At 32.1% G+C, this 68,458-nt stretch overlaps 9 protein-coding genes across 13 annotated transcripts; 5 read left to right on the plus strand and 4 right to left on the minus strand.

Annotated features, from left to right (window-relative positions):
• The first annotated feature begins 9,875 nt into the window (after positions 1-9,875).
• On the plus strand, positions 9,876-11,384 carry LOC107892823 (protein TRIGALACTOSYLDIACYLGLYCEROL 1, chloroplastic). The gene is made up of 2 exons (XM_016817866.2): positions 9,876-10,063; positions 10,137-11,384. The coding sequence occupies exons 1-2, from the start codon at positions 10,017-10,019 to the stop codon at positions 11,140-11,142; spliced, it is 1,053 nt and encodes a 350-aa protein (XP_016673355.1). The 5' UTR covers positions 9,876-10,016; the 3' UTR covers positions 11,143-11,384.
• A 2,793-nt stretch (positions 11,385-14,177) lies between these two features.
• Positions 14,178-15,922, plus strand: LOC107890521 (probable xyloglucan galactosyltransferase GT12). Its single transcript, XM_016814987.2, has one exon. The coding sequence runs from the start codon at positions 14,239-14,241 to the stop codon at positions 15,829-15,831; it is 1,593 nt and encodes a 530-aa protein (XP_016670476.1). The 5' UTR covers positions 14,178-14,238; the 3' UTR covers positions 15,832-15,922.
• A 309-nt stretch (positions 15,923-16,231) lies between these two features.
• Positions 16,232-17,517, minus strand: LOC107890523 (IN2-2 protein). Of its 2 annotated transcripts, none has more exons than XM_016814990.2 (2): positions 16,656-17,517; positions 16,232-16,528 (listed from the first exon to the last, which is right to left on the minus strand). In XM_016814990.2, the coding sequence occupies exons 1-2, from the start codon at positions 17,037-17,039 to the stop codon at positions 16,421-16,423; spliced, it is 492 nt and encodes a 163-aa protein (XP_016670479.1). In that variant the 5' UTR covers positions 17,040-17,517; the 3' UTR covers positions 16,232-16,420. The 2 variants fall into 2 exon arrangements, with proteins under 2 accessions (XP_016670479.1, XP_016670480.1); XM_016814991.2 differs by having other exon boundaries at positions 16,232-16,570; positions 16,656-17,466.
• A 377-nt stretch (positions 17,518-17,894) lies between these two features.
• Positions 17,895-19,955, minus strand: LOC107890522 (probable aldo-keto reductase 2). The gene is made up of 4 exons (XM_016814988.2): positions 19,403-19,955; positions 19,100-19,272; positions 18,904-19,006; positions 17,895-18,490 (listed from the first exon to the last, which is right to left on the minus strand). The coding sequence occupies exons 1-4, from the start codon at positions 19,820-19,822 to the stop codon at positions 18,155-18,157; spliced, it is 1,032 nt and encodes a 343-aa protein (XP_016670477.1). The 5' UTR covers positions 19,823-19,955; the 3' UTR covers positions 17,895-18,154.
• A 3,875-nt stretch (positions 19,956-23,830) lies between these two features.
• On the plus strand, positions 23,831-26,231 carry LOC107890524 (uncharacterized). Its single transcript, XM_016814992.2, has 2 exons — positions 23,831-24,520; positions 25,275-26,231. The coding sequence occupies exons 1-2, from the start codon at positions 24,444-24,446 to the stop codon at positions 25,918-25,920; spliced, it is 723 nt and encodes a 240-aa protein (XP_016670481.1). The 5' UTR covers positions 23,831-24,443; the 3' UTR covers positions 25,921-26,231.
• A 1,341-nt stretch (positions 26,232-27,572) lies between these two features.
• Positions 27,573-30,825, plus strand: LOC107890525 (uncharacterized WD repeat-containing protein C2A9.03). 2 transcript variants are annotated; one of them, XM_016814993.2, is made up of 10 exons: positions 27,573-27,744; positions 28,057-28,193; positions 28,303-28,470; positions 28,561-28,647; positions 29,066-29,200; positions 29,300-29,410; positions 29,634-29,725; positions 29,818-29,923; positions 30,013-30,099; positions 30,296-30,825. In XM_016814993.2, exons 2-10 carry the CDS (start codon positions 28,074-28,076, stop codon positions 30,707-30,709), a joined length of 1,320 nt encoding a protein of 439 aa, XP_016670482.1. In that variant the 5' UTR covers positions 27,573-27,744; positions 28,057-28,073; the 3' UTR covers positions 30,710-30,825. The 2 variants fall into 2 exon arrangements, with proteins under 2 accessions (XP_016670482.1, XP_016670483.1); XM_016814994.2 differs by having other exon boundaries at positions 27,640-27,850.
• A 13,400-nt stretch (positions 30,826-44,225) lies between these two features.
• LOC107890526 (probably inactive leucine-rich repeat receptor-like protein kinase At3g28040) lies at positions 44,226-47,635 on the plus strand. The gene is made up of 2 exons (XM_016814995.2): positions 44,226-45,956; positions 46,049-47,635. Exons 1-2 carry the CDS (start codon positions 44,476-44,478, stop codon positions 47,523-47,525), a joined length of 2,958 nt encoding a protein of 985 aa, XP_016670484.2. The 5' UTR covers positions 44,226-44,475; the 3' UTR covers positions 47,526-47,635.
• A 1,242-nt stretch (positions 47,636-48,877) lies between these two features.
• LOC121221001 (eukaryotic translation initiation factor 3 subunit H) lies at positions 48,878-52,559 on the minus strand. Its single transcript, XM_041101275.1, has 11 exons — positions 52,288-52,559; positions 52,085-52,201; positions 51,873-51,976; positions 51,545-51,611; positions 51,157-51,290; positions 51,026-51,074; positions 50,342-50,413; positions 50,141-50,242; positions 49,979-50,046; positions 49,437-49,589; positions 48,878-49,188 (listed from the first exon to the last, which is right to left on the minus strand). Exons 1-11 carry the CDS (start codon positions 52,375-52,377, stop codon positions 49,131-49,133), a joined length of 1,014 nt encoding a protein of 337 aa, XP_040957209.1. The 5' UTR covers positions 52,378-52,559; the 3' UTR covers positions 48,878-49,130.
• A 1,609-nt stretch (positions 52,560-54,168) lies between these two features.
• Positions 54,169-60,322, minus strand: LOC121221002 (uncharacterized). Of its 3 annotated transcripts, XM_041101276.1 has the most exons (7): positions 57,246-57,356; positions 56,726-57,116; positions 56,216-56,458; positions 55,920-55,989; positions 55,301-55,479; positions 54,748-54,814; positions 54,169-54,528 (listed from the first exon to the last, which is right to left on the minus strand). In XM_041101276.1, the coding sequence occupies exons 2-7, from the start codon at positions 57,044-57,046 to the stop codon at positions 54,392-54,394; spliced, it is 1,017 nt and encodes a 338-aa protein (XP_040957210.1). In that variant the 5' UTR covers positions 57,047-57,116; positions 57,246-57,356; the 3' UTR covers positions 54,169-54,391. The 3 variants fall into 3 exon arrangements, with proteins under 3 accessions (XP_040957210.1, XP_040957212.1, XP_040957211.1); XM_041101278.1 differs by lacking the exons at positions 54,169-54,528; positions 54,748-54,814; positions 55,301-55,479; positions 55,920-55,989; positions 56,216-56,458 and adding exons at positions 57,523-57,667; positions 58,191-58,710; positions 59,137-59,310; positions 60,165-60,322 and having other exon boundaries at positions 56,721-57,116; XM_041101277.1 differs by lacking the exons at positions 54,169-54,528; positions 54,748-54,814; positions 55,301-55,479; positions 55,920-55,989; positions 56,216-56,458 and adding exons at positions 57,523-57,667; positions 58,191-58,710; positions 59,137-59,310; positions 60,170-60,313 and having other exon boundaries at positions 56,721-57,116.
• Between the last annotated feature and the right edge of the window lie 8,136 nt (positions 60,323-68,458).

Consider the following 68,458-nt stretch of genomic DNA (forward strand, 5'->3'; position numbering starts at 1 on the left):
CCAACGCTAAGTAGATTATTTTTAAGACCAGGAACAAAATAAACTTCAGACATTTTCTCTACCCTTCCTTGCTTTGTTTTGAACTCCAACTCACCAACACCGCTAACTTTGTAAGCTTTGCCATCTCCTACTTTTACTTCTCCACAATCAGATTCAAAGAACTTCGAAAATAAATTTTTGTTACCTGTCATATGCTTGCTAGCACCACTGTCTATGTACCAGACATCATCAATCTCTCCACCATGAGATACGAGCAACAAAGTTTCTTGCTTTTGCTCTTGATTATTTTGTACTATATTAGCTTCATTTTTCTCTTCTTTTTTGTACCAGCATTCACTTGCCAAATGACCAGGTTTGCGACAATTATAACATTCAAAATAGCCACGATCTCTTCCTCTTTGATTTCCACGTCCATGTCCTCTTTGTGATCCTCTAAAATTTTGACTTTGGTTGGCTTCTTTCTATCCATTCTCCGTGCTTGCATCTTCACCTCTTTCACGAGCATTTGAGCCTCTTCCTCTAAAATTTTTTCCTCTTCCACGACCACAATTTCTCCCTCTTTGATTTTTAAAATCTCCCTTCTTCTCATTTAGAGACAACTTTGACTGGAGTGCTTGATCTAGATCTACTTCCTTTTTCTTCTTGTTTAATCTTTCTTTATGGGCTTGCAACGAACCTGTGAGTTCATCAATAGTCATGGTGCTTAAGTCATTTGATTCTTCAATGGCAACCACAATGTAGTCAAATCTGGAATCTAAAGAACGGAGGATTTTCTCAACACCACGAATATCATCCATAGTTTCACCATTTCTTTTTAATTGATTGACTATGGACAAAACCCGTGAACAGTAATCAGAAACTGATTCTGACTCTGTTTTTTGCAATCTTTCAAACTCTCCTCGAAGAGTTTGCAACCGAACTCTTTTCACCTTTTCATCTCCTTTGAATGAATTTTATAAAAATTCCCATGCTTGTTTTGCCGTGGTGGCACAAGTTATTTTTTCCCAAGCCGCTTCATATGATTGAACTCCTTGATATATCCAAAATAAGGCTTGCTGATTTTTCTTCCTTGATTTTCTTAGACTTTCTTTTTGAACTTGTGTTAATCCTTCCTCCTCTTCAGCCTCAACTTCATTATAACCTTTTTCAACAATCTCCCAAACTTCTAGAGATCCAAGAAGAGCCTTCATTTGGATACTCCATTTGCCATAATTTTCTTTGGTTAATTGGGGAACGGAAGAAAGAGGAATAGAATTGTTCATTTTGATCGAACCTAACTCTGATACCAATTTGTAGAAAATTGATCAAAATTTGGAGAAATAAAACAAAGAATATAATAAAGAATATAATGAAAAGAGAAATAATTTTTATGGAAGAAAGAAAACACCCTTTTGATTAATTTTTATTTCACTCACTCAATAATATTCTTCATCACATACAACTATTTATATAGGAGTTGTAAGTGACTATTCATCTATATCACTAAATGCTAGGAGTTGTGACTATTCATTTACATAACTTAAATACTATAAGAGTTACGACTATCCATGCATGTGTGTAACTTTTCATCTTCAAGTCTCTTTGCATTATTAACTCTTCATATTCAAGCCTCTTCACATTCGTAACTTTTCATAATTTATTTTGTGCAAGATTAGTTTAATTATGTGCCAACACTTTGTACGAAGGTCTTCGACTCCCATGGGAGCGCGGCTATCGTAGTGTCGAGATGGCAAGCGATAACGGGGTCCTCATCGAGTCCATTACTGCTGGTTGTGCTGCGGATAGTAACCTCGTGGAGCAGCGGCTTTTATCTCAACTCCTTCGTCGGAACTGGTCGGTTAGGCTGCGTCATGTTCGTCGTACTGCTAACCGTGCTACCGATCATATGGCTAAACTTGCAGGCGCTGTTGAACAAATGCGGGCGTTTGTTCAGCCACCTGGTTCGATCTTGAATATTCTCGCGCAGGATATTTCTGGTTTATATGCTAGTGCATGTTAGTTTATATGCAACCAGTTCTTGTCTACCGAAAAACAAAATAGCGTCAAATGAAACCATCTGAAATTTTTAAACTACAATAGCATATCATTTAATTACGATTTTTTTATAAAACAATATTTTTAACTTACTACAAAATGACGATTTTACTCATTTTTCTAATATATATTTTACACAAAAATGTATTCCTAGGAGTTTCACAGTTCATAATCATAGATTTAATCTTTTTATGTTTATATTTTTTTCCAGGTTTTTATTGTTTTTTAACTAAATTTAGTTTTTTTAATTTTTCAAAAATAGTTAAATCGTTTTTTAATGAAATGATAATTAAAATGTTAATCTTTTACGTTATTGATGTGACTACTCGCATGACAGATTATGTGTACATTATTTGTTTTATATGTCACATCAATAAATAATTGAAAATTTTAAAAAATATAATTAATTAAAATTAAAATTTTAAAAATAAAATTTTCATAAATTAAATAAATAGCATAGAGTATATGTGAATTGTCATGCAGTTTGTTGAGTTTAAAAATTTTAGTTAGTATTAAAAATAATCATTTCGACTCTTTGTTAAAAAGTTAATGGATAAATTTGATTATTTTTAAAAAGATAATGGCAAAATTTAGCTTGAAAAATAAAGACCGAACAAACAAAAGATGTAAATGTTATAAACTAAGGGTGGGTTTGGATGGGCGATTGGGTGTGGTGCGATGTGTTTAATTTACTTTTTGTCTCATGCTACAGTATTGCTACAGTGTCTAATCTCACCGCCATCGCTGTTTTTACACTAACCGCAGGTAAACGTACCATCCATCCAAACTCACCCTAAATTTGATATTATGTTTTTATAGTGATGAATAATTTTGAGACGCAACTAAAAAAGTGCAAAGGACAGTGAGATGAAAATTTTTGAATGAATAAAAAAGAGAAAATTAGGTAAAAATGTCAAAATAAAAAAATAGAAAATTAAGGTAATAGTCCGATTTTAAAGAAAGAAACAAAAAATCATACTATAAAAGTATTTTTCAAAAAACACTTTTTATACAATGTTTTTTTTAATGCATTGGTTTTTTGGTTAGATTATTAAATGTTAGTGGTTTTATTTTTAAGATTCAGGTTCGATTTTTCTCTTATCAATATTTTTATTTTTTATTTAATGTTGTTTTATTTTTTAATTTTTAATTAATAAATATATTATTTTAAAGTTTTTAATTATTTTTTAATTAATAAATTTTTTATTTATATAAATAAAATAGTAATGATAGAATTATATAATAAAAATATATTTTTTATATATAGTTATGTTAGTAATATTTTTAATTAATAATCTCTTTATTTATATATATTTTAACATAACTATATATATAATATATATTTTTATTATATAATTACTTATTTATTATTTTATTTATATAAATAAAATAATTATTAATTAAAATATGAATTAAAAACTTTAAAATAATATATTTATTAATTAAAAATTAAAAATAATATTAAATAAAAAATACAAATACTGAGTATAAGAAAAATCGAAACAAAATTATTAACAGTTAACCTGACAAAAAAAAACTAATGTATTAAAAAGAACACGTTTTTGGAAAAACTCTGTTCTCATTCTGCCCTGGGAAATTCGGACGTAATTTTTTTTTAATTTCGGCATTTTTACCTAATTTAAGAAAAACCCTAAAACTTGAATCCGTCTCATTTTCGACACTTGAATTTCCACTCTGTTTGAAGAATGAAAAAATAAGCTATACACACTGAAAAATCTGCTCATTGTAACAACCGCCAATCTCCACGGCGTTCGTCACCTTTCTCTCTTCAATCAGAGGTATTTTTTTATATCTATTCTTTCTTACGAATATTCATTGTTACCCCTTGATTTTTAGGGTTCAGTCTGCCGATTTCTTTAGGAACTTGTGTTGAACACTCAAAAATCGAGTAGAATTTTTAAGAGAGAAAAGAGCAGAGAAAGGGAGAGAAAAAGAAGATAGGGAGAAAATCTGTTTTCTCTATTCATAAAAATTCATCACTGACTCCCCACACTTTTAACATAAAAGGAAGGAAAAATAACAAGAATTGACGTGGCAAAAAGGGTTAACAAAACACATTGTTTCACTTAACATGCAACGCCCCGTTTTAACCAATTATTCATTCAACCCAAAACTCAACGTTTCACTAACTTTTCCAGTACACATCAATACCACCCTCTCAGGACCAGATCCTTGTCCTCAAGGATGAAAATGAGGAAACTTAGCTTGTAACTCAGACAAAGACTCCCATGTCGCATCTTCAGGGAAAGAATCAATCCATTCAACAAGAACTTCAGTGATAGCTTGATTCCCTCTTTTCACCATTCGTCGCTCAATGATTCTGACCGGCTCCTTTGGTAAGACACCATGAATATCGACCAAGGGTAAATGAGATTGCGAAGGAGCCGACCCTACGTGTTTCTTCAGTTGGGAGACATGGAAAGTTGGGTGGATACGAGACCCCAGAGGTAACTGCAAGGTGTATGCGACTTCACCCACTTTCTTAAGTACTGGAAAAGGGCCATAAAATTTGGGAGATAGCTTTTGATTCAAAATTTTTCTGACAGTGTGTTGTCTATATGGCTGTAACTTCAAATAGACCCAATCACCAACTTGAAAACTCCTCTCACTCCTATGTCTATCTGCGAATTGTTTCATGCATCCTTGAGCTCTTTTTAAATGGAAATGTAGCAATTTTCTTGCAGCCTCACGAGTTTGCAGACTCCTATCGACGACCGCCACAAAGGAGACCCCAGCAAGGTATGGCATGTGTGAAGGTGGAGGCTGCCCATATAGAGCTTCATAGGGAGTAAGTTGAATAGAGGAATGGAAGGAAGAATTATACCACCATTCAGCTAGTGGTAACCACTGGAACCAGTTGGTGGGAGTCTCTCCAGTCATGCACCTTAAGTAACTTTCGAGACAACGATTCAACACCTCTGTCTGACCATCCGTTTGTGGGTGGTAAGCTGTGGACAACAACAACTTAGTACCAGCTTGATGAAATAACTCCTGCCAGAAGTTGCTTACAAAGATTTTATCTCTGTCTGAAATGATCGAATCAGGCATTCCATGGAGTTTGTAAACATGGCTCATAAACTCCTACGCCACCTCCTTCGCTGTATAAGGATGAGATAACCCCAAGAAGTGACCGTATTTGGTTAAATGGTCTACTACTACCAGAATAGAATTTTTCTTGCTTGACTTCGGTAAACCTTCAATGAAGTCTAAGCTGATGACTGACCAAGCCCTATTAGGAATGGGCAAAGGTTGAAGGAGTCCCGGGGAAGCAACTGACTCACTCTTGCATTTTTGACAAACCAAGCATTCGCGAACCCACCGCTTCACATCAGTCGTTAATCCCTTCCAACATAACAGACTCGTCAATCTCTTCTTAGTGACCTGAACCCCCGAATGGCCACCTACTGCACTAGCATGGAAATGTTGAAATAACTCCTGTCTCAGTTGCACATTTTTACCCACCATGATTTTCCCATTACGGCGCAAGAATCGGCCATCCCATGCATACTTATCATTTGGAATATTGGCTTGTTGTAGGTCTTTAATAATTTTTATCAGCTTCACATCGATTGTATACGTTTGTTGCACCTGTTGCAATAGTTCAGAAATAGTTGAACTGGATGATAGTGTAAAAAACTGACCTTGTTCCAAGTGAGGTTGTCGAGATAAGGCATCAGCAACCTTATTGTTAATACCCTTCCGATAGGACACCTCGAAGTCATACCCGAGCATCTTCGCAACCCAACGCTGTTGGAATGGGGTAATGGCTACCTGATCTGACAAGAAACGTAAACTTTGATGGTCAGTCCTTATTTTGAAGTGCCGACCCACCAGATACGAATGCCATTTCCTGACGGCTAACAGTGCTGCTAACATTTCTTTTTCATAAATTGACAAGGCTTGGTGTCTGATTCCCAAAGCTTTGCTAAAAAAAGCCATCGGTTTTCCTTGTTGTTGTAGCACTGCACCCACTCCAATTCCACTAGCGTCTGTATCAACCACAAACTCCATCTGAAAATTTGGTAGAACTAGCACTGGTGCTGCACACAAGGCTGCCTTTAACGCTTGAAAAGCTGCTGTAGCTTGGTCCGACCAACCCCATCCGTTTTTCTTCAGCAATTCTGTAAGTGGTCTGGCTAACGTCCCATATCCTCGAATGAACCTTCTGTAATAGCCAGAAAGACCAAGAAAACTTCTCAATTCCTTCACAGATTGTGGAACCGGCCAAGCCGAAATGCATTCAATCTTCGAGTAATCCATAGAAACTGTACCCTCAGAAAGCACATGACCCAAATATTCAACTTTAGATGTTCTAAAACAGTATTTGCTTTTCTTTGCAAACAATTGTTGTTCCCTTAAAACCAAAAGAACCGACTTCACATGCTTCAAATGTTCAGACCATGACTTTGAATATATGAGAATATCATCAAAGAAAACGAGTACAAACTTCCGCAACCATGGTTTAAAAACATTATTCATAAGGGCTTGGAAGCTTGATGGGGCATTGGTGAGGCCAAAAGGCATTACGAGGAACTCATAGTGCCCCTCGTGTGTTCTGAAGGCTGTCTTGTGAATATCGGGTTCCCACATTCGTATTTGATGGTATCCGGACCTCAAATCCAACTTGGAAAACACGCGAGCCTCCCCCAACTCATCCAACAGTTCTTCAATTATTGGAATAGGAAACTTATCCTTAACAGTGTGCTGATTCAATTGTCTATAATCAACACAAAGTCTCCAACTACCATCCTTTTTCTTTACCATCACTATAGGAGAAGCAAAGGAACTGTTGCTGTCTCGTATGATGCCTGCCTGAAGCATTTCTTGGATCAACCTCTCAATTTCCCCCTTTTGAATGGCCGGATATCGATACGGTCGAACCTTCACCACCACACTCTCGTCTTTCAAAGGAATCTTATGATCATGCAAGCGAAAAGGAGGTAGTCCTTTCGGTAATTGGAAGATATCAGCAAAATTTTCTAAAAGTTCATGAAGTTCGTTTTCCGGTTCAACCGCCATAATAGTTGAAAGCACTATTTGACTAGAGGAGCACAATACTACTGCATAGGGACCTAAAGAGTGCCCAATAGTCGAAAACACCTTGAATTGGAATTCAAACTTTCCTCAGCTAATGAACCAGGAACAATTCCCTGTAGTAGGCAATTTTCATTCTTGAACTTAAACTGCATGATTAAGGAACTAAAATTCCAGTTGATGTCACCCAAAGAGAGTAGCCACTGAACCCCAAGCACCATATCACACCCTTTTAATGGTAAAACCATAAAATCTGTTTCGAACGTATAATTTTGAACCTCCCATGACACCCCTTTACACACCCCTCTAGTGAATAAAGATTCACCATTGGCCACGGAAACTCTTAACTGCTCTTGGTACGTTACAGGTAAAGACAGGCGACTAACCAATCTAACATCGATAAAGTTATGCGTACTTCCAGAGTCAACAAGAATAATAGCTAAAAGAGAGCCTACCCGAGCAGCAACACGCATGGTGTTATGACCTTGCATACCTGTGAGAGCATGTAATGAAATTACAGGTGACTTAGGTGGTTCCTCCTCCAGAGTACTCTCTTCTAAACGATCCGAGCACTCCTGAAATTCTTCCGTTTCATTGTCAGAAAAAGGTTCCATCAGCAGCTGATACAATTGTGATCTAACACATTTATGCCCCGGTTGATACTTAGCTCCACACCAAAAACATAAGCCCTTCTGTTTCCGTTCTGCCATCAACGCTGGAGAAATGGAACGAGATGTTGGCTTACAAACAGAAGTGTTGCTGCCTGATTGTTGAACTGAGTTTGCTCTCGTTGGAATTGAAGAGTACCCAGCTGCCATAGAAAATGGCCGAGAGGAATTTTGTAAAGAAAACGAAGATTTTTTAGCCGTACCCAAAAGTAGTATCTCGATCTTCCTTGCTAACTGGAAGGCCTCTACCAATGTAGAAGGTTCAAACAGATCTAAATAATGCCCAATTTCCGACTTCAGGTTACTGAGGAAGATACTAAGGGCATAAGACTCAGGCAGATGTAGCTGATTCAACAACTCTACAAAAGAATCCTGGAATTGTTCCACCGTGCCCAGTTGCTTAAGGTTGACCAGAGCTTTCATCGGGTTTCCAAATTGCCCAAAACCGAAACGGTTTTGCAAACTCTCCAAATAAGCTGGCCATGCTAGCATGTGAAGACCTCCATTCCGTCGCGAGTAAAAATGGTGCCAATCCAAAGCTCTGCCCTCCAAATGTAACATCACAACACGAACCTTCTCTTCTTCTGGCGTTCCTTCCGCCTCAAAGTATTGCTCGAGCTTAGTTAACCATCCACGAAAATCAGACCCATCAAAACTGGGGCACTCGAGTCGACGACTAATTTTTTCTGACTTCCTCACGACATGAGAAGTAGCTCCCAAGTGAATACTAGTCCTATCTGCCAGATTTGACCCACCTCTCATCTCCTTAGGAGGAAACCCAGGCGGCGCTCCCAACACCCCATTCCCTTTATCCTCAGTTCCCACCATCGTCGGACCAGGCTTGGGTTGGCCGAGATATTGTTCCAAAAGAGCCTGCACATCATTACGGAACTCCTGGAACTTTGTATCCATTTGAGTTTCCATTTTACCCTCCAAACGACCCAGTTCGACCTGCAACTTGGACATCTCCTGTTGAACACTAACAATATCCTTCTGCAGCCTCGTCGAAACTCCGTCACCCGCCATCAACAAGATCGTGAAGCTCTGATACCTTTGTTGAACACTCAAAAATCGAGTACAATTTTTAAGAGAGAAAAGAGCAGAGAAGGGAGAGAAAAAGAAGATAGGGAGAAAATCTGTTTTCTCTATTCATAAAAATTCATCACTGACTCCCCACACTTTTAACATAAAAGGAAGGAAAAATAACAAGAATTGACGTGGCAAAAACGGTTAACAAAACACATCGTTTCACTTAACATGCAACGCCCCGTTTTAACCAATTATTCATTCAACCCAAAACTCAACGCTTCACTAACTTTTCCAGTACACATCAATTTGTCACTTAAAGATGTTTTAGCAAAAAAATGTTGTTGTTGTTGTTGTTGAGGTAAAATTAGCTATTTGGGGTAACTGGGTAGTGTAATTGTGAACTGTTCTTGAGTTAATTCCTTGTTGCTTTTGGATCCATTAAATTCGGATTTTTTAGGGTTTTCTTTACCCCAATCTCAAACTTGGTTCTCTTAATTCAGATTTTTAAGAAAATATTGATTAAAATGTTCACAAAAAATTGGAGCAATTTATTTCCTTTCAAATTTGAAAGTGAACAACTAAAGAGTACGTAATTTTTTGGCGCTAATGTTTTCCATCAATTGTACATAATTTTAATTGTTATAATAACAAATATAGCTCTTGATGTTTATATATTGTAAATGTTCGCAAAGTAGGTAAATGTTGTGAGCTAAATTTGTTAATCAAATACTAAATTGATAGAATGCCTTAACTTTGAAGAAAAATATTAACATTGTGATTTGTTGTTCTTAGTTGCTCATTGTCGAAATTGATAGGGATTAAATTGTTCTTAGTTTTTAGAGGGACCAATTTGCTCAATATCGAAATTGAGAGGTACTAGAGAGGTCTTTTTACTTCTTTTCTCAATATACAAAGATGAGTACTTTTTAACTTAAATATGAAAAATGCCTATATATATATGTATAAAACTGTTTCATTTTCATGTAAGTTCTATTTTGTATCCTTCCTTGTTCATTTTTCAGTTTATAATGTTTATGTTTTTATTCCTATAAAGACAAGTACATCTTCGTTTTTGCTAATTTAGGGTGAAATTATTTTTCAGGAGTGCTAAAAAAGGTACATTTTTGTGTAATTCTTTTGTCCGATTGGAATTTGATTAGTGTATATTCGAATCTTTAAGGTCTTACTCGAGTTTTCTTATAGTTGAAGTTCAGGGACGACAAGCCAAATATGCGAACAGCTTCTCAACATCATCTGATGTATTACTTTTCGAGCAGGTCTGTGATACTCAAAATGAAATTACAGCTGATGCTTTATCTGTGAGATTTAATATCTTTAAACCTATTGTAGAAGAGGCTCTTGCAAATTCCATCAGGCGATTAAACCCAGAGTTTGGAATTCTAGTCAAATTAGCTTCACCGGAAGAGGTCAGAGTCTGCGATTTCCAGCACCAATCCGCAAAACCAGATTGTTTGTGATTTCAAACACAGATGATGGCTATGCATGTGCCCCTTTGCTAGAAGAAGAGCGCAATACGAACAATGTGCCCACTTTGGAATCAGAGACATTCTTTAGCGAATGGTTTCCTCCAAGTTTCTTATGGAGAGGATTGTCCGTTCTTGTCCTCGCGGGGCAGGTTATTATTCGGATTTTAAAGGGTAAAGTCCACTGGGGGAATACTCTCGAACAACTGGAGAGAGTTGGACCGAAATCAGTCGGGGTTTGTCTTCTAACCTCGGCATTTGTCGGCATGGCCTTCACCATTCAGTTCATTAGAGAATTTACCCGATTGGGTTTGAACCGATCAATTGGCGGGGTATTAGCCTTAGCATTCTCGAGGGAGCTAAGTCCTGTGGTTACATCGATTGTGATTGCTGGACGAATTGGAAGTGCATTTGCTGCAGAATTAGGAACGATGCAGGTTTCAGAGCAGACCGACACTCTAAGAGTTCTTGGATCGAACCCCATTGATTATTTAGTCACACCTCGAGTTATCGCTTCCTCTTTAGCTTTGCCGTTTTTGACTCTGATGTGTTTCACGATCGGGATGGCATCGAGTGCCCTTCTGGCCGATAGTGTTTACGGGATCAGCATTAATATCATCTTAGATTCAGCACAAAGGGTTTTACAATCATGGGATATAATTAGTGCAATGATTAAATCTCAGGTTTTCGGTATGATTATATCGATTGTGAGCTGTGCTTGGGGAGCCACCACAATTGGAGGAGCCAAAGGTGTTGGTGAGTCGACTACTTCCGCTGTGGTTATCTCACTAGTTGGTATTTTCATGGCGGATTTTGCACTCTCGTATTGCTTCTTCCAAAGGGCTGGAGATTCTTTGAAGAATTGTGTATAAAGTTGTTCCAAGTTTTGGCTAGTTTGTGCTTTGACCATAAAGAAATAAGAGCTCGTTACTGGGTTCAATTCGGATAAAGCTCAAATGATAAGCGGAGATATTTTTGTGAAGTTTTTTTGGCTAGTTTATGATTAATGTAAGTATTGCATTCTTGGTATACGTATTTATAGGTATTCATGGGTCGGGTCGAGTTTTAGTCGGGCTTAAGGATGATATTAACATATTATATTTGTTTTGCTCGACTTAAAATATGAGTATAAAGTTTTGTTTAAATCCATTCTTATTGTAAATAGGTAATTTAAATTTATTTTAAGTCTACCCATGTTATTTTAATTTGTTACGAAAATATTTATATTATTTTTAATTTAATATTATATAATTTTATGTATTTTTTATTTATTAAAATTTTATATATAGACAATTTAACATTTTTTAATATATTATATTATAGTGGCGAGAATCTTATAAAGATATAATAATAAAATATTAAAAAATGTTAAAAAAAAAGAGTTGTAGAGATTTTTTAAGATTACTTGTGGAATAAAAAAGTATATATATGTCAAATAATAATCTTTTAATTATTATATATTATAAACTTAGAAAAATGGACCGAATTAGGATTAGATATGAATGTTTAAGTTTGAGTACAACTCATATTTTAAATAAGTTCAATATTTTTGTCCAAACTTATTTTTTGAACATAATATTTATTTAAGTCCTCCTAGCTTTCGAATTTGAGAGGATGGCTCAATATTTGAATAAATTTACTCTTAAGAAGAATACAAATTTAAATTCTAGAAATAATGCTGAAAACAACAACTACAAACCTCTAAAATAATTAAACTTCACAAACCGTAAAATCAAAAATGAAAAAGAAAAAGTATTGTTGAAAACATTCAATTAAAATTCGAGAACAATTAGATTCTATCACTATTGAGTTTTGACATTTTAAAACACATTTTTTTTCATAATATTTTTTAATAAAAATACTCTTTTTCAAATTAAATTGTTCATAACAATAATATTAAACTAACCCTAAATAAAGTTTAAAAATGGGAATAAAGCTTATTTTATTTCAAATATAAAGTTCAAAAAAAAAAAACCATGCTTGAGAATCAAATTCAAAATTTTGATCCCATTTTGATTTGAGAGTAATTAGATTAATTTAGTTAGCGGAATATACGATTCCAATTTGCAAATTCATAATTATTGTAATCGAGTTTAATTTTATTTTCTATACATTTTTCACTGATTTAACTCAAAAAATACACAAATGATAAAGCAGAAAATTGGTCCAATGAACCTTCAATTGTCATCAAGCATGGCTTTATTTTGTTTATTAATTTTAAAAAAAAAACAACTTTATGGCATTGAAGGAGTTAAGATAAAGCAACAGATTAAAAAAAGTTGTAAAAAAAATCACTTATTTTTTAATAGAAAATCGTTTATTAGTTTATATATAAATTTAAAAAAATCATAATGCCCAAGTGATTTAGATCCATAAAATATGGTGGTAACTGGTAAGCCATGTAACTTGACTTTAACGAAGAGTAAAACTTTAAAAACAATTTAAATATTTTTATTAGTTTCAATACTATATTAGTATTGAATGTGGTAATTTCTATATTTACTACGCATGTTGATGTTCATTTTTCACGTTTTATAATCATATTTATATTTAATCTAAATAATTAAAATATAAATTCCAAATTCCTAAGTTATATCGATCCATAAAATAGGGGATGGTCAGCCATGTAACTTAATTTGAAAGGAGAGTAAATTTTCTCTCTCTCTAAATTAATTTAAAATATTTTACAAATTTTAACGAAAATATTTTATTAATTCTATCTTTTAATGGGTTGACAAAATACGAAAAATTAATAACGGGGGTAGATACCTTAAAAAATCAAAAAAATATTTTATTAATTGTGATACTATACCGGCAATAAATTGTGGGCATTTATGTTGCATTTATATTATTTTCATAATGAAAAATATAAATTGGCAGGTTTACAATTGGGTTAACTAATAGGGTTTTGGTTTGGTTTAATTTCGAAGTTGAGGTCTTAAGATCTTTGAAATTTTGTATTTGAGTCCTCTTATATAATAGCAGTTGGGTTAGTTGTTTAATTCAATTCATTTCGGTTTAAGTTGGTCGTAGTATAAATATGTTAACTTGGTTGATAGGCAATTTATGCAATTATTAATTAAAATGATTGAAATAATGGAGTCTTTTGAGATTATATCATGTAATCACCTATATTATTTTAGAAAAAAATATTATTTTATATTCTCGGCAGAGTTACTTATATATTTAAATTTTATAAAATTAGTATTTTTATAGGTTAATTATTAAATTAATTTTTTTAATATTAAAATTATTAATATTCTAGTTTTTCTAATATTATACTTATCTTTACTTTACTTTAAACAATAAATGTAAGTTTAAGTGAATATTGGAGAATAAAATCGTAACCAAATCTGTGTAATATTTGATTATCTTTAATTAGCTTGCTTGAATCATTCTATATCTTCTTCTTCTTTTTTAATAAATAGATGGTTTGGACTTAAGGACGTCAGTTTGGATGGGCTGTACGTTTATCTGCAGTTAATGTAAAAATAGCGGTGGCGGTGAGATTAAATACTGTAGCGATACTATAGCGTGAGATAAAAAGTAAGCCAAACACACCGCACCGCACCCAATCACCAATCCAAACTCAACCTAATTTTTTGATGAATTCAGGGGGTGTTATAAAAAATACACGGAAATGGAAACCTATTAAACGTAATTAACTTCGGAAAATGTAATAAAAGGAAACGTGTGATTTGCATGTTTAGAACTTTCCATAAAAGGAACCAACTTTACCTTGAATATTCCTCTGCATTTTAATGGCTTCTTCTCTGTACCTAATAATAACGACATCAGACATATCACTCCGCTTCAGTTTCTTTTTTGTCTTTCTTGTTTCTCAAACCCATTTCTCTCATATGATTCTCCCATTTTCCGCCGCCGCCGCTAGACTCTTCTTGTCTTATTTTCCTCTGTGATTTCTTTCTCACCTTCCACTTTTCTCGTTTCAGAATTTCGTCTAACACATGGAGAAGCCGATCGTCAATGGCAGCCATTGCCATAATCAACTCTGGTTTATTATTCGTGCTTCCTTTGTTTTTTGCCTTGTATTGCTTTGCTTGGATTATTCGGTTCTCTCCGGTGTTAAAAATGGAGTCTTTCCCCTAGTTTCCCAAAGCTTTTCTGGTTCTCAGAAAACCCACAACGCTACCCAGCTTGCCGCCATTGATGAAATTTCAGTCCCAAATCCTATTTCCAGTGATGCCCATCGGGATTTTCCTTTCCGGGAAAATAATTATAATATTACTTTAGCTAATGTAACTGATCCATGTTCAGGTAAATACATATATGTTCATCGTCTTCCAACAAGGTTTAACAATGGCGTCCTGAGGGATTGTCGGAACCTTATCAAATGGTTCAATATGTGTCCTTCGTTAATGAATTCAGGGTTTGGTCCTAAAGTTGTAAAACCCCAAGGTGTTTTGTCGAGAAAAAACTGGTTCGAAACGAACCAGTTTATGTTAGAACTCATTTTCCATCAAAGGATTAAGCAATACAAGTGCTTAACCAATGATTCATCAATGGCATCAGCTGTTTATGTACCCTTTTATGCTGGCCTAGATGTTGGTCGTTACCTATGGGGCTACAACACATCGGTGCGAGACTCGGCGGCTTATGGTGTCGCAGATTGGCTTCGGAAACAACACGAATGGAACCGGATGTTCGGTCAAGATCATTTCTTCGTCGCGGGGAGGATCGCTTGGGATTTCCGAAGACAGACCAATAACGAATCCGAATGGGGTAGTAAGCTAATGAACTTGCCTGAATTTATGAACATTACAATGTTGTCTATTGAATCAAGTTCATGGAGCAATGAATTCGCTATACCGTATCCGACTTACTTCCACCCGTTGAGAAATATCAATGTTGTCCATTGGCAAAAACGAACCCGAACTCGAAAAAGGCGGTATTTGTTCTGTTTCGCCGGTGCACCACGTCCTACTATGAAGGGCTCGATCAGGGGTGAGATCATCAACCAATGTTTATCGGCCCCGAATCGTACATGCAAGTTTCTCGATTGTAAGGCGGAGGGAAACAAATGTGACGCACCAGTTGAAGTGATCAAAGTGTTTAGAGACTGCAATTTTTGCTTACAACCTCCAGGGGATTCGTACACTCGGCGTTCGACTTTCGATTCGATTATTTCCGGGTGTATTCCGGTTTTCTTCCATCCGTATTCGGCTTACGCCCAATACATATGGTACTTCCCGAAGAATTATACTAAATATTCGGTCTATATTCCTCAAAACGACATCAAAAACGGCAATGTGAGCATCAATCGGGTGCTTTTGAGATTCTCAGAACATCGAATATCGGAAATGAGAAAAGAGGTTGTGAAATTGATCCCTAAGGTGATATATGCAAACCCCAAATCAAGATTTGAGAGATTTGAGGATGCCATTGACATTGCATTGAAAAAAGTTACTGAAAGAGTGAACAAAGTTGGGAAAGTTATGAAAGAAGGCAAAGATCCCAGTGTTGATTTTGCTGCTGGGAATCAATGGAAGTTGAAATTAGCTGGGATTGTGGGAGATCAGGCATTGGAGACATTGTTTTAAAGAACAAAGAACAACATGTGAAAAAAAAGACAGATTTTAGACAAAACTCAATCCCATGTTTTTTATGATATCTCTCCATTGTTTGTTTTATTCTTTCCTTGATTGAAACTTTTGTGTTTGGATAAAATGGATTTGGTTGATCATCTGTTTATTCTTATTGTAATTCCTGGGGTGTATAATAAAATATATTTGTTATGGTTTCATTGATTATATTGGAATGTGAGTATCAAATACACTTACGCTATCAACGAAGATTCGGACTTCCATAAAAAAAATCTTTTTCACTGAATCATACATTGAAATCATATGAGAGGATATGGTCAGACCTCCCATCCGATTAAATGATTTTTTTTATTATTACATTTAGTTATCTAAAACAAATATTAAGTAGGGCAAAGAATTAATAAATATACATTTCATATAACGATCTAAATATTGTTCCAATACAAGAAGTACAAGAAGACGAGTTCAAAAGAGTTGAAACACGTTTGTCCTTAAGAGGGGTTATAATGGGTATTTGGGTATTTAAAGAAAAACAAAAATTCCGAGCAACATAGTTAACTTATAATCCTATGCTCCATGGCTAACCTCAAGTAGGATGAACTGCATGAGCTCTTCTGATTGTTGAACCAGATGCCTCAGATAGACCTATATACTTTATATTTCCTTCCTCAACTGATTTCTTCGATTCTCCAACCTAAAAAAATTTCCCAATTCTAGCATATACCGTAAAGGTAATCTGTCGATAAAGTATTGGACTCTTAGTTCGACTCGATTCAAGTAAAGAAAAAACGAGGAAAAGGATAGATCAGAAAGCAACTTACTGTGATTTCAATAGGGACCTTGGTGTCAACCCGATGCAGATGGTAAAGATCAATACAGTCCCAACGAAGGCGTTTCAAGCTAGCTTCACATGCTGCCCTTACATAAGCAGGGCCACCCCCGATTTCCATTTTACCATCAACAAAACAAGCACCAAATTTAGTAGCCAATTTTCCTAGAAGGATTTCATTAGCATGTGGACCATAAACATCTGAAGTGTCAAGGAAAGTGACTCCACTGTTGATGGCATGGTGGATAAGGTTGATCATTTCTGGTTCAGGTTTGGGTGGACCATAGAAGGCTGACATGCTCATGCAACCCAGACCTTCAGCTGACGCTTCAAGGCCTTGGGTTCCTAGCTTTATTCTCCTCACCTTTGCTTCCATTTCTTCTTCTTTAGACAGTATCTTCAACAGGTTCAGCAATGGAGTTCTTTTTGCAGGTCACTGTATCTTTTTTTCTAGCTTATACAGCAAAAGAAAGCAGCAGCCATAGTGTTGAAGTGACTCATTGAGTTGTGTGGGGCTAATAACCCCACTTCCAGCCAACTTTATTCAATACCGTGACTCATTTCACATCTTTATTTCTTGCTTTCTATAATCAGACAAAACATGTTATTTCAAGTGATGTAAGGAATAAAAAAAGATCGGATAGGATGACAAACCAATCAGTTACCATTCTTTTTACCAAATAGGCCAGTTTTGTACTAGTTCGAGTAATGATTGGTAACCAGTCCATCAAATTTCGATTTAATCAATTTTTCTAATCCATGCATTTTAGATTAAGATTATAGTTGGACAAAATTTAGATAAAAGTTATTCAATGAATCAACTTTATTGCTCATATATCATATCATATTTATATTTCACTCAAGTGTACTTTAGCCTAGGTTTCAAGCTTGACCAAGTTTTTCAACAAGGTTTGGATTAAAATTTTTAAACATGATCTAATCTTTAAAAATTTTAATTTCAACACGTAAGAAAAATATTGAAATAATATAGAAGTTCTTTTAAATTAGTTTAATATATACCATTGTTGCAACCACTTTCAACTTATGTTACTTGGACTTAAAATAACTATCATATATAGGTATATGTCTAACACAAATACAATCTACTTTTTCCTATGTTTTTCTTTATATATATATATGTATATATTTGTAAAGATCATACTGGTACATATGCTGGAATATGTGTTAGACTAATATGTCAAATACGAAGGAAAATAGAGTTCATAGCTTGTGCCAGAAACTTTGGCTTTCATTATCCCTGGAATACACAATCTCAACATGACAAACTTGGATAAACTGCTACAAACTTTGCAGTTTACCATCACACCAGAAAAACAATTGATACTTTTGACAGAAACTTATTCTCTGAGAGCAACATAGAGACTCAATCTTGGTGGCTTCAAAACACATATCCAGGGCGTTACATTAAGTTTAAGACCATACCTCATCATGAAGATTGCATCAAATGAGGCAGTGGATTGAAGTATTCATTCAGCGTTTCCATGAAGATAATAGAGGAGTTTCAGATTCATCGTGAGTAACAAGGACACCACCATATCTGTCTCCTTTCACAGAATCTGCTTTAGCAATGGATTCAAGCTCAGACATCTCTTCAGGTGTTAGTTTTATGGACAAAGCTCCAACATTCTGGTTGAAGTTCTCAATTTTGGTGGTTCCAGGAATGGGGCAAACATCATCTCCTTGGTTATGGACCCAAGCCAATGCAAGCTGTGATGGGGTGCACCCTTTCTTTGCTGCTATCTCATTAACTCGATCATAAAGGCGTCGATTATGCTCCATATTTTCAGGCTGGAACCTTGGTAGAGTCTATGGAAAAAATTGCACGTTTTCATTCAAATGAATGTCATCCAAATTAAAGACACCCAAAACCAGACTATTTCATAATTCAAGTCAGCCAACTGTTTGATAACTCACGAATGTAATTATTTAGTTGTCAGAGAATGGACCTAATTTTGCTTAATGGCCCAACTAAAGTCATGCTATGGATCACAAGAGGGACCTTCAGTTTTGCAAAATTTGAGATAAAAGGGCCATTATCCGGAACTATCTTGTTTGAGCTCGGATGTGTGTTGAATATAAATATGTTATGAATGTTGGATAGAGATTCATGGTTGACACGGATAAATTTAATTTTTTTAACATTAGTTTTCATGTATCTAGGGGATCTATGAAAGATCATATCCTAAAATACAGGGCTGACTGTGAAAATAGCTACAAACCTTCCTAAAGTCATCATTGGACAAAGTTTCCACAATTTTAGGCCCAGATGAGAAGAATCCTCTTCCCAGGGGACTATAAGCAACAATCCCAATCCCAAGTTCCCTGGAAAAACAGAAAAAGGAATCACATTAAAACAATTCCCACACTTTTTTCTTTATTTAATAAAATTTGATTAAGTCTTATGAATAAATAAACCTGCAAGTTGGAATAATGTCAGCCTCAACATCTCTGGACCACAAAGACCACTCTAACTGCACAGCACTTATAGGATGCACCGCATGGGCCCTCCTAATCGTCGAAGCCGAAGCCTCAGATAAACCTATGTACTTCACTTTACCTTCTTCAACTAGTTTCTTAAGTTCTCCAATCTGGGTCAAAAACCATCAATATAAATAACCGTTTCAGTGTGACATTCATGAATCACGCACACACTTAATCAACTACCATAGTATCCATATTTAAATCCATAGAAACAAGCAAAGGGATAAAAAAACAAACCGTGACTTCAATGGGAACCTTGGTATCAATCCGATGCTGATAATAAAGATCAATACAATCAACACCAAGACGCTTCAAGCTACCTTCACAAGCAGCCCTAACATAAGCAGGGTCACCACGTATGTCCCTTTTCCCATCGGTATAATCTATGCCAAACTTGGTAGCCAATTCAACCCTTTCTCGAACACCATCTTTCAACGCCTTCCCAAGGAGGATTTCATTGGTATGAGGGCCATAAACATCGGAGGTATCAAGAAGGGTAATCCCAGAATCAATAGCATGATGTATGAGCGCAATCATGGCGGATTCAGGCTTTGGTGGACCATAGAAAGCTGACATCCCCATGCAACCAAGGCCTTGAGCCGACACTTCCAGACCCTGTGAACCCAACTTGACCCTCCCAACTTTTGCAGTCGCCATTTTTGATGCTTCACTGAATCTGCTGCAAGTTTCTACGATTTATGGTGTTGGGGAAGGTGGGTTTCAGTGGTGTTTAAATAGTGGGTGGAAAGGGATGACGGAGAGTGGGAGAGTGAGACATGGGAAATTTTGAAAGCCATTTACGTAAGAGCCTATGCTATAGGCATTATGAAATCGAATTTTTTTAACTTTTTCTTTTTGTGTGTTTCTATAATTTGTTAACAATAAATACTTTATAAATACACTAATATTATAAATTTGCAATAGTGGAATTACCAGCTTTTGTATTCTAATATAATGCTAATTATTATAAAGGGAAATTATTTACTTTTATAATAAAGGTATTTTTTATTTACAAACATAAAAAAAATCATGAAATAAAATATAAAAAAATACAGCATTATTGCAGCTACCATAATGTACCTTCTTTTTTTTTATAAGTAGACCACTATTGCAAATAGCCGCCGGATTAAAAAAGTGGGGAAATTGGAAAAGGAAATGAATCCTGCAAACTGCCCTAATTAAAATTTTATATAATTACCTTTTAGCAAGCTGATTAAAGTTTTATGAATGTCATCAATTTTCACGGTTTCAATTAAAATGGATTCGATGGATCGAAAATAAATCTTGACGTTAGTTTAAAATAAAGAATTGCACCCATTGATTTTTAAATTTTTTATTTTTTTAAATTCAATAAATCAATTGAATTGGTGATAAAATTAGTTTAACTATACACATCTAGTTTTGAAAATTTTGTTAACTTTGTCACTAATTTATAATTTGTCGTGTTTTCTTATCTAATTTGTCATATCACGGCTAGACTTGTCCAACCTAAAGGCCCTTTTTTAAACGGGCTAGGCCTTAAGTAAGTTTTTTTATCTAGGTTCGACTCAGCCTGAATTTGCAGGAAAAAAATATTGCTGCTTTTTATTATTATTTTGCTATCATTTCGTTATTATATTACTACTATTTTGTTAATATTCTTTTGATATTTTATAATTATTATTTCATTATTATTTTGATGTATTATATTTTTAAATTTACTTTTATATACAAAAAATAATACAAAAAGTTTTATTACAGGTTGGGCTTAAGTTTTAGCATTTTTATTCGGGTCAGACTTGGGTAAAATTTTAGGCCCATTTTTGGAGCCGAGCCCAAGACTAAAATTTTCACTTGACCCGACTTAACCCATAGACAATTCTAATCACTGCAAATAAAATAATGACAACTAAACAAAATTTTAACAATATTCAATCCTAAACCCTAAAAAGGCTCTAAAAATAATCTATATTTTTTTCTACATATATAAAAAGTAATTTATATTAATGCATTGTTTAAAATGCTCTAAAAAACGAAATCAAATAATTTTAGTGACAAATATCAAACCAGAAATGACTCAAGCTAAAATAATTCGAGTGTCGTATTCAATTTATTCAAACTCAACGATTTTGAAACCAAGTGTTCTGGATTCAAAGTGGTTTGAATTTTTTTTAAACCCAAAATAATTCAATTTAAATTGGTCTAACCGGAATTAACTATTATCCTAATTGATCTTTTTAGGTATGACAATAAAGCACGACAGCTATGACTGTTGTTAAATCTACCGTCGCTCCACAATTAGCATGCTTTTGCTCCACCACTAGTCCCTTTTTATAATGGAGGTATAATATTATTGAAAATCACTACCACATTCATGCGTCCCATCCCGCCCCACTTTGCTTAAATTTAATTTTTGCTACTTATTTTTAATATTTAATAAATATATAATTTGTTTTTTATATTTATCTTTTTAATAACTTATATATAAAAATAAAATAGTAATTTTATATTAATCTCTTTTAATATAACTTAAGACTAATTACCTTATTTTGATTTGACATATATATGTTATAAAATGGAGTAAATGGTTAAATTTGTTAAAGTCTTAAGCACAAAAATGATAGTTATTGAGAAGTATGGTAACGTGAAAGGTTCTAAGGGGGTTGAAATACTTTATGTAATATTGAGATATAAGAGCATAAAAGTATTTTATATAATACTGAAAATTATTTATGAAATTGAGTTAATGCATCTATGTCTGAGGGCCTTTTATCTAGAGATAAAATTCATCCACAACACAACTACCAATTACTATATAATTAACCACACAAATTTTTGCAACTTTAGTCTTATATAGACTTGTATAGGTCTGGTTTGACTAAAAAATGTCTTAGTTTGTCCCAAATAAAAAAGTTAAAATTTATAAAATTTATTTTATTTTATTTTTATATAAAAATAAAATATAATACATCAAATACATTAACAATATTAAAATAAATATTTCTCAATAAATTAAAAATAAAATTTAAAAAGTTTTTATACTTAAATAACACTAAGATAAGTGCAAATCAATAAGCAATTGCCTCTAAAATAGTAGTAAAATTAATAATAAGACAAGATTTATATATTATTCAAACAATAACAACAAAATAGTAATATTTTAATAGTAAAATAATAGTAAAATAGTGAGAAAATAGCAGTAAAACAGTAGAATTTTTCTTACAAATCCAAGCTCGGTCAAAAATTTTTACCTAAGCCTCAGCTCGTTTGCTAAACAAGTATTTTTTTTTGCCCAAACTTATTTTTCGAAAATATATTCTTAACTAAACCTTCTTTTTTAAACGGGATAATCTCATAGACTGCTTATGGACTAAATCTCTCACTGAAAACAAAATGCAGTAAGAGAGACGTTCTTCAATCAATTGATTTTGTTCATTCTCATGTTGTTTAAATAACCTCTTCAAATAGCTGGAAAATCAGATCAAATTTAGATTAAGTTGTGATCAAATAATTATCCCATCATGAAAGATGATTCAATAAATTCCGTATTTTACGAAATTCAAAATTTCTAAAATTATATTATTTATATTCCTAAATAAGTTATATCTCTCTTTTAGTACTTGCAGTATTAGTAAAGAAGTTTTTGGTTTACGAAATCTTACATTCTCGATAATAACGTAAGATTTGAAAAAATATGATTACTATATAATTTAAATATTATATACATTTTTTAAAATATTTTTACATTTGAACTCAAATGTTGAATTTTGGATAATGTTACTCTTTATTTTTATTATTTTATGAAAAATAAAAATTTTTATAATTTCACTTTCAAATACAAATTTACCAATTAAATTATAGTTAATTTAAAATATTTTATATGAAATTAAAAAAAAATAAAATATGCTTTAAATCTCTATATTTTTATATTTTAAAAAAATTAATTCTTATATTTTTCAGATTAAAAAATATAAGTGTATTTGTTTTCGTGGTTAAAATTTTTGTCTTTTTTTTCTATTACATGACTATTAAGTGAGTTTTTTTTTAATTTGAAAATGTTAGACCAATTTAAAAAATTTAATGATGTTAACGATTTGACTTGAATCTTAAAAATTGATATTTAAAAATAATTATAATTTAATTTATAATTATTTGTTAAAAAAATATGCTAATATTAAAATAAATTTATTATTTAAATAGAAATTTAACCCTAACATATATGGAAAAAGTTATGATAATTATAATTTAATTTACATTTATTAGTTAAAAATATTTTGATGCAAAAAATTTGTGCTAATTTTATTGATGTAAGATTGATTTATTCCTTGAATAGATTATTTTGAATAATATTACTGTATATTAATTTAATTAAATTTTGTATTGAATATGTTTAAAATGTTTTAATTATGAGTGAGTTGAAAATATTTTTGATACAATATTAGGGGTAAATGATGGGTCATTTGGTTTAAATCCATATCAAATGGGTGTATGTCTGTATAACAAGAGCTCTAAATTAATATATTTTAATTATATTCAATAATTTAAATAAAAATATTTTTTAGTAATTAAAAATATAATATTTAAAAAGTTGATTAAATATTAAAGAGGGAAATCGCGTGTAGAATTGAAAGCCAATTACTACAGTGGAATTCATAAAATAACTGCTCAATTGCCTCAAATATTAAAGAAAAATTGAGAAAGAAAAAAAGCTCATACCAACAAGAAGTGACTCTACAATCTTCCATCTCCTCAAACTTCCCTATTCCCAATCAATGCTGGTCGAATTCCCATGTAGCTTTTGAACAATTTTCATACTTTTAAATTACAAATTACTATCTTTTCTATTCGGATTTTCACCATGAATAAATCTTCCCCATTTACCATTTAAAAAGAAAAACCCTCCATTAATATCAAAATGCTGCTCTTGTTCTTCATCTCCTCCTCCTGATTAAAGCCAGCTTCCTATTTTCATTCCCTCTTCATCTTCTTTCCCTTTTAATCATCTCCTTGAATGTTGCTTTTTATTTTCTCAAAAACCATTTCCCAAATTTCCCATTTTCCCCCATCCTCTGCTTCCTTTGTTCTCGCTGTTTAAACCCTCTTAGGTCTTCAAAATTAATGGCGAGAAAAAGCTTATGATTTTATGTACTTTTCAGCCATGTTTATCTTCCTTACAGCTTTTGGGACAATATTTTAAACTGGGTTCCTTCTTGTTTCGATTTTCGTTGTGTTATATCCAATCGATACTGTTTGTTTCTTAACGTACGGTTCGTTTGTAAGCTTTTTTCTTTGCAGCAAAATGAAAATGCATTGTGATGATGATGATGATTATGTCAATGGTGAAACTAAACCAGGTTCCAGACCCTTCTCCCTAAGGTAGATTTTTCTCATTTCCCAATGCCTTACTATCATTTTACTTTATTTTCTTGCTGTCATGATCCTTAATTAATTTACAAATAAATTTGCATTTTTATTTTTTCCTTGCATTTTCTTTAAACTTTAGCTAAATTTCTTCTATATTTGCTTCATTTCTTGGTTATGTACCATTTCATGCATTTGGGTGTTTTTCAAAGTGTTATATATATAGTTACGTTTTGTTCTTGTGTGTCTGATTGATTTTTAGATTGTTGTTAGCAATTAGTGCTATCTTTAATTGGAGTTTATATGTAATAATTTATGCTGAATTAAAAGCAGCAAGATTTCTTCAGTATGTTTTGGAACATTTTTTTTTATCCCCAGACTTTAGTTTTCAACTCAAATTTTGTTTTAAATGAAACTAAATATTTGCTTGTAATATAAATATTGATTAAAGTTTTGAAAAATTATTAATTTCTCAGTTGGTGATGAACTCTGTTCTATCATATATGATTCTTCTATTCCATGCTTGTGTGTATGTATGTGCGTTTATGTTTTGAAACACTGTATTTTCTCTCTATGGATGTGCTGTTTCTTTTTTTGTTCTTCATTGTTTGTGTATTTTCAGCAATGCATGATAACAAATTCCATTAGAGAATTCAATGCAATGCTCCATATTTAGTTTTTTTTTTCAATTTAATAGCGGTGTTTTTTTCGTCGAAAACACCGGCATTTGTAACAATAAGTCGCTGTAATTCGATCTCTTGTTTTCCAGACAGTTTGTTGTTGATGCTAGGAGGAAAGATATTTTTCAGTGTTGGCCATTTCCAAAGAAATACTTGCAAGTTTGTATGAAATATGGTATCACTAATGTGTTACCACCCTTTGATCTGTGTATTAATCCGACTACTCGAGCAATGAACAAGAACATCGGCCAGACATGTTCTGATCAACAATGTAAAGATCATGTTTCCTTTGAAAATAAGGCGGTTTTGCAGGAGAAACTGATCAAAGATGAGTGTAATTGTTACTATGATCAGATGCTGCTATCAAACACCCCCTGCAACGAAAGCAACTTAAATTTTGATCACACTTCTGTTGTCACAGTTCCAGTAACTCGAGAATCGAGTTCCGTACAAGGTTCTAACCCTGATGTTCATTGGAGAATCGATACGGTTTCCCCCAAGAAGACGAGACACAAGCAAAAAAAACGTAAAGGGAGACAGAAGAAACGATTGATGTCAGATATTTTAGCAAGAGCAAAGCCATGTACTTTGGAGGATTATAGTATTAGATGTAACTCAATAACCCTCTCTAATGATGATGAAAAAGCCATTAATGACAAATTGTCAAGCAAAGATGTTAGGGTTCTAACCATAAAGTTTGGTGGATGCATATCCAAGACATGGAACATCAATTAAGGTACATTTCCTGCTATAATTTTTGCATCAAATGTTAGTGTTCTAATTGTATTCTTAAAGCTTTCCAAAGTAACCAATATACATACATGTATTATAGGTTATAAGAAAGTACTGCTTGTATTTTCATTGATTATCCATGTTACTTGGATTCGGGTGTAATATATGTGTGCGGTTCGGCATTGATACGTTTGATTTTCTCTAAGTTTTTCCATTTATTTAGAGATGCCTTGAAGGGTCATATCCCCGTATGTGTATTCATATACCAGACCAGATTCGAGATTAATTGGTAGTTTTGATGGGTTGATGGTGAATTTGTAGTATTTGAGATTTATTAGTAGTACCTAACTTATGATTCTCCAAGTGAAGGTATATCATACTCGTCTATATAAATATATATTTATATATTTGGTGAATTATAAAAGGAGAACAAAATTCTAACAAGTGCGATTAGTGCGATTTGAATTCAGGCCACATTTGAGGCGGTGAACACCCTAACTATTAAATCAACACAAGAGATTTGAATCATATTTATATTTGACACTTAACTCGATGTGACACTTAACTCAAAATCAGATAAAATAAGTATGTTTTGAAATTTTAATCAAGGGATATAGACATAGAGGTTAGAACTTTATTCAATAAAAGCTGCTATGAATGGATGAGTATAATTCTTTAAATATAAAAGTTATTTGGATTTTTTTAAAAATACTAATAGTTGCATTTTGAGTCAATATTTTCGGATTTGTGTAAGAATTATGATTTATAATATTTTAAATATATAAAAAAATACTTTAAAAATTTAGATATACTCATATAAGACATGTACATGTATCACATTGTTTTGAGATAAGAATATCACAATTAGAAAAAGAATTTTGATGATAAAGATAAGAATATCACACTTAGAAAAAGAATTTTGATGATAAAGAAATAAAGAAAATAAGTACCTTTTAAAAATATTGTATTTAAAAAATATTGTGATTTTTAAATTATTTTTTCTTCTAAAAAGTGAAATTGACATGTTGTAATTTAATTATTTTAAAAAAATTATAAAGTGTGATACATATCATATGCATAATGAATTCATTATCTGATAAAATGGAATTATTTTTTGAAGAAGAAATTTTATCATATTTTTTAAAATAAAAAAACCACTATTTTCAAATAATTTTTTAAAATACAATATTTTTATAATAAATTGTAAGATATGTAAATTTTGAATAAATATGGTTGAGTTGAGGAGTAACAAATCTTTTTAGTTCTTCAGCTAATATAAAAAAAATTTAAGAAGTAAAGAAAAATTGATGGTTAAAAAGATGAGTTGTTAAAAATATATTGAAAAACTATTGAAAAAATATATAATTCAATTAAAAAATTGACTATTTTTTATTATTAGTCTTAACTCAAATTATATAAATATTATTGTCAATACAAAATATGTAAATTCGAATAATAAATATAAAAGAAATTAACTACTTTTGCTAAAAAAAAAATCCACACAAATTCCAGTAACATCGATGAAAATATCTCAAACAAAAAACACACTCACACAAAGAAGCATGCCATGTGGCTACATTTGTGCGTTGGCGTTTGCGTTTGCGTTTGCGTTTGCGTTTGCAATATAATAGAGAAGCCATCAAGTAGAAAACGCCGACAGTGACGTCCAATCGCCACAACTCTTTTCTATAATTATCCCTACAGTCCCTAGTACTTTACTACTGTTTCTTCTTTCTTTCTAATAAAAGAAAAAAATAAAATAAAAATCTGCAACGATAATTATGCACCCGACGCCCAAAGCTTCCATAAAACCTGGCCAATTTTCATGTAAGAATTTCCTTCTCTCTTTTTTTTTTTACTGATTTCTATGCTTTTTTTTGCTTTGTGCTAGAAAAATGAAAATTAGAGATTTGATTGAACTATTCTTTTTTAGGTGAGTTTAAGGATTTGGGTTTTCTTTTTTTGTTAATTGTTTGGATATAACTTTTTTTCTTTGTGAATTCTAGGAATAACCTTTTGCTTCAAATCCCATTTCTTTTTAGGGTTTTTGCTAGTTATTTGTTTGGAAAGATAATTTTTTTCATAAGAAATTTGGGAATACCCTTTTATTACCTTTTTTAACGGTTAGATATTTTGCAGCTGAATGAATATATAGCATGTCTTACCAGCAAGTAGAGGGTTTTGATTACATGGCTGAAGATTTTTTCGATGATATGGATGAAGACAGCTGCGGTAGTGCTGCTGACGGAGACGTGGATGCCGATGAATATGACATGGTTTGTTTTACTTGCATATATATATACACACACAGATGCGTTTATATATGTTACATTCAATTTATGATTGGATTCTGATGTTCATTACTTCAAACTATAATTTGAGCAGCTGACCAAGGTGACTGATACATCCGCTGCACAAGCGCGCAAGGGGAAAGACATACAGGGGATTCCGTGGGAAAGATTGAACATAACTAGGGAAAGCTATAGACTGACGAGGCTTGAACAGTACAAAAATTATGAGAATATCCCGTCCTCAGGTGAAACTGTCGACAAGGTTCGTTTCTTCCCTTACAATCTATAATTGAACTAGTTTAAGGAGAATAGCAAGATAAACTCCATGGTAATCGGTATGTTGCTGTTTCAGGAATACAAACAGATAGAAAAGGGTGGGAACTACTATGAATTTTTTCACAACACGAGATCGGTTAAGCCTACAATCCTCCATTTTCAGGTTCATAAATCAGAAATCCTTTTGTTATTATCATTTATATTTGCTTTTAGAAGATTTCCATTTCAGTGTTTTGTTGTTCTTGAATTTCTCTTTTCCTTTTAGATGATGATATAAACTTTGATGTGTTTAATTATAGACTACATACTTGTATTCAACATTTGCACCAGCTTGGAGAAGTGTCTACTGGTCTACATTCTGTTTCTGAAGGTTTATTATATGACACATTATACAAGCAAAATAGACGGTTTTTTTCCGTGTTATAATGTCTTCAGTAATAGAATCCCTGTGTTATGATATATTTTTTGCTCTCTAGTATGGAGGAGCATTTATCGGTTTTGATTTTTTTTTTTCAATTTCTAAGTGTATCTTGGCACCTGTTATTTGAGCTTAAATAACCTGCTGTGGAATGAATTTGCAGCTCAGAAACTTGGTTTGGACTACTTCAAAGCATGATGTTTACCTTATGTCCAATTATTCAGTTATGCATTGGTCATCCTTATCATGTAATCTGTCCGAGGTCCTTAATTTTGCTGGGCATGTGGCACCTACCGAGGTATTATAGCTTTAAAACATGTGTGTTTTTGAAGATGGTTCATTATTTTAGTATTATTTGATACTTTTATCGGCTAACTTCTATTTTATTGTAATTTAGAAACATCCAGGAAGTTTGTTAGAAGGTTTTACACAAACTCAAATAAGTACGCTAGCAGTCAAGGATAATTTTATGGTTGCAGGAGGCTTCCAAGGAGAGCTTGCTTTTAAGGTCAGTGTTATTTGCAGCCACGTTGTTTTAATATTGTTCAAATATTTGTTTATAGATTAGATAAGGTTATTATTAAATTATGATTTTGAGTTCTAATAGAATTCAAGAAAATCCTAGAAATTAGAATGCTTGCAAGTTTCTAGAAAGAGTGAAGGACTGTCTGAATGCTTTAATGCCTGCATATGCTTTTGCATTATCGATTTTCATATTCCTGTTGTTGCAGCACTTGGACAGAAAAGGCATAACCTTCTGTACTCGGACAACATATGATGATAATGCAATTACGAATGCTATTGAGATATATGACAGCTTGAGGTATCTTGAGAATTTCGGATTTGGCTGGTTGATTGATTGGTTGCTATAAATTGAATGAAATATGAGTTGTAATTTTTGAACCTGTTTTGCAGTGGTGGTATTAATTTTATGGCCTCGAATAACGACTGTAGCATGAGAGAATACGATACCGAGAGATTTCAACTTTTGAATCATTTCCAATTCCCTTGGCCTGTAAACGTAAGCCCTTCTAGTTGTTTTGTAGTATTTATTCACAGATTTTAACTTAATTTCTAGTCACATGACTGAAACTCGTTTATTCTGATCAGCATACATCAATCAGCCCGGATCGGAGACTTATTACTGTAGTTGGAGATCACTTGGATGCATTGCTTGTGGATTCACAGAACGGAAAGGTATAAAAGTAGTGTCACTCATCATCTGTAACTTTTCCGATAGTAGTAAACAGTCATTTATTCTGTTTGTAACTTTGATAAGAAGCAAAACGGACAGTAGATATGATTGTTCTTTACTACTATCTTGATCTGAGCTTTAACTGATGATTTTTGTATCAATATTTAAACACTGGAATCACATTTTCCATGTTCTCAGACCGTAGCCACAGTGGTAGGTCATCGAGATTACTCCTTTGCATCGGCATGGCACCCAGACGGACGGGTATTTGCCACAGGAAATCAAGACAAGACCTGCCGTGTATGGGACATAAGAAACCTGGCAATGCCAGTTGCAACTCTAAAAGGAAACTTGGGTGCTGTAAGATCGATCCGTTTTTCATCCGACGGCCAGTTCATGATAGTTGCTGAACCAGCGGATTTCGTTCACGTGTACAATGCAAAATCCAATTACACAGAAAGACAAGAAATGGACTTCTTCGGGGAGATATCAGGTGTATCGGTGAGTCCAGATGATGAATGTCTATATATAGGAATATGGGATAGGACATATGCTAGTTTGTTGCAGTATAACAAAAAACACAGTTATGGATACTTGGATTCTTACTTGTGAATATGTCTTACATCATTCCTCTCAAATAAGTGTCTGCTGTTGTCTATACTGTAATATATTATCAATAATAAGAATTTTCATGTGCTAAATAAAATAAAATAAGAATTTTCTGTTTAGATGTTTTTGTTTTTTTAATAATTGAAAGACATATTCTTATTATATTAATGTTTAAATGTTTTTTAATTAAATTTCAATAAAATGAATTCACATTATTAAATATGAATTAATACTGAGTTAGATTAGTTTAAATATATAAAATCTTTGATTAAAATTCAATTTATATATATTCGAATTCAAAATAAATTTAAAACTAAAAAACAACTCTTAAATTATGAAAAATAAGAAATACTATATGTTTCAAATCCGTTTAGAGACACTAAAACTTTACAGAAGTAAATACACAAACGGTATACTTTAAATTACATGAGAGCTCTAAGAAAGTTAAACACTATACAATTTTATCTTTTACAATTACAATATTTATCTTACTAAAATACAAATTATTGGAGTGTTCACATTTTCACAGAGTTTCAAGTAGATGGGTTTTGAGTCTCTCCGAGCTAAGTCCTGATGAACCAAATGACCCCAAATCAACAAGGATATTAGTGTGTGCACATTGATCACTGGCTTTTGTGCATGACCCACAACACTGACATATGACATACACTCATTAGTTTCTTTTCTTCTTCTTTTTTTTTTTCTCATTTTATGAAAAATAGTTAATTTTCATTTTTTATCCTAATAGGCTTAAATTTGTGATTCAATCATTATACTTTAATTTCTACCATATGATCTCTATATTTTTATTAATTAATTTAATATTTTACAATATTTTTAATTATTTCAAATAATTAATATTGTTAAATTACCATTATTTGTTTTATCTCTCTTTTTTGTATTAAAAAAATGGTTAAATTTTAATTTTAGTCTCTTCATTATACTTTAATCTTTATACTTTAATTTTTAATATACTTTGCTCTTTATATTTTTATAATGCTATCAGTCAAAATAGTTAATATCATTAACTTTTCAATTAAAACATTGCATGGTTATATATAATTTAAAAGTAGATTTTTAAATTTGGAAAATTGAAGAGCTAAATTTTAAATGTACGAAGTATATAGAAACTTAGAGTATATTTTAATTTACAAATTTTTATTCTATAATTTGACACAAATAAATTATCAACTCAACGTGAAGTATGATTTGACCATACTAGTTGAATTTTTAAAAAAAAGTTGTATAGTAATAATGTGCCTCGATTACAGTTCTAATAATAGGTTTATGAAAACATTTTAACTAGATTACAATTTGTATAATCATAAATATATATGAGATTTTTTTTATACTATATATTTTTAAAATTTATTGTTTGATAATTATATTCCTCTTATATGTAAAATTTTGTTAATATATATTTGCTGAAGGGAGGACTTTGTTGGGAGAAGTTTGTAAAGTGTCCTCTATCGGGAGCTGACCAACGCTTCAGTGGGTCAATATTGTCCTTGGTAGAAGGTTCCCCCTCCGACTCTATTAAGTGCTTAAAGAAGTATTGGTGGCGAGTTCACAATGAGAATACCTCATTAGATACTTAATAAGGTGCACCATATGGAACTCACTGAGAGACACTTTGCATATATCTCCGGACAGAATCAGCTTCCCCTTGACAAAACTCAATTGGGCAGTATTATACCCGATGTGATTTTATGTCACGACTTTACAGAATGCCCAAAAAGGCATCGATAGCATCAAATAAAAGTGTCTTGTTAGGTACCTGATAAAGTGAATTATGCGCATTATGCATAATCACCCACTAAGTAAGTCTCATATATGTGCTTGATAAGGTTTCAACCCAACCAAAATCCTTAATCTTAAGGGAGGTCACTTTGTAACTTCCCAATTATGAGGTAAATTATTATATATCTGTAACCGTATGATTACTCCACCAAGATCAATGCCTCGCCTGGAGGCAATGTCATGCCAAACCCAATTGCCTCATTAACTAACGAGCTTTGCCTAGTCGGATAATTTTTACCCATCCATCACATACTTTACGCTTTCATCACATCAAATCATATCACCAACCTAACAAGGAAACATCACTTATTTGATAAAGGCCCATCATTTTCCTTGAACCCATGGACACATATTCAAACCCAAAGTAGTTGCCCACTAACCTCGTAAAGACAAGTGACTCTTCCAACGACTCTCTTTCATCTCTTCATCGTATGAATTACCATCCTTTTCATCTTTTTTCCAACAATAATTGTAAGTGTTTTATGTGAAACAAATAGTTAAATACTTTTAATTTACTTAAAATTAAAAATTTCATATGATCTACATGAATAAATTCTAAAATATAACACTAAAATTGTTAAAAAAAATCAAGAGTAAAAAATATTATAAAAATTGTAAAACTAAAATTAGTACCACTATATTCCACACGAATAACTATAATTTAATAAATAAATGAATAAATAAATTATGGATGTGTGGAATTTAAATTTAAGCTTTATTGAAATTTGTAGTAGTGAAAATCTTTGATAGGAATCTAATCGATGTTACATATGAATGTGGAGTGAAATTGACAATCATGTAACACCAAAAATATCATTTTACTACCCAATAAAATTGTCTTATTTATTTATACTTAATATTGGACGTTGATCCAATCAAAAGCCACTGATTGCCGTTGGATTATTTTGCCCGTGACTTGATTGATTTGATTTTACTTCTTCAAGTAATTTCCATTCTATCTTTTATTCATACATGATTGATTAATTCCTTTTCTTTTTAACTTTATACAATATTTAAAATAATTTATAATCATTTCTTAATCTCTAAATAAGAAAATAATGTGCGAATTTGAACTTACGCCCTCTTTATTAGGGAATAAAATAAGTCAGTTTCTGTTTGTAGTTAGTTTATGTTATGTTTAGTTAAAAGAGCAGTTAAGTAACGGTTCTTTGATTGTATTAAATATGTGTTTTCATTGATTGCAAAATATATACAGAATTCTTTTCTTCAAGTGCTGTTGTGTTATCTTAGCATGGTATCAAGAGCTAAGGTTCTCTTGGTGTATTCATAATTTTTTTTTCTGGTTTTCTCTTCTTCTCATGGCCACCGATGCAGTCCCAGATGGTGTCCCTACTGTTGATACACCGCGTCACTCCTCCAACACTAGGGAGGCTGATCATTCACAAGGCAATGGTATTGTATGTGCATCGACAGTTCAATATTTCTCCAAACATGACACCATAAAACTTGCCTCGCATAACTTTCTTCGTTGGAAGCATCAAATCTTGTTGATTCTTGAGGGCTATAGCCTTGAAAGCTTTGTGTTAGGTACTACTTCATCCCCTCCTCCTGTTGTTCTTGGTTCAGATGGCCAGCAAGTTGAAAATCCAGCATTTCTTGTGCATCGTAAACAAGATAAGTTTCTTGCGTCCTGGTTATTGTCGACTGTTACAGATGAGTTGTTAGTTCACCTTACAAATTCCAAAACCAGTTTTGATATATGGAATGTTATTGAAAGGCGGTTTAGTGCCAAGTCTAATCTCAAGATCTCAAGCATGCGACATGCATTGTATTCCCTCAAGAAATCAACTTTATCTGTTAAAGACTATGTGTCAAGGTTCAGACAGCTAAGTGATGACTTGACTGCTGCTGGTAGTCTCATCTCAGAGTAAGAACAAGTGAGCGTAATTTTGGCAGGTCTTTCCATTGAATTTAAGTCAATTCGAATCTTTGCTTCTGCTACTCCTCTGTCCCTTGATCTTTTGACAGAAATGCTGCTTGACTGTGAGTCACGACAGTTAGAATTGGTAACAGAAGGTTCTTGTCAAGCCAATCTTGCAACTCGACAACAAGGCACGGAGGATTATTTGAAACAGTCTAGTGATTCTCTTCAGCGACCTAAACCGAATTATAAAGGATCCAGTAGAGGCTGGTCTCGTGGTCGATCTCGTGGAAATGGAAGGGGCTGGTCTCGTTCCAGGCCGCAGTGTCAGTTATGCGACAAAGTGGGGCACATGGTTCAAACATGTTATCACAGGTTTGATGAGAGTTTTTCTGGTGTTGCAGGGTCCAATTCTGTTCAAGTTAACTGTCATCAATTGCATGAATCTGGGAGTTCGTCAACTGTTCGTTCTTGCTAAACGGGGGTTCATTACTGTGGCTCATCTGGTCATTTGTCTCCTCCAGCTACATCTTCCTCACAGTCTGACTTAATTTGGTATCCTGACTCGGGTGCAAAGAATCACATTACACCTGAGGTATCCCATCTCACAGCAGCTACTCCGTATACAGGTAACAACCATGTCACTATGGGTAATGGTGAATCTGTTTTTATTGCTAGCATAGGCTCCTCTTCTCTCTTAGCTGGGTCTAGACTACTGAAGCTTCAGAATGTTTTGCATGTTCCTGCAGTGTGCAAGAACTTGATGTTCGTGACACAGTTTGCCAAAGACAATGGTGTTTATTTTGAGTTTCACCCGATTTTATGTTTTGTGAAGGACATTCAGACAGGGGTGACACTACTCGAGGGCCGCATGCATGAAGGGTTATACCGTTTTCGTCTCACCAAGTCGATACCCATTGTAGCCTCGAAGCCCGGTTCCAGTTTGTTGAATAATGCTGAACTTACTTTTTTTTCCTTATGGCATAATAGACTCGGTCATCCGTGTAATACTGTTCTTGCTCATGTCATGAAGTCGTGTAATATTTCCTTCAAACAGGATCGTTTACAACAGTTATGTACAGCTTGTCAGCTTGGGAAAGCTCATAAGCTTCCTTTTTCCGCTTCAAAAACAATATATACTTCTCCTTTTACACTTGTCGTGTCTGATGTATGGGGCCCTGCTAGTGTGCCTTCGAATGGCTTTCGGTACTATGTTTCCTTTGTTGATGCCTATAGCAGGTATACTTGGATTTATTTCCTTAAAACCAAGTCTGAAGTAGCTCAAAGCTTTCTGGATTTCCACCGCATGGTTACTGTTCAGTTTGGCTGCACCATTAAGACCTTCAAACCGATGGGGGAGGAGAATATCGTGGCTTGACTGCCTTTTTATCGCAGCTTGGTGTGCAACATAGGAAAACTTGTCCTTATACCTCGGAGCAAAATGAGATCGCTGAGAGGAAACATCGGCAAATCATTGATATGGGACTGTCCCTTTTAGCTCAATCACATATGCCATTGACGTTTTGGTTTTATGCATTTGCACATGCCATTCATTTGACTAATCGTTTGCCTACACCTGTCTTGAACCAGTCAAGTCCTTATGAAAGACTTCACAAAGTTAAGCCTGAGTATGGCTCACTGCGAGTTTTTGGGTGTGCCTGTTTTCCTGATCTCAGGCCTTTTCAAAAGCACAAGCTCAGCTTCAGGTCTCAACGGTGTGTATTCTTAGGCAGTGTTCCTACTACTAAAGGGTATCGTTGTCTTGCAGAAGATGGTCGAGTGTTTTTGTCTCGACATGTTCGTTTTGATGAGACCAAATTTCCTTTCAATGAGGGGTTTTAGAAGGAATCATCTTCTAAATGTGTGCCGAGTTGTTCCTCGCGTTCTGCTCTTCTTTTGGTTTTGGCAACTAATCCATCTACTGTTTCTCAGAGTTTACCTACCACAACGCCACCAAGATCCAGTACAAGTATGCATTTTGATGAGGGACCTTCTTCTGAACAATTACAACCCAGCCTAGTGCCTACTCCTACTAGGGTTCCTGATGTCGTGGTGGAACCTGCGAGTAATGGTCAACATAATGGTACTATACCAGCTCAAATCCCTTCTGTACCTGAAAACTGTCATTCTATGCAGACTCGTTCAAAGAATGGGATTTTCAGACCCAAGGTCTTTGCTTCTGTTGTTGATGAGACTGAACCCACCAGCATTGGTGAAGCCCTTCAAAGTCCTGTCTGGACGAAAGCAGCTACTGCCGAGTATGAAGCCTTGATTGCCAATCGTACGTGGGATCTTGTTCCCTTACCAAAGGGTCGACGTGCTGTTGGTTGCAAGTGGATCTTCAAAATTAAGAGACATGCGGACGGTTCTATTGCCAGGTACAAGGGCAGGTTAGTCGTAAAAGGTTATCTCCAGGAAGCAGGAGTGGACTTCCAAGAAACTTTCAGCCCTGTGGTCAAGCCAACCACTATTAGGGTTGTTCTTGCTTTGGCAGTATCCCTTAACTGGTCTCTTCGATAGATTGATATTAATAACGCGTTTTTAAATGGAGATTTAAGTGAGGATATTTACATGTTTCAACCTCCTAGGTTTGAGCAAAATGGGGTAAATGGTGAACCACTCGTCTGTAAATTGAAGAATGCGTTATATGGCCTCAAACAGGCACCCCGTGCGTGGTTTCAAAAGTTGAGAGATTTTCTGGTAGCTATGGGGTTTATGGTCTCAAAGGCAGACAACTCACTCTTCATTCTTCGATCGGGTACTCAGGTGTTGTACGTCCTTGTTTACGTTGATGACATTATCATCACTGGTAGTAATTCACAGGCCATTGACATTTTTGTCACTCAACTCAATGATCGGTTCTCCTTAAAAGACCTAGGTAAGTTAAACTACTTCCTTGGGATTGAGGTACAGTACACATCTGAAGGGATGGTTTTGTCTCAAACTAAATATGTTCGAGACTTACTTCGCAAAGCATCTATGGATCAATCGAATAGCCTTCCAACTCCTATGGTCGCTAGTTGTCACTTATCTGCTGGTGAAGGCAGTCCAGTCGAAGATCAACATCACTACCGAAGCATTGTTGGTGCACTACAATATGTAGTAATCACCAGACCTGACATAGCTTATTCGGTGAACAAGGTCTGTTAGTTCACGCACAATCCCTTGGATATACACTTCAAAGCTGTCAAACGGATATTGCGGTATTTACAAGGGATGTTGAATTATGGTCTACGGTTCACTCGTGCCTCGAAACTTCTGTTAGAAGGTTATTCCGATGCCAGTTGGGGGTCTGATGTTGACGATCGTCGATCCACTTCAGGGTTCTGCGTCTTCCTCGGAGGTAATCCTGTTTCTTGGAGCTCTAAGAAACAGTCAGTGGTTTCTCGATCCACGGCCGAAGCGGAGTATCGAAGTGTTGCGCATACAGCCATGAGAATGATTTGGATCCAGTCATTGTTAAATGAGTTGTGCGTTCCTGTTTCACCAAAAGCCTTGATCTGGTGTGACAGTTCTGCTGCGGTTGCGGTAGCTGGGAATCCCGTTATGCATTCCGAATTCAAACATGTGGAGTTGGATGTTTTCTTCGTTAGAGAAAAGGTGGCAGCTGGTATACTTCAGGTTGGACATGTTCCAGGGTCCTATCAACTCGCAGATATCTTGACAAAGCCACTCTTGGCACCAAGTTTCAATAAGTTTCGAAGTCAGCTTCGAGTAGTTAGTTTCTGTTAAAAGAAGGTTGGAAAGCAGTGGAGAAGTATAAGGAATATTAGGGAATAAAATAAGTCAGTTTCTGTTAGTAGTTAGTTTCTGTTATGTTTAGTTAAAAGAGCAGTTAAGTAACGGTTCTTTGATTGTATTAAATACGTGTTTTCATTGATTGCAAAATATATACATAATTCTTTTCTTCAAGTGCTGTTTTGTTATCTTAGCACTCTTGTACTAGTAAAAACGTAAATATTAATCGAACCAAACTGAAGCAAACCAAAATTAAAAGTTAAATGAAATAGAGTACCTTACGGATCCATCCCATTAATAAGATTAAAATACATACATGATTTTAAAAAAAAATAAAAATCGAATTTAAATGTTAAAATTTAAAACCATAACTTTTGCTAATAGTGTTAAAATTTTATTTGCAAATACTTTTTTTAAGAATAATTTTTTATAAGAATATACAATAAGGTACTACTTTATAAATTGATGAGGAAATATTAGGTAAACTTTTTTATTTTTGTTTTTAAAATTTGGGTTATTAAAAAATTAGTGTTGAGTAAAATTTACATTACTTTAATATATTTTTTATTTAGAAATTAGACTTGACCAAAATAAATGACAAAAAAGCACGTGAATTCTTGGACTTATCACATTTTTTCAACAAAAAGACAAATTTTATTTTATTTTTTCTTTTGATTCTGATTTTGTGTCACCTCTTAATTTAAATTCAGTATTAAAAACCGAATCAAAGAGAAACATTAAACATTAAAATGTGTCACTTCTCAAGAAGAAAAAAAACAGATTGATACATTCGGTAATCAACTATTTAATAAATATATTTTTAAATGAATCGATTTTTAATTCAATTGATATGATATTATTGTCAATGCTAGAGAACATGAGTTCAAGTGTACATCCCCCATTTATAGGTTGGGAGGGACCATGGATAATTTTAAATATTGTGTCAAAATGAGCAAATATGATCAGAATCTATAATGTAAAAATGTTTAAAATTATAGTGTCTTAAAGTTAAAATCATATTGTATGTGTATTTTTATATTTTTTTATATAAATGATAAAAGGTAAAAATACATTTAAAATAATATGGTAAACTATATCATTGGTCACTTAACTATGGGTAAGTTTTCATTTTAATCACTTAACTAAAAAAAAGTTATAATTTAATTAATAACGTTTTCTATTTTTTTTTTGTCACCCAACCATTAAGTGACTAACAGTGGCAATTTTTTAGTTAGTATAATAATAATTTTAATCATCATCTTTCATACTTTCTATCAATTGGGCCCTACTTCCGTAACTAAAGAATAGAATTTACTTTATAAAGTAATGATATTTTAATCATTACCCAACTAAATTGTTACTTAATTAACCTGTAAAATCAACTCAAGTAAGAGCTTAATATACCATATAGATAAACATTAAAGAACAAACATAAAACTAAAAATAAAATAAAATTTTAACTAAACCATCAATCAATTTTGATAATTCTTTTAAAAATTAAAATATAAATTGTTTAATCTTGAAATTTATAAAATTATTGAAAGATATAAATAAAATTTATTAATTTTAAATTCATTATTTTGAATAGTACAGTGTAATTGAATGAAAATGTAATTATTAGGGTAGTCTTGTAATTTCTAGAAATTGTAATTTCGTTGATAGTTTAATTGCATCGTAATTTCCTATGTCATCATGTTTTGTAGTACAAATTGTAATTTCATGGTTACATAATTTTTATTTTAAAAAATTATTATTATTATAAAAAAATTATATTTTTTGAAATGGTACTATAAAAAATATTAGTATGATAAAAATAATTTCTAAACAAATAACAAAAATTAAAATCAAATAATCATATTATTATATTAATTTAAAACAGTAGTTGATAGTACAATTACTAAAAAAAGAAAAAAATATCATATGTAATTTTATTTAATTGTTCTAATTCAATTATTCCCCGTTTAATATTCAATATATGTTCTTTATCATCATCTGTTGGTCTTTGATTGAGTTCATTATCATCTTAATCTGCATCATTAAGATTATCAAGCTCCCTTCTTCCATGTACTTTTCGAAGTATGAATCATCTCAGTTTCACTTATAATTAAAGTAACAAAGTATGCAACATGCTAGTATGATTCAATTTTTTTTTCTTATGTTATACTTAGGTGGTGGTGTTAACATGAATTTTTTTTATAACAACAAATATTTTTTGAACCACATTTCAAAGCCTTAAATGTTATAAATTAAAGAGCTCGTGAAGTGTCTATTGTGCTTGTGTATAGCACCATTATTTCAAACGATATATTTGCATAATTAACATCGATCTTATAATATTTTACTTCCCAATCCAAATAGCTTGTAGTTTTAATTATAAAAACTTAATTTGGATAAAGGTTTATGCTAGATTATATTTCTTTTTATAATACATAGGTTTAGTAAAAAATAGTATAAAAGTTATAATAGATAACCTTTACAAAATATATATTATTTTTATAATATATTTTTTAGGATTTATAATATAACAATTTTTTTGTCATAACAATCCCAAGCACTCATACATGTTCATGCTTATAATATAATTTTAATAACTTGCATAAAAATAATTTTTTAAAATGGGATTTGAGTGTAATTACATGTGTAATTACTCCAATTCTCAGCCTCTCTGATAATTGAAAAGTGTGATTGAGGTGCTCCAATTACATCCAATTCGATGGGACCCACCAATTATAATAGTTACTCAAACATGTCGTCTTTGTGTAATTACAAGAAATTACACCAAAATATAATTACTATGTGGTTTTGTAAACACTACATTAATGTCCAACTAGAAATTTTATCACATGCACATGTGTGTGGAAATCACATATTTAGACTATAAGTGTGCATTTAAAAATAACATATAATAAATAATGAAGCGTAAGATTTGAGAATAATAATAACAACACATATACAATAAGTAAAAAATAAAAATAAAAATTTAGTTTAAATTGTGAGTAAAAGAAACTTAAATAGGTAAATCCATCAGATTAAGGATATTAAATGCACTCGAATTGTTTATCATGATATTGTCATTTTTCTTGAATTGGTATTGAGTTGACTTATGACACCAACTCAATCTCGCGCTTAATTAATAACATAGATATGCAAACAATGTGAGTGAAATAATTTGTATAATAACACTGGAATGTATAAAAATGTTAAAATAAAATTTTGGTTGGAGTGGTAATGAAAAGATTTTGTAGATGTCAATGGCATAGATTTAAATCATAACATTTACAATTTTTTTATTGGTTTTTTAAAATAAAAAAAAGCATCATCGTAATAATATAACTTATTTAAAATATGTAAGGCTATTTTGGTAATTTGCTTGAGTGAATTAGTGTTGAATTGACTTGTGACACTAATTCAATCACACACTTAAATAACAATATAGAAGTATATAAATATACAAACAATATGAAAGAACCAATTTGTGTAATAATATGAAAATGTATAAAAATATTAAAATAAAATTTTGATTAAAGTGGTGAATTTTTTTTATAATTACGGATGACATAAATTCAAATCTCAACATTTATAATAATTATTTTTTAATAAAAAGAATATAAAAATATTATCGTAGTAATATAACTTATTTAAAGTATATAAAACTATTTTAATTGAATTGATATCGAATTATTTTATAATACCAATGTAATCATACACTTAAATAAAAATCGATAATATGAATTCAATCAAAGAATAATATATTTCACAAAAATCAATTAAAAAACAAGATTGCATAGGAAACTGATTGGGGATGGGACTTTATGGACGGTGGTCTGATTGCGGACTACAACCCAAGTATAATATTTTTTATAAATTAATATAAAATAAAAAAATTAAATACAATTAAGAAAAGTATATAAAAGAGAGAGAAGAATAAGGACAAAAAAGAGAAATCTTGTGAACCCAAATTCCCCCCACACCCATTGCTAAGGCTAAGGCTAAATGCAATCCGTGACCTTAGCTTGGATCTTGTGAACACTGCGCACGTTGCTGTGGGTCCCTCCACCTTCTATTTTATTTTTTAAAACAATATATTTTGAGATAAATAAATAAAAAAGATTGTGCAGATGTTTATTAAAATTTTAATTTTTAAATAAAAATTATAATATATTAATAATATTAATTTATAAGATTATTTATATTTAATAAAAACATATAAAATTTATAATTTTTGGAAATAAAACTAAGTTTACTAAAATTTAAGATAATAGACTGTTATAGAAAATTAGTTTAGTAAATAGCATCCTTTATACTTTATGATGATAGTTATTAATATAATGGATAAAAATAAAATATAAAAAAAAACACTTTTACAATAAACTTCACTATTATAATGAAAAATTGTTATAAAAAGAGTGGATGATATATGAAAATAGAAAAATAGGACACAAAATGAATATAAGAATTTGGTGCGGATAAAAATGTATTTATTAAAAATAAAATAAGAAACAAATAAAGAAGTTTTGTGTGTTTTTATTGATTTTATATCAAAAGTTAAAAATATTTTTATAATATAATTTACTTTATAAAATTGTTATTTTAATTATTTTTAATTGAATAAGTGATAATAAATCGTAAAAGAAAATTGGTATAATTCTAAATTGTAACTGTCATGTCGTTTTTTTTCCTATCATTGATGAATCAGAAATTAAAATAAAAATTGTGAATTCAATATTTGCTAATAATTCAAAGAACATGATGTGTAATTACTATTATTAATTTGCTGAATGAAAAAATAATTGAGAAAATGAAAGGCAAAAAAGGAAAGAAAAGCGTGGATGAAAATGGCATAAATAAAAAAAGGAGAATCTGACAGGTAAGAGTTTTTAACTTTAAGCTTAGGGACAAATGGAAAATGGGTTCGATGGATGTCGTGTTGGAAAATCTGCAATGTTTCGACCACTTGTTTTTGCTTTGTCTCATCACTTCACGCTCACCTTGGTAACGTAACACCCCCTTTCATTGATTCTAAGACATAGTAAGTGAGCAATTTGAAATTGTTGTAAAAGGCTAAGAATTTAGATTTTTGAATATTTTTTTACTAAAATATTAACTATAAAAAAACTTATGAAATCACTTTAGTTTTATATTGATTTAAGTGGAATATTTATATTAAAAAAGAAAAATCTGTTTGTAGTAAGAAAAATAACTGAAATTCAAAACTTCAAGTTTATTATAAAGGTTAAAATGTGTTCTGGGTTCTTATATTTTCTGAGCATTTAGAATTTAGTTTTATTTTTATTTTAAGGATTTTAGATCTATTTTTTGAATTTAAAAATGCAAGTCCAATCGTTATAGCAATTAAAATTCCTCTATTAATTTAAGGTTCATTATAATGTTCTTTTTTTTATTATTTCAAAAGATCAAGTCATTAAATCTAACAGAAATAGTTTAATGGTATCAATAAGTAGACCTAAATTTTAAAATTTGAAAAGCATGAAAAAATTTGTAAAAATAAAATAGAGGGACTAAATTTCTAATTTATAAAGAATATAAGGATTTGAAGCATATTTTAAGGGTGTTTCCATGCCTTAGTTGATAACAAAATTGAAACTCTTCAATATCTTTTCTTGCATTTTCAATAAAATTTTGAAAATTGAAAAGTTAGATAAAAGTTATGAAAATAAGATAGAAAATTAAATTTTAAATTTATGAAAAGTATAAGGATTGGAAAGATATTTTAACTTAGAAAAAGCATATTTGAAACTCTTCAAAATCTTGACTTGCAATTTTGTTTAATTGTTACATGCAGTCATTGTATTTCTTTTTAAAACTTTTGAAATTTAATCGAAATTTATCTATTTAAAAATTAATAAACTTCATCAAATTTAACTAGCACTTCAATATTAAAAAAGTCTGGGTTTAAAAATTAAAACTCAATTACTAAAACATATTCAAAGAGTATTGTGGATTGGGTTTTAATTTTTAAATCAAATTAAAAATAGAGGGACTAAATATTAAAAATACAAAGCATACAAGGATTGGTTATAGCATTAAACCATTGATAGGACGACATGACTGTAAAATTGATATTCGAGCTCCAAATTTAAGAATGTCAGTATATTGAATTCATATTCACTTTGATTCACTGTTTTCTCGATTTCTCAAGTTTTTATTTTATTTTTATAAGAAAGAATCCTCATCTCAAAACTGGAAAAAGAAGTCTCGTGAGTACAGTACTATCACTGAACCAAAAAACCTGCATTTCTTTAGCAAAAAACTATGAACGAACCCGTTGTTTTTGAGCACTGAAAAAGCTTAATTTCAAGGGTGGGGTTTCAAAAAGAAGAAGAGAACAATGGGGATGTTAACGAAGGGTTCTCTTCATTTTCTGATTTGCTTGCTTCTTTGCATGGATTATTATTGCATGGGAGATGATGAGTCTTCTTCCGTTCAACTCAACGATGATGTACTTGGCTTGATAGTGTTCAAATCAGATATCAAAGACCCTTCATCTTATCTTGAATCCTGGAATGAAGATGATAACTCGCCTTGTTCATGGCGGTTCATCAAATGCAACCCAAACAACGGTCGTGTCTCAGAGGTATCTCTTGATGGTTTAGGATTATCGGGAAAGATCGGCAAAGGGCTACAAAAGTTGGAGTATTTGAAGGTATTATCACTGTCTCGTAACAATTTCAGTGGGATAATTGGTCGGGCATTTGGTGTGCTTAACAGTCTTGAAAGGCTTGATCTTAGTTATAATAATCTTTCTGGGTCAATTCCTAGCACTTTTGTTAACATGAATTCGATTAGATTCCTCGATCTTTCCGGGAATTCTCTTTCGGGTTCAATCCCTGAAGAACTCTTTCAAACTTGTTCTTCACTTAGATTCCTTTCTTTATCTGAGAATTCATTTGATGGCCAATTACCGAGCACATTGTCTAAATGTTCATATTTGAATTATCTTAATGTTTCCAAAAACCATTTCTCTGGTAACATAGATTTTGTTTCTGGGATTTGGTCGATGTATCGGCTTCGAGCTTTGGATCTGTCTTACAATTCATTTTCTGGGTCAGTTCCAGAAGGTGTTTTAGCATTGCATTACTTAAAACAGCTCCATTTACAATTCAATGGCTTCTCAGGACCAATGCCTGCAGATATTGGACTATGTCCTCATCTAAATTCATTGGATTTCAGCCATAATCTTTTCAGCGGACCACTTCCAGATTCTCTTCAGAGACTAAATTCATTGGTTTTCTTCAGTTTATCATATAACATGTTCACCAGTGAGTTTCCTCCATGGATTAGTACCTTAAGCAGCTTGGAACACTTGGATTTCTCAAGCAATAGTTTAACAGGTAGCTTGCCATCATCAACTGGTAATCTCAAAACTCTAAAATATTTGAGATTGTCAAATAATAAGCTCGTTGGTAGCATACCAGCTGGTTTATTTGATCTGGGATTGGAAGATATGGATCTTTCTGATAATAGGTTAAACGGTTCGATCCCGAGAGGTTCAAGTAGTCTTTTCGAGTCTCTTCGAAACTTGGATCTGTCTAGAAACAATCTTGAAGGTACAATTCCTGCAGAAATGGGGCTTTTTGCTAACCTGAGGTACTTGAACTTATCTTGGAACAAGCTTGAATCAAGCATACCACCAGAACTCGGGTTATTTCCAAACCTGACCGTGTTGGATCTTCGAAACAATGCTTTATCCGGTGATGTTGCAGGGGATATATGTGAATCTGGGAGCTTGGTTATTCTTCAATTAGATGGGAACTCATTGACTGGGCCGATTCCGGATGAGATTGGCAACTGTTCGTCATTGTACTCACTGTAAGTTCTCATTAATCCATTTTTGTTTTATCATGATTTAAGCTATGATTTCCTGGACTAATGATTATGCGAAACTGTATCTTGTTTTGTAGGACATTATCTCACAACAATCTAACCGGTTCAATCCCGAAATCGATTTCGAAGTTGACCGAGCTTAAGATTCTCAAACTTGAATTCAACGAACTAAGTGGAGAAATTCCAAAAGAGCTCGGGTTGTTGGAAAATCTTCTTGCTGTGAATGTATCATACAATCAACTTATAGGTAGGCTTCCTGTAGGAGGCATATTTCCAAGCTTGGATCAAAGTGCTTTGCAGGGAAATTTGGGGATTTGTTCGCCATTGTTGAAAGGACCGTGTAAGTTGAATGTGCCGAAACCTTTAGTTCTCGATCCGGATGCGTATAAGGGTCGAATGGGTGATCATAGGCGAAGAAACGAATCTGCAAACCCAATAAGATTCCATCATCGTAACTCCCTTAGTGTTTCTGCCATTATCGCAATTTCAGCAGCTGTTCTGATTGTATGCGGGGTGATAATTATCAGCCTCTTAAACATTTCAGTTCGAAGGCGACTCGAATTTGTGGAGACAGCACTGGAAAGCATGTGTTCAAGTTCAACAAGATCCGGAAGTCCAACCGCAGGCAAGCTCATTTTGTTCGATTCAAAGCTATCGACTAATGGGATCGGCAACCCTGAAATCCTCCTCAACAAAGCTGCAGAGATTGGTGAAGGAGTATTCGGAACAGTTTACAAGGTCCCATTGAATCCTCAAGGAAGATTCGTAGCAATCAAAAAGCTGGTGATATCGAACATGATTCAGTATCCAGAAGACTTCGACCGAGAAGTTCGAGTTCTCGGAAAAGCAAGGCACCCGAATTTGATATCACTGGAAGGATACTATTGGACACCTCAATCTCAACTTCTGATAACAGAGTATGCAACTAATGGAGACTTGCAAACAAAACTCCATGAAAGACCAGCTACAGCCCCACCACTTTCGTGGTCCAACCGCTTCAAGATAATCCTTGGAACAGCTAAAGGATTGGCTCACTTGCACCACTCATTCAGGCCACCAGTAATCCATTACAACATAAAACCAAGTAACATCCTCCTCGACGAGAACTACAATCCGAAGATTTCGGATTTTGGATTAGCAAGGCTTTTAACGAAGCTCGAAAAGCATGTGATCAGCAACAGGTTTCAGAGTGCACTAGGATACGTAGCACCAGAGCTAGCATGTCAAAACTTAAGGGTCAATGAAAAATGTGATGTATTCGGTTTCGGGATGTTAATCTTGGAGCTTGTGACCGGACGAAGGCCGGTTGAGTATGGGGAAGATAATGTCGTGATACTGAGTGATCATGTTCGAGTTTCCGTCGAGCAAGGGAATGTGTTGGATTGTGTTGATCTAGGTATGGTTGATTATCCAGAAGATGAGGTGTTTCCAGTGCTGAAATTAGCACTGGTTTGTACTTCTCAGATACCTTCAAGCAGGCCTTCAATGGCGGAAGTGGTGCAAATACTTCAAGTTATCAAAACCCCGGTTCCACAAAGAATGGAACCATTGTGAAAAAAAAAGAGGCTATTTCTTTTTCGTTTTTTATTTTTCTGTTATTGAAAATTTTCTTTTACTTTTACTAATTTCTCCTTTAATGATAACTTCATGCGATTTTCAGTTCACTTATGCATTACTGATTACTAATTTCTCCTTTAATAATAGACTTAATAAATTTTTATATGCATGTCATATTTTTTTTTTTTGTATCAAAATTATGCAAATATACAAAACACAAATTAGTAAATATTCCAAACCAAATATATGAAAATTAATCATGTTATATCATATTAATTTCATATTTATCAAATGTATCTTTTATTATTGATTATGACATACGCACAAATAAAATTATATACTAAATATATTTATAAAAAATTAATATCAATATTTGATTAGATGAAAAAATACATACATGTTAAAAGGTGTAAGTTTGAGTTCAAATTCTGTGTATATTTTATTATTTTTATGTAATATGACAAAAATATCCTTATACATCATCAGTCATGTACCACCCATTAATAATAAAACAATACATTATCGCTCATGTAAATAAAATTTTTTGAAAGACATGAAAATAAAAACTATTAACTTTATTTAAATATAATTAAATATTATTATAATTATTTGTTTCCGTTTCAGGTATTGAATTTCAAATTTAATGTTTTTCTATTTATATATTTTTAACAATTATAAACAATATTCTTTTTAAAAAAATAAAGGTATTTATATTTGTTTTTTAAACCTTTAACTGTATCATCTTAACTGATAGTGTATGACACTCATAGGGCATCAGCGTCAAGATTTGGAAATTTTTAATTTTTAAAAATTTTAATTAGATCACTCAAATTTTTAAAAATTTTAATTCAGCTCTCTTAAAATTTTTGAATTAATCACAAAAAATTCAATTAGACCCACAATACTTTTTTTTTTAATTTCATTAAGCTCCTAAAATCATCAAATATCTACAAGTTAAGTATTTTCAACATTATCCACAACTAAATCAATGCGACTTAAACATATTTTCACTACCCAACTAAATTAATACCCGACTAACTGAAAACACAAACGATGACTGTTGATTCTGAAATTGCAAAATTCTCGATTCTAAATATATGGTTATATAAATTCTTAAGCACCACTTAGAAAAGCAAAGTGGAAATCCTATTTTTTTTCTTAAATCAACATAACATCGACGACTTCAATTTTTCATTTTAAAAATACCACAATCTAATTTAACAAAATTCTTTTGCGAATGTTCTCAATTTAAGATTAATTATAAATTCAAATAGGGGCTAAATTCCTAAAATTAAAAATAAACTAAAATTCAAATATGCAAAGAAAATAATTAAACATATATTCAAATATTTAGTGAAATCCAACGAAAAATGTCATTTCATATTCAAATAGTAATACTAAGATTTAATGCGGGCAAATGATCAGGCTTACAGATTAAATGTAAAACATTAACAGCATGGGAAAAATTTTCAATCACATTCATCTTCAAATAAAAATCACAACCATAAATTATAATTCTACTCAGATATTGCAAAAATTTTCAGCTAATCTAGACAATGCATCATTTATACCTGCAAAAAATTGCAGACGACATTGCGAGTTTCAGTTATCGTGCAACGATTTCATTAAATACAATCTGTTGAAGCTCTGCCCAGAAACCCTGCAAAATTATTTTAACACCGTTAGATGAAGATTGGTCAAGGAGAGGCATGGTTTTCAATTATGTTGCACTGTGCATTGATTCCGGTCTAAAAGGAAGAAACTACAAGTGAAACAAAAAAAAATCAGAGAAACAGGTTGAAAAGGTACATTATAACCACTACTAGACTTCACAATGTCAACCTGCAGGAGATGTTATGTCAGTCAGGTTATCCTAAAAATTAATTGTTAGATCTAAAACAGACATACCCGTTGATTTGGTTGCAGTAATTTGCGATTTGATTTGTTATGAGGAAGCTCTCCAACCGTGATGGCTCAGGGATTGGCTTGAAGATGGGATTTGAAGGGTCCTCCTCAGGCAAAGGATCCTCCCCAGCAGCTTTTCGTTGCATGTTATCTGCCCTACAATTACGAAAGAGATGAAATACATAAAATTAGGTGAATTAAGGGAACAAAAGCACAATACGAAGCATTTTCATAAAACAAAATCTGTTTATCCAAGTAAAAGAGAGGCAGCTTCAAACTTTTAACTTTCACTGGAAAACAATTTTCTTTTTCCTTTCCCCTCTCTTCCCAGTAAAATCATTCATAAGTCTAGCAGATGGAATTCATTTCAATAATATGGATAACTCAAGCTATGTTACTCAGACTAGGGTGTAAATGTGGATACAGGTATGTGTTCCACCACAGGTATCTTAAGCTATTTTCTAGGTTTTCCATACATTAGGAGGGTCCTTGAAGGGCACTTCAAGGAAAATGAAGAGTTGAGCGACAGAGATCAAGTATACTACCTTCTTTTCTGAAGCCATGCCTGTTGCTGGGCTTGTTGACGTGACAGGCTCCTGTAGTAAAATTGGAACTGCCAAAAGGGAAATAGAGAAATGCTATTTATGTTAAACATAAAATTAACAGAAATGACACCGGAGTAATATGGGAGAAACAAGAATTCATACCTTCTGCTGTTCCACTGACAAATCATCCATGCATTCAATCAAAAATTCCATATTCCTCTCCATATATGGATTGCTTGACAATTGCAGACGATCATAATCACACTAAAGTGAAAAATTATAGTTAGAAGACAAATTTCACAGATACAAGATCTTTTACTGTGGTACAACTAAAAATTATTTAATCAACACTATATAGTGCACCTGTGTAACTGGTGTGTCAGATTCCAGCTCAGTCATAAAGGCACTGATAAGGGCAGAATTTGAGACTTTGATCTGTCATTACAAAAGTATCACAAAAATTAACATGAAAGTGGGAACGATTATCGTTTCTATTGCAACTAAACTAACTTATCAGTAACATTCCAAGTACTACACGATAAAAATCATGACAAATCCTCAATATTGAGTGAATCTGGTTAGTTCTGGATTGGGTCAATTTGGGTTTTAGAACTCCCAAGTCATTTCTGTTCAGTTAATTTCAGGTTCAGATAGTCTCAGGTTTGGTTGTTTTTGGTTTGGGTCATTTATGTTTTTTGGGTCAGCAGTTTCGGGTTCTTTTCGTTTCAAATTTGAGCAATATTGGCTTTGGATTGTTGACTTCCTAAAATCAAATAGGATTCGGATCAGTTTTGGGTTTGGGTTCAGGTTGATTGGATCAGATTTTCAGATTCTTAATCTTGTTGGTTTATTTTCATCTCGCATTCTAACACTGCTGAAATAGTTGGCCATTCATCATATGAGAGCAATTATCATGATGCTTCACTTGTTTGAATTAGGTGCAGTATGATCAAAGGTACACCAGTATGATCAAAGGATAATGCAGTCTCTATGATTGATTATATTACTTAATAAAAGTAGTAAACAGTCAAAGCGGTAGAAGCTTACAGGAATTTCCTCGAAAATATCCATCCATGACAAGTTTTTCTCCCTCAACCTATAACAGCAAGAGAGACCATCAATATGAGATCACATGATATTCATATTCATAATTTTTTGACAGCAAGGAGAAACCATACTTTTCTCCAGTAAAGCTATTAGCTCGGTAAAGTTCCATAAAAGAATCAGATAGCTTCAAAGCCTTAAGAGCCAAGACACCTTGATTAGACCTCGAAGGATCGTAGATAATGCATACACACCTCCTAATATTCTCCTGCACAGTTTACCAATTAAGCAGATAAAAAAAATGAAGAACTAAACTTTGATGAGTGAATTTGAATGTAAAGGCACAAAAAGTTGTCAGTCCAAGCAAACAGATATAGACCCCTTTTTACATTAGGAATTATTTTTCTTTATCAATCCATAGAATGGTGAGAGATCTCGTGTTCATCATTAGCAACAGGCTTATACGCAATTCAGGAGATTCACAATAAAATTGCCACCAAAGTTAAAAAATGTTTCCTCTACCTGATAATTCATAAAAGTCTCAATGAGCTCAACTGTCTGATATGAGCCCAAAATCGTTGATTGGTACCTGAAAATATGCCAGGGAAAGACAACTGCATTAAACAAAAGTACAGAGTATACGATTTTACCATTAACTAAAGCACAAATTATTAGAATAAATATAACTATTAACAACATATGCATACAGCAAGAATGGTATCACCATCCGCTATTAACCGAACCAAACTGACATCATAAATAGCATTATGATTCATAATTCCTTAAGTATCTAAGACAACATCCATCAAGAACTACAGAATGCTAGCCAGCAAAAAAGACAAGACATTACCATCCAACAGTGTTGTTATCAACATTAACCTCCCTTAGACATCTCATCATCTCAAGCTGATAATTAGCTCCATCAGCTTCAATCTCCTCATCTTCCTCGCGGATCTGTACCAATGATTAGAACATAAAAAAACATTCTAATTCAAAATCGAAAACATGAAAACAGAATAATAATAATAAAAATAATAACAATAAGGATATTTGCGGAATTACCGGGAAAGGGAAACAGTTGGTAACTTCAAGAACACTGCCAACATCTAATCCAAGAAGTTGGCCGGTAACCAAAGCCGGTGAAAACTCCTTGCAGTGCTTGATTATTTTCAATATCACCTAAAAAAGTTCAAATTTCATGGATAACGACGTATAAATCAAAATTATTATTATTATATATATAAAAGAGAATAAAAGAGGAATACCAGGCCTTCGATCTGGACAACTCTGAGAGGAGAAACAACCTCTTCAGTAGCTGCAGCTTGAAGGAAAGACTTCGCCATTGAATTCGCCATTGTTGAATGTCGTCTTTGAGAAGGCTCTGTTAGCAAAATAAGGGGAAAACAACAACAACAACAATAGCAGGGAGGAGAAACCCTAGAATTTGCTTCGTTTTCACTTTTATTTTATTAAAAATTTTGGACTCTGTTGGGCTTTTTGGATTTTGGGTTTATTTTTGGTGTTTAAGTTCATCAACACTTCAACCGCAACTTTAATTATATATATATTTAAATTATTTATAAACTAGTATGATTTTGGGAGTTAATTATTTTTGGGTTAAATTATAAGGTTAAAATTTAAATGTTGCAATTTGTTTTAAGTTTCTGTATTTTTTATATATTTGAAATTTAGTTTCTACAATTTTATTTTCAATAATTTAGTACATTAACTTTTCAAACTTAAGAATTTAGGGCTAGCTGGTACTGAAATTCTTCTATTAAAATTATTGGTATAAAAATTTAAAATTAAAAAATATTCACTTAATAGCCATGTGATAAAAAATTGACATCGTAATAAATTCTTCTATTAAAATTATTGGTATAAAAATTTAAAATTAAAAAATATTCACTTAATAGCCATGTGATAAAAAATTGACATCGTAATAGATTTGAATTTAATAGAGAATTTTAATGATGTTAATAATTCTTAAAATTCACGTCAATATTTTAATTAAAAAAATTAAAATAAAGTATTTAGACTGATTAATAAGTAATGGTAATATAAATGTTGAGCTACTAAATCATGTAAAAAGGTAAAGTATAAATATTAAGTCTCAAATTTGAACGTAATATAATAATCGAAATTAAAATTTAACTATTTTTATATATAGTAAAAAGATAGAGGGATTCGATTTGGAATTTAACCTTTATGTTAATAATAATATATAAATAAATAAATAAAGCCAAAACTTGTCATAAAGGGAAGGCCTTAGTAGTATAGATTTTCTAAAGTTTGACTAATTAAATTAAACGTACACCACACATTCTTCCTGAATTTTAGTTAAAATTACGTTTTGGCCCACGCCCAATTTTTTTATTCACTTGATAACTATTAATATTATCGAATTGATATGTATTCTGTATAGATATATTTTTGTAATTTTATTATTTAATGATTATATGACACCAAATAAAATCAATAAAAAATTATATTAAGAATAAGTATATAGTTTAATTAATTATTTATTATTCTAATAGTTCTGTTTACTCATAATAGACCAATGAGCAAGCACTTAAAGACTTGTTTTAATTCAATTACAATACAAAACACGAAAAAAAATAACGAACTCGTGACACAGATGCACAGATGCTTTAAAAATTTTTAATACAAATTATGAGCAATTCAAAATTTATAAAATTTATAAAATTATTAAGGGTAAATTCCCTAGTTGATCACCTAACTTTTAAATCGTTTTCATTTTGATCACTCAAAAGTAAAATTATTGTATTCTAATAACTCAACTATTAAGACACTTTTATTTTAATCACCCAAGCATTAAAAGTTCTAATGGCGGTTAACTATACACGCCATATCAAATTTACATTTTCATTTTAGTTACCCAATTTTTAAGTTACTTTCATTTTGATCACCTAAAAAATAAAATTTATAGTGATAAAGCGGTACAAACTAAAATAATACACACAATTTTTTACCCAATTTGACAACAACCTAAAAGTTGGATGACTAGAATGAAAATACATTTAATTTTTGGGTGGCTAAAACGAAAAACACCCTAAAAATTGAGTGACAAAGTTGAAAAGAATTCATTTTGATAATCAAAATATTAAATATATTAAACATGATCATAACAAGAAAAAGATCTTTCATATCATCATATATTTTTGTATCCTATTTTAATGATTTTTTTCCAGTCGTAATCATATCATATAATCACGACGTATAAATATTCAAACCAAAAGAAGTAGCTAACAAACTATTGTAAGCAAGCTAATAGGACGTCCTATAAAAAGTTGAATATATATGATGGGAACCAAAATCAAGAAGCTAATGTTTGTTTCATTTCACCCACTAGACATGGTCAAGCAACTTGGCCAACATCGTTGTTGCAGCTGAGCTTCTTGCTTCATGGGGTTTTGGACATGCATCACCCAAGCTCAATGACTCGAAGTTCGTCCCTTTTACAGTTACCTTGGCTTGATATCCACCTTCAAAATAATTCGAAAGGGTAATGTTAGTTTTTGCACTATTTTCTTGTTTCTACGATACCCAAGTACGAGTAACTTAGTTCTAGACAACATGTTACAGTCACAGAACAATCATCCCTCGAAAGCCTCATCATTTCGGGTTAAGGGACAAGCTTATCAATTATACTGTATTAAATTATATACCAATTCCGACTGCATGTTGAAGTTAAAAGAGTTTACCATCTGATGGGAATACTTGGTAAGTTGGCAATACCCAGTTCTTCTCTTTGCATATACCATCCAGCTCCTGCGCAATGAGAAAAATATTGATCATTATATACCTTTTTTTTTTTATTCATGACAACGCAATCTAGCCAGTTATAGAAATTGTGAAACTTGTTCGGAGTGGTATTTAAATAACATGAGAATTCAGTGGGAATTTTTAGGTCAAGTTAGCTAAATAATCTGCGCATGCATGATATACTAAACAATGGTAAAGCCTGTAAGTTCCAATTACGACTTATGGCCCCAGCTACCACTTTATGGGGGCTTTTGGAGCATATAAGAACTGGTCAATACAAAAAGACCACATGATATATTACCACATTTTAATTTTCGGATTGCCGATAATGAATGTCTTTACATCTTACCCCAGAGATAATTGTAGTTTTAGTTTCTTATGGATCTATCATAAAGATCACATCCAAATTTTGGTTCTTATACCCATATCCAACATACCAGGCTCTGAATTCATAGATGGAAAGAAAAGTTGAGGACATTTGATTAAACTTGCCTGACATGGATTTTGCTTGCTGGATGCTTCCTCTGAGGATCTGCTTCGTTTTTTGCACTGGGCCCAACACGGGTCTTCGTAATCTTTGGAAGTCCTCTCTTCGCCAGTACTTTCTGGACATGCATCATTACAACCTTCTATGACCAAATCTAATTTTAATTCCAAATCATCTTCACCACCTATACAAAGTTGGAAAACATATTACCAAATCAGCTTCGAGTTAATTAAAGTTACTTCCAAATCTAAAAGTAATGACAATTTGGAAAGAAGAGCTAAGAAATCCAATGACTAAATATTAATCCAACTACAACAGTAGGAAAAAGTAGAGACTAGGATCTATGGATCTAAAACCAGTACTGCTCTCAACGAATATGATATCCAACATTGTGAATTAATCGAAAAAGGGCAATGCTTTTGTGTATAAATCCACTCTCACTATAGAGAAACACAAGGTAATCGCATTTACGTAAAAGGGCAATGCTTTTGTGTATAAATCCACTCTCACTATAGAGAAACACAAGGTAATCGCATTTACGTAAAATCACCTAATAATATCTTGACCTTCTTTCATATATATAAACTTGAACCGGTGTAAGACTTATTAAGTTTGTAAAGATACCATTCAAGATTGTTTGCATTTTTTTATCACATTGAGCAATCTCATCTCCAATTTTGCGAAGCTGAAGAACCTGCAGATACAAACCAAAATACCAAAGAGAATATATAATCAAGTAATCCATCAACAAAAAAGTTATGACAGAAAGGAGCACAAATCACTTCAAAATGGGACTTTTAAAAGATGGATTATAATGTTGTGAATTTATATGGTCTACGGCTGCATGCTAGTAAAATCTTTGTGCGTCAAATATTTGAAGGTGGCATGGCATTCATCATTTGAACAAAAGAAAATCATACCAGTTTATCCCTTTTATTAAGTAGAACTCTCAGAGCAGTTTTCGACAAGACATGATCCTTTGACGCAATGGCATTGTGTAGTTTGGCTGAACATTTGGAGTTGGATTCACATATAACCGAAGCATGATTACCCATAAGTATCCCAGCTTGACCAGGCGTATTATTCGATGCTGCTTTTCTAGTGATAACATTTTGATTCTTGTGCTGATTAAGGTTTCGAACTGCTGAGTTAGCCACCTCAAACTGCATCGAAAAACAATAGGATGTCTAGACAAAAGAACATAAAGCTTAAAAGGTTAAATATAGTAATCTGATTAACAATTTTCGATGGTTAACTCAGCATGAGTAAGCATGGAAAATTCCCAGAACTTGACTGTACTAACGAAATATTCCTAGTGAAGTATGCAGACTGTGTAAAGAAATACGGCATCTACTAGTTCCTTAAAGAGCCCGAATCTAATTAGCATTTTTCAACTGTTAACAAAATCAAAAGCAGTAATCAGGACACACCTTAGCAACATCAGTCGTGCCATTTAAATCATGCTCTGCCCGAGAAGTAATCTTCTTTAGCAGAGAATCATGTTGGACTCTCTCAGCTACATTTTTTGAAGTAGACATTTTTTCATTGTGAACCACAGAAGGGTTGTCCATATCCATATTCCAAGGCCCATTAATGGCATCCATGAAGTCATTAGTAAAATGATCATTCTTCTTATTCTGCTTCTCTGATTCAGCATCGCTGCTGTTTCTGGAAGCCTCTACTCGACCACCATCAAACAGATTTTTATTCCTGTTATTTTGAACTTCGGGCTCTGAAGGTTCTTCGGTCATTTCAAAGCCATTTACATTTACAACTTCCTATACATACTCCTGTTCTTCGAAACTGATAGGAAAGACATCCCTGCAACACAATTTGCATAGAGATGATTAACCAAAAGAAAAATGCATGCGTGCATACACACACAAATTACATCTTTTGGCCCTATGCAGGTGAAAGTAATTTAGCCTACATAAAATAAGTATAACAAACCTCGAGAACCATTGAGAAATGATCGGTGCATAAGGAAGCAGGTGGAAGTATTCAACAACAGGAGAGTGCATCCATCTGGAGGAAACCTTTTGCAATAATGGTCCTCGCAAGCTAATAATACAAGAAGCTTCATCAGCAATTTAGAATGAATTTTTTTAACAAAAAAGGAAAAATGCACAAAAAAAAAAAGTTCGGGCACTCCCTCTCTGGTGGGTGACAAAATTATTTCTTAACCAGAAAACATACATCATCTTACAAGCATTGACTAGAACCAAACCTGTCAAATACGTCCTTAATAGGAATCCAACGAGCTTTTGCTGCTCGAACGCACTGCATGATATAAAAGCGAGTGGCGGTCTTGTCTTTACTCAAAGAACGTACAAGATGGCTTTCAATAATGTTAAGATCACTTTGACTGATCACTGCCCAATTTAGCACAAACATTAGCATTTATATATGCTACACACACTGGAAACACATTCAAATAGAAATAATTCTCTCTTAATACATTTCCTCCATGTAACTTAAACTCGACTGTGAGTGTTGGATACAACTCCGTTAAATTTTTTTCAAAGTTTTTATATATGCTACACACACTGGAAACACATTTAAATAGAAATAATTCTCTTAATACATTTCCTCCATGTAACTTAAACTCGACTGTGAGTGTTGGATACAACTCCGTTAAATTTTTTTCAAAGTTTTTCCATATATTTGGAGGGTCCTTTGAGGGTCATAACCCCCAACAAACTAGACTGCTTGGTCAAATAAGCAGAACACAAGAGAATCCTAATTTTTCAAGGCTTCGATAAATGCAACCACTCAGAATTCAAAATTTTAATATTAGTCACAATAAAAGGCTAACATCACCATCTTTACACTAACTACCAGAAAATGCAAATTTAAGTATTTATTCAACATTAACATAAAATGGTAGTGGCTTACCATTCTTTGTTGCTTCTTTAACAGCTGAGAAAGCAATTTGCTGGAAACAACATTCATTAGCATCCAATTCATCTCGTGCACGTTTATTGGGGACTTTTTTTCTTTTACTCATATATTTGGACTCAATAGAACAATCTGGACTGTAGCAGGACTCGTTCACATCTTTTTCAATCAATGAATGTACACCCCTAGTGATGCTACCATCCAGCAAGATGCAATTCTCTTTTGACAGGTCAGTCAAAAGAATGGAAACTTTCGAAACTGGCAACCCTTTGGCGCTTAAAGCATCTAAACTTCTGGATATAACACATGCATCCTGGATGGCTTTCTCAAGGAGTGAAAACTGACTTTCAACTTCACTCAACTCAGTATCATCAGTCCTTACCATGAGCTTCATATGTGACTTCAAATTTGGCTTCAAAACTAAAGCCCACTTGCAAAAATTCTCAAAATCTAGATACCTTAAGTCCGGATGTCTTTTCCTTAGGAAATAGTTGTATAGTAACACAACAGCATGTACCTAAAGGAGAATTTTGAAAGGAAAAGAAGAAATATAAGAATGGATTAAATGACCACATATTTATGCATCTATTGAAGAAAGTGGGTACATGACATCAACTCCCAACCAAACTTTTTATATTATCTTCTAGTCATTTCCAGACAGTCCTACCTCATTCCGAACAAAACATTACCATCAAATTCTTTTATATGTAACAAAAGCACTAAAAGTTTGTAATCTGGGAAAAAGGTAGTCTCATTTCAATATAAATGCAATTACAACTCCAAAATTTGCCTTATTGAAAGAACATATAATCCTCCTTTACCATTAGATAAAGCAATTCAGCTTATTAAAAGAACACAAGTCCCCTGACACAAAGAGAAAGTAACAGATCACAGGTGAGAATGAAAATCGGAATGTAATTCTATGTGAAGTAAAGAAAGGGACCTGTTTGGCTACTAATTCCTGAGTAGCTAGCGATGGAGTTTCCCGAACTGCATATTTAGAAGGTAGCAAAGGATCAACCAAGTGCTCCAAAAATGCTTGAACAGCATCCTCAGTTGGACAAACACTTGAGATGGCCATGATTGCCTGAGCCTATGCACTACTCTCCTTCAATTCCTATATGTATACAGCAACAAACAAATTATGGAAGTGGAAGTGAACATGTTAGTCTCTTTAAGAAGGTTTGTGTATCAAATTAAACCTATTGAATTAGGCATTTAATGACTGTTACAAGCAAACACAAATCTAGAGCTTATACCAAGATGCATATACTTATTCTATTGAAACAAATCTTATGGTTTCAAAGTCAAACAACAAATCTGTTAATATTGGAAATAATGGTTGCAGAACAGAAATATATAGTATGAAAAATACATAAGCAAGACACAAACATGATTGTATAAAATCTATATAAAACAAATAATTAGAACATCAAAATTTATATAAATATAGATACACAAATTTCCAAGTCTATGAAACAAGCACATACATTAAACAATAAAATCTACTTAATAATCCAAATGCTCAAACTGTAACCCTATTCAGTAAAGCAAATTATGGAAATTCAATAAAAACAAAAGAAAACCCAAGTTTAGATTGTTGCATCAGAACTTGGAAAACTAATTATCGTGAAGTAATTTCCTTTTCAACACACGTTCAAATAATCTAACCCCCCACGGAAAAAAAAAGAAAATCATAATTGAGAATCCCATTATAGCCAAACAAAAAAGTTGGAACTTTTTCAAACAAAACTCAAACTTTATAACAATGTAGATGCTTTTTTGTTCAGTTTTCACAGAAACTTATACAGTTTAGCAACCAAAAGGAAAATCTGATCGAAATTTACTAAAAACACACACAAAAAGCTCACGGAAATTACTGATTAAAATCTCTACAAAAAAAAAACAATGTAGAACTCAAAAAAAAAAGGAAAGTACTGGTAAAAAACAAAGAGGAGAATGAGAATTTACCCTACTTTAAAAATAAAAACGCGAACAGATTTTAGGGTTTTTTGTGATTTGCCTTGTTTATATAGAAAATCATCAGGAGGTTTTAAAGAGAAGATCACTCAAGTACCACTGTTTTCGTTTTCCTTATGTGAGAATCCTTGGTAAACAATGCGTTTCTTTCCTTTTCAATTAACGGAATATTTATTATATTATTTATTCACCTACCGTGACGTCGTTTTAGCGGTCCAATTTCCAAAAGGGCGCCAATACTAGAGGGGTTGATGGACGGGCCTGGTTGGGCCGGTTCGCGGCCTGAAATTTTAAGAAAAATGCTTGCTCAGATCAGAATCGGTCTAACCGAGTCGGTTTGATAACTCGTTTTTCTTTAAAAATAAAGTGTTAAAAATAAATTAAAAATAAATAAAATAATTTTTTGAGCTTGATTCATCTAATTTTTAAGAATGGATTTAATGAAAATTATAGATAAACTCTTTTAGAAATATAATACAATTTTAGAAAAAAAGAAAAACTGGATTAAGTATGAATATCCGAGTAAACGTGCAAATCAACATATTTAAATATATTATTTAAAATCAAATTTAAAATGATAAATTAAAAAAATTGTAAGTATGTAATAAATTTATTATTTAGAAATGATAAAGTAAAAAAATAGTACGTAATTTCCTTTTTTTCCCTAAGCAAAGTGAAAATAAATAATAATTTGATTTATAAGATGGTAATATACCGGCATATTTAAATACATGTCTTAAAAATAAAAACAATTAATAAAATTATTTTTAATAAAATATTGAATTTATGTTATGAATTGATGAAAATTTGATGAATGCATGAAAGATGTGTGAAAGCATGATAATGAAATGAAAGTATTAGGAAAAGTATTGGGTAATGAATATGTTGATTTTATAAACCCCTATTAAATGGTCTTGGATAGAGTTCGAATATAGTTAACATATCATAGGATTCATTATATTAATATTGGTAACGATTACTTTGGTTATACATCGATGAGTGCTAAGCATGTATTACTTCATTTACATATTGATGATCTATGGGTGGACGTGTACATTTACATGGTAGCGTCGGTAGTATGTTATTTCAATTATACACCGATGAGTGCTAAATATGTATTATTTTGATTATGTACCAATGATCAAAGGGTGGATTTATAGGTGCGTTGGTGGTTTAATCTACATTTTGGTATTGAGTTTGTGTTCGATTAATAGGGGCCAAAACATAAATACTACAAGGTTAATGATATAAGTTGAAATGTGAATTGAAATACTTGAATAGCTTATGTTTGATTTGATCATTGAATGTTACCCCTAGGGGTCGGTGATGCTATGAAACTAATTAAAATATTCGATTATGGAAATGAGATGTGAATATTGATATGAAAATGTTATATGATTGAAAATGAGATTGAGATAGAAATGACGCTAAGATTTGAATCTAAGTGTGATATTGGATATGTTAATGTAAAGCCTTAGAGGCATATTAATTTATACAGGACTTAAACCAAATGATAAATCATATGAAAGCTTTAATGAAATAGATGATGAGACCAAATAAAATAATATAAGGATTTACATAGATGAAAATTATAGCTAATTGCTCTCTTGATTTGCTTATGCATTGTTTTCGAATTATGTTAGCATCACTAAGCTCCATTGCTCAATGTACGGATTTGTTTATTCTCATGCGGAGGTGACAATTAGGTCTCATGGATTTGAAAAGATCAACAACATCCAAGACTCGAATCTCGACTCAATAAAGTTTGTGTTGGGATCAACCCGATGAAGCAACAAGTAAAAAAAAATAGCGGAATAAATTGAGAAATTGAACACACAAATTTAACGTGAAAAAACCCCTCTAAAGAGGATAAAAAATCACAGGCAAATATAATTTTACTATAATGGCAAAAGAACGAATAGTACAAAAGATGAAGATAAAAACTAAACCCATAAAACTCAAAAACAAAAAACTCTCAAAACGTAAACACAAAATTCTCTAAATGTGCTATGAGTTCTAATCTCTAATGGGTGTGTTTTTTAAAGTTGTAAAAGAGCCTATTTATAGGCCAAATTCATAGGTCAAATAATAATAAAATAATCTAGACTAAGCAGAGTTTGATTGAAACAAATAAACAGATTTTAACTGAAAAATTATTTCTCAAATTTGACCGAAATAGGAGTCATACTCAACGAATCTTCACCTTGACTCATATTTCCACAATGTCATCTTTGTCAAAGCCCACCACGGGCCTATCTTGAACTATGCAAGGAATTAATTGAGTCGAATTTGTGCTTAGAAACTGGAAAACTTATAGCCTTTGACTTGTACACTGCCAAATTAAAACTAACCCGAGTCTGATTTTCACGAACACAGTGCCCTAACTTTTCAAAACATGCATCCAAAAGAGAACATATCTTCAACGAAATGGTCATACCTTTTTCCCTCCTATGACCAAGTTGCCTCTGCTCCAAACGAGTTAACTTCGACTCCGTAACGAACGAGGGACGTATGATTTCACCGGTCACTGTAGAACCTTCCAAAATATAAAGACTACCAGTTCTTTTACCTTTAAACAAAACGAGAGTTCCACGAGATACTTTAATGTCGCTCGACTAGATGTTGATTCTGCATCCTTTCAAGTCTAAAATACTCAAGGAGATGAAATTTTTTATTAAATCAGGTACATACCTGACATCTGAGAGTGTCATAATCGTCCCATCGTGTATCATAATTTTAACAATACCAATACCAATTACCTTACTAGATGAATCGTTTCCCATGCGCACAAGTCCACCTTCAACTGAACTGTATGTGGAGAATCATTCTCTATTGGGACACATGTGGAAAAAACATCTCGAATCTAGGATCCACTCAAATGTGAGCTTGGAGTTATCGCTCGTTGACACTAATAAGAAATCATCACCACTTTCATCAGCCAAATTAGCACCAGTAGAGGTGCTAATGGGCCGGGTGGCCCGGCTCGGCCCTGCCCGACGGCCTGCCTGAAATATAGGAGGGTTCGAGTAAAAATATAGGCCCAAATATGGGTTTGGGAAAAAAATGAGGCCCGTTTATAATAAATATATATTTTTATTTTTTTAATTTTAAAATATTTTTAAAATACTTTTTTATTTTTTATTTTTAAAATAAATTTTTGGTGTTTTATTAAAAAAATAGGCCGAGCCAGGCCCGGGCTTAGGAATTTTTTTCGGGCCGGGCATGGACAAAATTTCAAGCCCGTATTTTGGGCCGAGCCGGGCCCGGGCCTAGGATGCAGGCTGAAATTTTTTTTGCCAGCCCGACCCGGCCCATGAGTACCTCTAAGCACCAGTTACATCTTCTTCGTTACTCTCAGCAGCTCTTTTATTTCGTAGTTTATAACAATCTGCTTTGACGTGACCTAACTTTGTACAATAACAACACCTTTTGTCTCATTTCTTTGATGCTACCAAAACGGAAGCTTGCCTATCTGCCTTGCTATCCAAACCAAACTCACTGTCGTCTTTGTCTCTACTCAACAAATTACCCTTCACATCTTCGAACGAGAGTTTGTCTCTGCTATAAATCAATGTCTCCCTGAAAGACTTGTATGAATGGGATAAAGAGCACAATAATAGCATAGCTTGATATTCATCGTCAATATGAACCCCAACATTCTTTAAATCGTTTAAAAGAGTAATGAATTGACTGATTTGATCTCTAAGAAGCTCACATTTGTTCATGCGAAACGTAAATAAACGTTGTTTCAACACTAAACAGTTAACTAGAGACTTAGTTGCATAAAGAGTTTCTAACCTTTTTTCACAAGGCGGATAAGGTCTTCTCCATCAATACCTCCTGCAATACCGTATTCGTGAGGCACAACTAGATTGCAGACAATGTCTTTTCATCAAGCTCTTCCCATTCTATTCGATTTAAATTCTCAGGCTTTTTCCGGTAACAACCTTTTTCAAGCCGATTTGAATTAGAATTGTCATCATCCGAACTTGCCACAGATTGAAATTTGTCTCACCATCGAACTTCTCAATTTCAAATATTGTTGCTGTCATCTCTAAATGACATGATCTATAAAAATTGAACTAGCTCTGATACCACTTGTTGGGATCGACCCGATGAAGCAACAAGTAAAAAAATAGTGGAATAAATTGAGAAATTGAACACACAAATTTAACATGAAAAAACCCCTCCAAAGAGGATAAAAAATCACGGGCAAAAATATTTTTACTATAATAGCAAAAGAACAAAGAGTACAAAAGTTGGAGATAAAAACTAAACCCCGAAAACCCGAAAACAAATAACTCTCAAAACGTAAACACAAAATTCTCTAAGTGTGTTATGAGTTCTAATCTCTAATGTGTGTATTTTCTAATGTTGTAAAAGAGCCTATTTATAAGCTAAATTCATAGGTCAAATAATAATAAAATCATCTAGACTAATCAGAGTTTAATTGAAACAAACAAACAGAGTTTAACTGAAAAATTATTTCTCAAATTTGATTGAAATAAGAGTCATACTCAAGAGTTTGTATAGTCCTTTGAATGTTATGTTCTGAATTGGCATGTATCTAGGATCAATATTGGTTTAGGGTCCCTTTTAATGATTTAGATGTTTGAATCTAATAATTTTGTAATCATGTTGTTGTTCACATGTTTGGATGAGTTTAGATAAATATGAACGATTATTAAAATATATATTTTGAGTCTCATAAGTTATGGATTTGATTTGGTAGGTAATTTTTTTAGAGCAAGAGTTAGGTGTCCAATACCTTTACTCTAGGGACCTATATGTAGTAGAAAAAAATACAATTTTTTACAGTAAAAGGACTAGGTTAGGTACTGATACCTAAGATCATTGGTACTGATATCTAGCCCCAAACAAGGTTCTTACTGTTTTATTATAATTAAACCATTAGGAGTTTGTACCTAGCTCTAAACACCCCCGGACATATAGAAATTATTTTAAAATGCTCGCAACTTGATCTTTAAAGGTCTTAAAAATGATTTTAAACTATTGGAATGGTTTGATTTAATTTTGTTTTTGAATGCTTATCACGGTGAATTTAAGTAAGAGTTAGTTCGAGTTGTTCTGACGACGAATGTGGCGTCTTGCATTTGAACCCGACAAATGGGTCGAATGTGGGATGTCACAATTCGATTCTAATGCATATTTACAATAAGAAAATAATAAATAACTAATGCTGTAAAAATATTTAATTTTAAAATACATTATGTTTGACTAAAATTAAATTTCATAAATATGTATTCTTTTATACCATGTTTATAACTATCTATAACCCTCCCTAACTAGAGATGTGCATCCGGTCAGTTCAGTTTTTTATATCAAAAACCAAATAAATTAAACTATTCATGTAAACCAAATAAATTGAACAAAAAATTTTAGGTTTGATCCAGCTTTTAGATTTTATTTTTGAGTTGGAAAAAATTAAATTTCTTATAATTTTATTTCCTTTAATTGTTTTTTCACATAACTATCTTTTTTCTTCGATTTAGTATATCATATTACTTTTGTTTTTATTTATTTATTTCAAATTCATTATAAAAATATTAAAATCAAATCAAACATTTTCTAATAAACTCAAAATATATTTATTTTATTGCATGGCCAACAATCTAACATACAATTTTCATGTCTTCTACTATTCTTAACGGGTATATATCAATTTAGGTTTTTTATATATTAAATGGTAAAAATTAAAATGATACCATAAAAAAAAGTAAATTATCAATTTGAATTCTAAATATTAACGGGTATTGAATTTTAAATTTTAATGGGTTTGGACTTTTAAGAATATTAAGTTTTAATAAGTTTTTGGGTTTAAAGTTTAAATTTCAGTTTGAGTATGTAAATAAGTTATAAGCTTATGGCCTCATGAGTTATGATTGAATCGATTTAAAATATGAAAATTAAAAATCAATTGAATAAACTAATTAAACTGAGCATGAAAACCACTTAAACCAAAAAAATTGAATAAACAAAAAAAAATCAATTTTTTCAATTTGGTTTCTTCTATTTAGAAATTTTCTGCTCACCTCTATCTCCAACCTTTAAATAGGAGGATAAAAGCACTTCAACACGCTTGAATCCACGTCATTTTGCACTAACAACAATACTAACACTGACCGAACTAAGACTTACTCAACCATAAACATGCAAATAATTGCTAAAATATATTATATTAATTTAGACTATTAACATAACACATAATATCATCGTCAGATTCTGTATTAAAGAGGACAATTAATTTCTTACTAAAATAAAGACAATTAATTTTCTAATTTAATATATATTATCATTCACAAAAATAATAAGGCAATCCTCAGCTATAAATATTTTTTTTATTATACACATTTCACCTTTTACAATTTTCTTACATATCTTAAGGGTTATAACTTATAAATATCATAATAAAATCTATAATTTCTATTTTTTTAATTGTGTCGATACTAAAATTTAGGTTAATCCTATAATAGCAATTAGCTGGATATGTATTAAACCTAAACCGATCTTATATAAGTATATCACACAAAATTATTAATTTAGTCCCTACGATTTTATACTTATTCTTAATTCATAAATAACTTATTAGTATTATACACATTAATCTCTATATACTTTCAATTACTTATGAAAAAAATGTATTATTTTTTCCTTATTTATTTATTTATATAATCTTAATTTTATAAATTTAATATAAACATTTTAATTTCTAAAATCTTAGTGCTTAATATATAATTTTAACTAAATAATTGATAAATTGTATTCTTATATTTAAACGCTACAAATGTTGTGACAATATTTTAATTGATACATACAATTAAACTTGTGCATCGCATGAAATAAAAAAACTAATTTTTATATATTGTTTATAGATTGCATCAATAAAAGTTTAGTATTTTTATGTATTAAGCAATTTTTTAATTTTTTAAACATTTTCCTCTTCACATGTGTTCTTGAGAATTTAATATAGCTCGACTTTAATCTTGTCCTAATTTGTTTTGTTAAAGTGGAATTGGTTTTTTATCGTGTTTGTGCTTGTGGTCAATGTTTACAGAATTAGAGCAATGATCGAATCAGTCAAGTTATTGATTTACTAATTCAATTAGTTTAGTTGATTTCGCTAATCTGATTCTTTCAATTAAATAAGTCATTTAAAAATTTTAAAAAAAATCCGATTCAATTAACCCGTAATTTCAGATAAACAAATTTAACAATTTTCTCTTAACCGATATTTTAATTACTTCTCAATCCGATTCATCGATAATCTGATTCATCGATCTAATCTTGTTTAAACAATGGAGTACTTTGCCCCTTCTTCATGTGATCTATTTATAGAATAGAGGACCTCGTTAATATACTAAACTTGTCTTAATGAGGTGTGTCCATATCTGGACGGCAAAAACAAAAGATAATAATGTTTTTAAGACAATCTATTTTATTTTTAGTTAGGATAAATTTTAAAATTATACATTAATTTTAAATAAATATATAATTTGATACATAAATTTAAATTTATTGTAATTATACACATAAACTTTTGATTGGAGTTCAAATGTATACATAAAACTTTAATTTGATTCAAATCATACATATTTAAAGAAATAAATATATCAATTTATTTTATATTGGATAAATATAATTAATATTGTATGCAATATTTAAATATAAAACGATGTTATATCAATAACTGTGTTAATAATTTGTGATAATTAGATCAATTTAAAATTTCATATATAAAATTACACAAAATTAAAATTAACATATAAAATTACACATTAAACCCAAATTCAAGTATAATTTTAAGATTTATATCTTTTAATTAAAATCAATAAATTTTTGAATAAAAAATATTACTTGAATAATAAAGGTACTAATTTAAGGAAATTCCTATTTTGTACCCTTAAGCCCACAGATTTTCTTTGATGATTGCTGGTTTTAATTTGACTTCATTTTTGGCCATGCTTTGAGATGAGAATTTATTTGTAATAAAAGCAATAAGCAGTGTACCATATTTTTGGGATAAATATTAAAATTATACATAAATTTTAATTTAATATATAATTTAAAATATCGATTTTGATTTAGTATAATTATATATATGAAATTTTGATTGTAGTTTAAATATATATATGAAGCTTTAATTTTGAATCAATTATACACATTTGAGTAAATAAATATGTCAAAAAAATATTAAATAAATAAAATTATTTGTGTATAAACTTAAAATGATGCTATATCAATAATTATGTTAATTCGTGAGAGTT

This window comes from Gossypium hirsutum, chromosome D09 (genome assembly GCF_007990345.1).
Source record: "Gossypium hirsutum isolate 1008001.06 chromosome D09, Gossypium_hirsutum_v2.1, whole genome shotgun sequence".
In the NCBI taxonomy this organism is placed as follows: domain Eukaryota; kingdom Viridiplantae; phylum Streptophyta; class Magnoliopsida; order Malvales; family Malvaceae; genus Gossypium; species Gossypium hirsutum.

What these genes read in the sequence shown, in the direction of transcription:
- LOC121221001 (XM_041101275.1), bottom strand. Translation starts at nt 52,377, where the DNA reads ATGGCGAATTCAATGGCGAAGTCTTTCCTTCAAGCTGCAGCTACTGAA. An exon ending in CCAACTGTTTCCCTTTCCCG is followed by an intron (nt 51,977 to 52,084) that starts GTAATTCCGCAA and finishes TCATTGGTACAG; the next exon opens with ATCCGCGAGGAAGATGAGGA. An exon ending in AGACTTTTATGAATTATCAG is followed by an intron (nt 51,291 to 51,544) that starts GTAGAGGAAACA and finishes TAAACTGTGCAG; the next exon opens with GAGAATATTAGGAGGTGTGT.
- LOC121221002 (XM_041101276.1), bottom strand. Translation starts at nt 57,046, where the DNA reads ATGACCGAAGAACCTTCAGAGCCCGAAGTTCAAAATAACAGGAATAAA. An exon ending in GCAAGCAAAATCCATGTCAG is followed by an intron (nt 54,815 to 55,300) that starts GCAAGTTTAATC and finishes CTCATTGCGCAG; the next exon opens with GAGCTGGATGGTATATGCAA. An exon ending in CCAAGTATTCCCATCAGATG is followed by an intron (nt 54,529 to 54,747) that starts GTAAACTCTTTT and finishes ATTATTTTGAAG; the next exon opens with GTGGATATCAAGCCAAGGTA.
- LOC107892823 (XM_016817866.2), top strand. Translation starts at nt 10,017, where the DNA reads ATGCGAACAGCTTCTCAACATCATCTGATGTATTACTTTTCGAGCAG. An exon ending in ATGTATTACTTTTCGAGCAG is followed by an intron (nt 10,064 to 10,136) that starts GTCTGTGATACT and finishes AACCTATTGTAG; the next exon opens with AAGAGGCTCTTGCAAATTCC.
- LOC107890526 (XM_016814995.2), top strand. Translation starts at nt 44,476, where the DNA reads ATGGGGATGTTAACGAAGGGTTCTCTTCATTTTCTGATTTGCTTGCTT. An exon ending in TGTTCGTCATTGTACTCACT is followed by an intron (nt 45,957 to 46,048) that starts GTAAGTTCTCAT and finishes CTTGTTTTGTAG; the next exon opens with GACATTATCTCACAACAATC.
- LOC107890522 (XM_016814988.2), bottom strand. Translation starts at nt 19,822, where the DNA reads ATGGCGACTGCAAAAGTTGGGAGGGTCAAGTTGGGTTCACAGGGTCTG. An exon ending in GACATTATTCCAACTTGCAG is followed by an intron (nt 19,007 to 19,099) that starts GTTTATTTATTC and finishes CTGTTTTTCCAG; the next exon opens with GGAACTTGGGATTGGGATTG. An exon ending in CCAATGATGACTTTAGGAAG is followed by an intron (nt 18,491 to 18,903) that starts GTTTGTAGCTAT and finishes TTTTTTCCATAG; the next exon opens with ACTCTACCAAGGTTCCAGCC.
- LOC107890521 (XM_016814987.2), top strand. Translation starts at nt 14,239, where the DNA reads ATGGAGAAGCCGATCGTCAATGGCAGCCATTGCCATAATCAACTCTGG.
- LOC107890523 (XM_016814990.2), bottom strand. Translation starts at nt 17,039, where the DNA reads ATGGAAGCAAAGGTGAGGAGAATAAAGCTAGGAACCCAAGGCCTTGAA. An exon ending in AGGTCCCTATTGAAATCACA is followed by an intron (nt 16,529 to 16,655) that starts GTAAGTTGCTTT and finishes AAATTTTTTTAG; the next exon opens with GTTGGAGAATCGAAGAAATC.
- LOC107890525 (XM_016814993.2), top strand. Translation starts at nt 28,074, where the DNA reads ATGTCTTACCAGCAAGTAGAGGGTTTTGATTACATGGCTGAAGATTTT. An exon ending in GGCATGTGGCACCTACCGAG is followed by an intron (nt 29,201 to 29,299) that starts GTATTATAGCTT and finishes ATTGTAATTTAG; the next exon opens with AAACATCCAGGAAGTTTGTT. An exon ending in AAGGAGAGCTTGCTTTTAAG is followed by an intron (nt 29,411 to 29,633) that starts GTCAGTGTTATT and finishes CTGTTGTTGCAG; the next exon opens with CACTTGGACAGAAAAGGCAT.
- LOC107890524 (XM_016814992.2), top strand. Translation starts at nt 24,444, where the DNA reads ATGAAAATGCATTGTGATGATGATGATGATTATGTCAATGGTGAAACT. An exon ending in TCCAGACCCTTCTCCCTAAG is followed by an intron (nt 24,521 to 25,274) that starts GTAGATTTTTCT and finishes CTTGTTTTCCAG; the next exon opens with ACAGTTTGTTGTTGATGCTA.